This window comes from Lytechinus variegatus, chromosome 6 (assembly GCF_018143015.1).
Source record: "Lytechinus variegatus isolate NC3 chromosome 6, Lvar_3.0, whole genome shotgun sequence".
NCBI lineage: Eukaryota > Metazoa > Echinodermata > Echinoidea > Temnopleuroida > Toxopneustidae > Lytechinus > Lytechinus variegatus.
In genome coordinates, this window is record NC_054745.1 from 17,068,260 (window position 1) to 17,140,348 (window position 72,089).

The following is a 72,089-nucleotide window of genomic DNA, read 5'->3' on the forward strand; positions in this document are numbered from 1 at the left end:
CAAAAAGTGTCTACCCTCACCATGTTATCATTATTCATGCTTTAGTGCAGCAAGCATAGTGATGTCATGTTCACATAATTTGAATGGACTGACGTCACTGTGCAAGCATTAGAGCATGAAATCTATCCCTCCCTTCCTTCCTTTGAACTTGAAGTGCTACTCTTACTGATTTCAGGAAAGAAGAATTGGCATCAGCATATTCAACATCAGTGTGAATTTTGATGATGTTGAGAATGGACACATTTAGTGTATTTCACAGTAAACACCATTCTGTTAATTAGCAAGAAAGCCAAGAGATGGGTCTTTAAAAACTCCATTTACAATGAAGTGACTCACAATGTGGATGAGTATGACCAAGGATCTTAGATTTGCCAACAGGCTATTCATAAAAGTGGGACAACTGTTACAGAGGAAAGGGTCTCGCCATTTTATCTACAACTTCCATGAATAGTTTACAAATGCTAACATGCACGTGATGAAGCAAACTTGCTTAAGAGTTTGTGGGACCATTGTTTGGAGAAGCACCCAATGTTTCTTTCTAAGCACACAGGCAAGCAAAACAATCTTTAACCTTCAATACATACAAGTGTCACCTTATCTGCTTTGGGTGCTCAATTTGAATACATTGATTGAACCTGCTAAGGATTTGATCACGTACAAACGGAAGCAAACCACCCAATCTGGAATAAAAGACAGTTATATTTGCGTGAATCTAGACGATATCCTTAAACACACGCATATAATTATGCACAAGTGCATTGTGTGAACGCTTGTAATTTGTAGCTGTGTGCAATAAAGCACACACTGACATCACTGCCAAGCCTTGTTGCGACAGATTATAGTGCTAATTAAAGGATTGCAATATACAGGTGTTTCATCGCACAACGATTTAGTATTTATTTTATTTAGGAAATTTATTGCTATATTTTTCTGGAATGAGTAAATGAAACTGAACTTACTGAAATGTATTCCTGCACATACCCACTTCAAATTTAATTGTTAAATGTTTATAAATCTTTGGCTGTATGGAATTTCTAGTCCGCCATTCAACGTGTCAATGCAAAGTTGGTGATGATAGACTGATGTGTCATGAACTCATCTCTAGTGTCAACTGTCCCTTCAAGCATAAGTGTCGTGTGCCATGGTAACATGCACAGGGAAAAATTGTTCTATCATTTGACTTAGGGCAGAGAAAAAGGGCACTATCATTTCAGCTTAGTAACTTTTTCCCTGTGACAAGTTTGTGAGATTGATAGTAAATATGACCAGTGAACAATAATCTTATGTATTAGGTGTATATATATATATATATATATACAGTGCGTCCCAAAAAGAACTATACACTTTTTAAATAGCTACCAAATAGGAATATATATGATTATTGGGGAAAAAAAATTATAAATATATAAAGCTCATATCCTCAACTATCAATATGATACAAAAAATTCCAAAAATAACGCATGCTTCAGTGAGTAATGCCCACTTTTGTATAGGACACAAAAATTACCCTGCGCAGGAATTCACTATTCATTTTGCACCTGGTTATGGAACGCCATGATAAGTCAAAAATTAATGATGGAATCAATCGGCCAACAAAGACAAAAATAAATTGAAGTACAGGCAAAAATCAATGATATGAAAACAAAACAGTAAAATATTACATTTTTGCATAATATTGATTGTTTTTTTAACTCTTGGTTTATTTTTGACTCTGTTTGCTGATTTATTCCATCATTAATTTTGACTCCTTCATGGAGTTTCATAACCACGTGCAAAATGAATAGTGAATTCCTGCGCAGGGTAATTTTTGTGTCCTTTACAAAAGTGGGCATTACTCACTGAAGCATGCGTTTTTTTCAGAATTTTTGGTGTCATAATGATAGTTAAGGATATGAGCTTTATATAAATATAAACATTTTACCCAAGAATCTTATTACCTTTATTTGGTAGCCATTTCAAGTGTATAGTTCTTTTTGGGATGCACTGTATATATATATATATATATATATATATATATAATAAAAAGTTATGTCCAAAAGCACCTAAAAGTGGCATTTGTACTCTACATATGAATCAATATTCGACCTTTGGGGTCATTCACAACTAGTTCAATGCCAGTTTTGAATTCTGTGGGACATACAAGCTTTGGAATGTTTTTTTGTTTGTTTTGTTTTGTTTTCCCTACCCTGAAGTACATGAGTGGGGATTTAATGATCTAAACTAGATTTTGTGCGTTAATCCCTACTGGAAAATTTAGGATATAATGCAAAAGTGTTTCAATATTTGTCACATGCCTGTACCTGTTTACAGTAATAACTCATTTGTACTATTTATTTAGGTTATAAAGGCATTAATAGGTGATGTGATCAAATGAATTCAGTAATTTGTCAGATGTGTTGATTTTGAGATATAGCCAGTTACAGTGTTCAAATCCCTTTGTATTTTGTTATTTTCAGCTGCACTAAATTGGCCATACCATTACAACAGTAACTCAAATAATTTTAGTTGGGTTTACAGCAAAATCCAGCTCTAAATATGCTTATTATAACTTAAGACAATGGAAAAAAATTAAATTTGAGGTAAACTTAAGGCTACAGGACCTTTTGACATAGGAGATTTGGTCGTTCGTCGTAACTTGCGAGTCCTAATCGGCTATAGTGAAATTTGTAAAGATTTTAAATCAGGTGTGATGCTGAATCCAAATATCCAGTTACAATTTTGTGGGTCTTGTGGTTCTTCAATTATGATGTAAAAAGAGTTGAAATGGACCATCTTCATAAAATGACACATAACTGAAAAACCACAATACATTAAGAAATTATTTAAAGTGTACAAAATGTACGACTTGTATTCCATAACCAAGAAAAGCATTCAGGGTTTATTTGTCATTAATCTCCTATTCTAAACCATGAAAATTATCTTTTTGTAGCTGCGCTAAAAAGAAAGCATCCTGTACCCTTAAGGGAATCTCTTAACCATGATTAAGTTAAAGGAAGCACATAGTTTAAGGGACTCATGGCGAGTGTTTTATTACACAAGTGTTAATGGTGAAAATGGCCACAGGACAAAAGTTCCTTCTAAGTCAGCAATATTTAATTCTCCATTTTCAGTGCCACAAAAATCTTCTTAATGTGTGTAATTATGGAAGTTATATCTCACTATGATAAATACTTTTTCCTGACCCCCACTATACTTCATGATCAATTTTGCCAAAACTGGTTTATGTCATTAAGAGACAATGCCGACGAACTGTTCAATACAGTTAGAGGAAGGGTAGTAAACAAAATCCAGCAGTCATATCACATGTATCACATTTTTAAGTATAATAAATTGTTTCTTCCATTACAAAATATTTTTGCAAGCAGGTCTTTTTATTTTGTTCACTAGTACCACATAAAATACTCCTGGCATTGCATGTCATCGTTAGATTTGCGATAGTATATTTAATTAGTTAATGCTAGAGTTCCATGTAATTATCTCCCAAAGAATTTAAAAGGTGGGTGATCCGTTCCACAGCATCATCCCCCACTTTACCGTATTGCATATATGGAGATTTTGGAACCACATGAATGTTAATATTTTCTCCATGATCCCTTTAGATATGAACAAAATATTATAGAGGGCTAGAGGATTAAAAAATTTAAAGAAATCTTTTATATACATGCACATCTGACATTGCACCATTCTTGGTGTCCTCATACTCTGTGACTGAAGTACATGTATGAATACAGAGTTTCAAAGATGATGTTCAACTATGTGATTGTTTGGCAGAAGTGCATGACCACAGGAAAGATGCAATAGTATTATTATAAAGTCCTGATATTTGAAATCATATGCCAAGATAAGATTTTAAGACGAATGAAAGAGAGCAGGCACCAAAAGTCAATATATATATTTTGAAAACCTGCTCAAAGTGGCATTGTATTGTGTGCAGGTGCTAAAAATTGCTAAAAAATGTTTGATATTGCACAGAGTTTCAAAAACTTTCTCATAGATGCACCAAGTTTCTCTAAATTACATTAAGTTGTGCAAAGTTCCCTTAAGTTGTGCAAACTTTTCCAAAGTTTCCTGAAAATGTGTTAAGTTGCACAAAATTGCTGGAAATGGCGCAAAGTTGTACAAAATTGCCTGAAATGGTGCATAGTTGCGCAAAATTGCCCGAAATGGCGCAAAATTGCACAAAAATGCCGGAAAATGGCGCGAAGTTGCGTAAAATTGCTGGACATGGCGCAAAGTTGCGCAAAATTGCCGGAAGTTGCGGAAAATTGTCAGAAATGGGCACAAAATTGCCGGAAGTTGCGGAAAATTGCCAGAAATGGGCGCAAAATTGCCGGAAATGGCGCAAGGTTGCGCAAAATTACCGGAAGTTGCGGAAAATTGCCAGAAATGGGCGCAAAATTGCCGGAAATGGCGCAAAGTTGCCCAAGCAAATGCAAAGTTGCCTAAACTTGCATGTCAACTTTGCATAATGTTGCACAATCTTTGTCAATTTTGTCAATTTAACGCAACTTCTGTCAATTTCCATTGTGACATGGGGCCTAATTGGGTGGGAAAAATAATTTCGCTACCGCGGGGGGGGGGGGGGGCTCCACCATGTGCATGGACAAGTAGATACAAAGCACCCAAAACAAGTGTTTTTTTTTCCTTACTCGAAAATGAAACTTTATACCCTTACTTACATTTGGACTAGTACCGCCCCACCTCCCACGCCTCGCTAAAAGAGGACTCTAAACACGTAATACATGTAATATGGGGCGAAAAGTACAAAGTTCATGGAATTGGTGAAACATTTTCTTGTGACTATATTACTATGCTTGTGAGCTATATCTTTCGCTAATTGAAGAAGAGCCAACCAGAATAAGAGAAGGACAAAACTAAAAAAACGTATTATTACAAATCAAGTAGACATGGTTAAATGCTTATCGATGTCACCACCGTTTGGCAAGAGTGATCATAATGTGTTAGACTTCCACTTCTGCAACCAAATGGTGTAACAAATATCAGAGTACCAGAAGATTTGGCATTCTATGAAGGAAACTACGGAGGTATGAGGAAACATGTCATAGAAAATGACATTTCTTGGCTGCTGTGCATGAGGATGATGATAATAAAGTGAACGTATTGATTGTAAATGGCATAGAAGATTTTACCACCAAGTTCATACCCAAGGTTAAAGCGAGAATCTATCAACAACCACTATGGATGAATAATGAAGTACGAACAGCTATCAAATGGAAACACCAAGCGTGAAATCGTTCTCATAAGTCCAGAGCAAAAATATATTCAGACAGGGTATTGATGACTTGGAAAAGCCTGATGGAACCATTGCAAGTGATGCAGATAAAGCTGAAACACTGAACCTTTCGGTACATCAGTATTTACGGAAAACAAATGAGAATTGAAACTTTGTATCAAATTTTGAGCCTCGGATATATAAGCGACTGGACACAGCCAGATTTTCCCCTAAAAATGTGAAAAATTCTATCATGAAACTGGACCAGACAGTGTTCATAATCGAATACTACTGTAGTTGGTGAGATTTCGCAGCCGCGAGCACAATGACATGTTGTCTAATGGTATGGTCTACGAAAAATGGAAAGAAGCTAACGTGAGTCCTATTCTTTAAGAAAGGAGATAAAAAAGAATCCAGGAAATTATCGTCCTATCAGCTTAACGAGTTCTCTTTCAAGTTAATGTATACAATTATTGTACGCAATGAAATCGTTGAATTCATGAATGAGAATGATCTCTTTACTGATGAACAGTACGGATTAAGAGGACGTAGATCTTGTTATATTCACCTGTTAAAATATTACTGAAACATGGACGCAAAGGGAAACATTGATTGCATCTATTTGAATTACAGCAAGTGCATCGGAAGTTAAGCTTTTTACAGACGATAACATTTTTTTTTGCACCAGTTCACTCTAAAGCCGATGCCGAAGACCTGCAGACAGACTTGACAAGACGTGTATAATGATCTCTAAAATGGCAATTACCATTTAACCAGGAGAAGTGCAAGATCATTCATTTTGGAAGAACCAAATCCTTGCTGAACTGTTACATGACCGATGTGAGTTCACAAACCTATCCTTCCTATTGAAGTAGAATCCAATCTAGGTGTAACATTTGACCATCAGATGACATTTCGGCAACATGTGAACGGTTTATGTGCTGCTGCATATCGAAAGCTTGGAATCATCAAGCGTTCTTTACCTCAGACAAAACTGGATTTTATGCATTTGTACCAATCAGTCATAAGGCCTAGTATGGGGTACTGCTGTACGGTGTGGCATCCAGTTTAAAAAAAGGTTATTGAAAAAAGGTACAACTTAGAGCAGCACGCCAAGTCCATTCCATTCACAATCTTTGTTATGAGACGAGATTGAAAGAACTGAACTTGCCATATCTTGCCTACAGATGTCACAGAGCGGACATGATTCAGGTGTACAAAATAATGGATGGCCATGACCTTCATACTTCACACTTTTTCGACCATCTACCAGGTAGTAAACCCGTGGTCATAAATACAACATTGAAAAGAAGCAAGAGTCCTTTACGCTTAGACACAGCTCTTAGACACAGAGATGCATCAACGAATGAAACAAACATCCCTAAAATGTAGTCGAAAGGGCATCTGTTAACAGCTATGCCAAAATATTCGAACTCCAGAAAAGAGAAATTTGACCCAAATGAAAGTTAGGCAAATAAGTTATCAACCTCCGAATTGCAGGCGTGAAGGCGACTTCCACGCCGGCGTCGGAACCGACAGGCTTGAAACCTATTGCATGTGTATCACGAGCCAACGTAAAAACTTGCCGGTAAAAAGTGACAAATATTCTACTCAAAGTACAGTACAGTCAAATTATGCAAGATCAGATTAGAACAGCGATTCCTTCGCTAGGTATATAATGTGGTTAAGGAGAACAAAGTATCGTTATTTCGAGAAAAAAATGTGAATAAACATCTTTTCTGAAATAAAGACACACACATTAATATAGGTGAAAATTTGCAAAAGGAGATTTTAGTGATTTTAAAGAGAAATGCCAATAGTTGCAGTAAACAATGAGAAAGTCTGAAAAACCAGGCTTAATTGTCAGTATATCATCGAGGATCTAGATCTGGTACAGTTACATAAACTCAACCTTGTGAAATCTACGCTGAAAAATGTTCACTCTGAAGATCACCAACACAGATAAGCGCACGTGGGACAGTGTATTATTATTGCTTTTAATGTGGCCCGACGCTTGACCCGAATCTGGTGCTTATTTGCTGATTTCTCAGCAATTACACAATTTCTTCCAGAAACCTTTGGCACATAGTTATTTATACAAACAGACACTTTGATGGTCATTTCATTGGATTCTGGACGAACTCATTTTGATATCGTTACCACAACTGGCATTTACATTTAATAATATTCAATGAGCCTTAAGAGCCCCAAAGTGGGGGCCTGAGTGTAAAATGTAGCTCCGTGAAAGGTGTGGTCGGGATCAGACTGATTAATTGATTGATTGATTGATTTTATTCGTCAAGAATATCACAAGAGATTACAAAGTAATTGAAGAATACCTTGACAGGATAGCCCATGAAAGCCGAAAGGCTTATTTCCAATGGGGTCCTATAGTTAGTATAAAACATTAACATATTGTAACAAAACTGGAATATGTAAAAAAGATAATAAAATACATACATGTTACATCAGTCAAATAATATGAAAACATCTGAAGCAAACAACAATCATCCTAATATGTGAAACAAGATTATATTTTAACATGCCCTAATGTATACATTATCTAAAATAGTAGAAACCAACAGTACAAAATGTGTGGTTTTTAATGGTAATATTGCTCCCGAGTAGCTTCCAGTTTTAGGTGCTTCTTTAATGCACTCTTAAACTGAGAAAATATTTTAACTGCTTTTACTTTATTGGGAAGAGCATTCCAAGATTGGATGCCATTAAAATAAAAAGTGTTCCCTATATGTCCTTCACGTTTTGGCAATATAAAATTAAAATTACTATTTCGAGTACCGTACCTATGGATATTTGATACACGGGTGAAATTATTTGCTATATAATGATCTAATGTATCCGAATAGAATATTTTATGCACATGGTGTAATACTAATTGTTGTGATCTGTGATCTACATGAAGTAATCCTGCCCTTTCAAGTTCATTACATCCGACATGTGCTCTTGGTCCTAAAACATTTATGTATCTCACAATTTTATTTTGGATTATTCTAAGCTTTTTCTTATCCGTAATACCCAGGCTACCGTACCAAGCCGCATTAGCATAGTCAAATAGACATTGTATCAAAGCAAAGCATAAAATACGTCTAGACTTCATATTCAAACAGGTTTGATATCTATACAAAAATTTCAAGCGCGAATTTGCCTTTTTGACGATTGAGTCTACCAAACCCGTCCATGATAGGTTACTTGTTAAATTAATTCCCAGATATTTTACTGAATCTTTTCTGTCAATTACCTGATTATTATATGAAACCTTGAAATCGTGTGTATAACTTAACTTTCGTTTCGAACAAAATAAAATGCTTTCTGTTTTCCCAACGTGTAAACTAAGCTTGTTGTCAGACATCCATTCAATGCAATTTGCCAAATCTGCACTAAGTTTTTTATCAATTATCTTGGGATTTGTATCCGAATATAGCAAAACACTATCATCAGCATATAAAATTAATTTAGATTCGTTAATACAAGTACACATATCATTGATGTAAGACATAAAAAGAATGGGGCCTAAAATGCTTCCTTGAGGGACTCCGCATTTAATAGGCAGTGAATCAGAAAGAACCGTCTGCATGGTAACTACTTGATGACGGTTAGATAGATATGATCTAAACCATGTCACACATGCAGAGTCTAAACCCATCACTTCTAATTTCTTCAAAAGTATGTTATGGTTTACAGTATCAAAGGCTTTTTGTAAGTCTAGGAGAACCATTCCAACCATGCGCCCATGTGAAATTTCGTTCCTGATAAAATCTGTTAAATGTATTAAACAAGTTTCAGTAGAATATCCGTTACGAAAGCCGGACTGAAATTTATATATTAGATTGGTTTCTTGAAAGTATTTCTCCACTTGAGCATGAACAGATTTTTCCAAGATTTTCGACACTACACTTAATACACTTATAGGCCTATAATTACTAACGTCAGTTTTATCTTTCTTTTTATGTAGCGGGGTAACTTTTGCAAATTTCATATCATCAGGAAAGGTAGAAGACATAAGAGATAAATTAATAACATAATTCAAAGGTTTGTACAAATTTCTTGCCCCATCTTTTAGAAATCTTGCAGGTATCATATCTAGACCAGTACTTTTTGATATTTTCAACCTATTTAGTTCGTCTAAAACAAATTTTTCTGTAACAGGGGAAAAATGAAAACTACTTTTTGAAATACCCTTTTCCTCATAAAACTTTTGAAAGTGGTCACTTTCTACATGAAATTTGTTTGTATTTACTGGTAATTTACAAACTAGCTTGTCGGCCACAGTCGTAAAGTAACGATTAAACTCATTTGCAATTTTAGCCTTATCATGACTTAATTCACCTTGCACGTTAATAACCGTTTTTTGGTCAGATTTCCTTTTACTTTTTAGACCTAAACCTTTCAAATTCTTCCACAATTTTCTAGAGTCATGTTTGTTTTCTTCAATTTGTTCTTGAAAGTATTCGTTTTTGGCACTTCTTACCTTCCTTTGAACTAAATTCCTTAAAACTTTATATTTTCTTTCAAGGTCTAAATTGCCAAGATTCCTTTTCATACTTTTATAAGCTACATTTCTCTCTTTTATTAAAGCAATAATTTCATGGTTCATCCATTTTTCAGTTGATTGCTTAATTCTTACCTCTTTCAGAGGTGCGCTCATATCTATAATTGATAAGAACATAGATTTAAAATTTGCCCAAGCCATATTTACATCGTTACATTCAGTTACCTTGGACCAGTCTGATCGGGATAAATTTAAGTTGAAATCGTCTACATTATAACCTTTTAATCTCCTGATGGATACAGTTCTGTGGTGCCCAAATATGGGCCTTACAATCTTTCTTGAACAGTAAATTAATAAATGATCGCTTATACCTAGGTCAATAACACCACTTTGACTAATATGCTCTACTTTATTACATAATATGTGATCTATCAGGGAGGAAGATGTCTGAGTTGTACGTGTGGGCAGCTTTACAAGTTGGCTTAAACCACTTAGATTAAGTATATTCTCATATTTCTGGGATAAAGGAGACTTTTTCGTAAGGCAAATATTCATGTCCCCTAATACTATAATCTCCTCATCTTTTTTAAATTTGTCTATAGTGTCAGAGAGTGATTCAATGAAATTATTATCTTTAGGGGGTCTGTAAAGAGCACCCAGTGTAATGGGCTTTGTCCGAGGCAATAGGATATTGATCCACAATGATTCAATATTTCTTGAAGTCAAGTCTTCTCTTATATTAAATGCAATGTCATTTCTTATGTACAGACAAACACCACCACCTAGCCCACATTCACGATCTTTACGTAATATACAGTATCCATCTATACATACTTCTTCATCATTTACAGATGAGTTTAACCACGTTTCAGTGATGGCAATAATTGCTATTTTACGTTTAGAAAAAAGAAGCCGAAATTCGGAAATTTTATTCAATATTGATCTCACGTTTAAATGAATGAAATGCAACCCTTTTGTTTCAAACTTTTCTTCAAAGGACTTATACACTGTTGTTTTATCAGAAGGTGGGGTATTATTTAATTGTTCAGTGGGAGGCAAAAGCGGTTTGGTATGACCATCATCTGTTTGAATGGGGTGCAAAAATAAGGAATCACAAAAAGGCGGTAAGGAGCATGTTAAACAAGTCCAACATTCATTAGGGTTGTAATATAATCTTGTGTACTCCTGGTCACTTATGCCTTCACATTTGGAATGGTGCCACTTATTACAAGTAGAACACAGGAGGCCAGTTTGGTTTTTGGTTTTTCAGCGGCATTGTTAAAGTAAATTATATTTGACAGTCAATTAATGGCAGTTTATCAAAAACACACAATGAAACATGACTGCTGGATACACACCTTCAATATCATAGGTGATTCCATTAGGCCATCCGAGCTCTGTATCGATGATCACCTGACGGTCTGACCCGTCTCGATTGGACATCTCAATCTTAGGTGTGGCACCCCAGTCGGTCCAATAAAGCTTACCATTGGTCGGAACGACTATGATAGCTCTCGGTATGTCAACATCGTTGATCAATACTCTCTGGTTGGATTTGTCAAACTCGATTGCTTCGATAGTTTGGTAATCCGCATCCGTCCAGAAAATTACTCTGTTTTCGCTATCGACAAATAAGCCATCAGGAACTGAAAAAATAATGAGATTCGACTGAAGCTAAAATAAGGTACAATTTGGAAGTTATGATCAGTGATGTTCAGTCGAAAGGGCATGATCGGAGGGGGCGAGGAAATTGTTCGTCCCCATCGCGTCATCACAAGACATCGAATTATCTGATTGTTGATAGATAATTCGATAATTTATCAATAATTCGAATTATTTAGTTTCTTTTATATCAAGAGATTTGAATAAATGACTTCAGGGCTAATTGCCGTTATCATTATATACGTCGGCATACATGGACCACGTTGCATATATTTATAGTAACTTTACTATTCAATGTCACAGCCAGTTTAGAATCAAGGATATATACCGGTGGATGGCAAAATAAAAGTCACAATGTAGGCTTATTATAAGTTAAAGTTGGCCTATTTGTGTGGACGTGTGGGCGCCTGTTTGTGTGGGTGTGTGGGCGCTTCGTGGTCTAGTGGTTCTGACACTCGCCTTTCAAACAGAGGGTCGTGGGTTCGAATCCTAGCCATAGCGTGTTTTCCGTCAGCAAGAAATTTATCCACACTGTGCTGTACTCGACCCAGGTGAGGTAAATGGGTACCGGCAGGAAGTAATTCCTCAAAAATTGTGCGCAACTGAATCGGTAGACTAGCTTAGCCAGGGTAATATAGGAGCGCCTTGAGCACCTAGCAACATGAGCAAGATGGATACGTGCGCTATACAAATTCTATATTTATTATTTTTGTGCAATGACACCCAGACATGACGGTGAGTTATCGGATTGTCTAATACCGCTTGGTCTACTCATCAGTTCGTCCAACTTCAGAAAATCTAAACCAATTTGTCTACAACCAGTTAGTCTAATTCTCACTTGGTCTAATATCCAATTCGTCTAATTCTCACTTGGTCTAATATCCAATTTGTCAAATGAGCAGTTTGGGCTAGAACCATTAAATCTAATTTCCAGTTCTAACACCAATTGGTCTGATTTCCACTTCGGCTTATTTCCACTTGGTTTAATTTTGGTCTCATTTCTATTTAGCCTACTTTCTACTTCGTCTAATATCCAATTTACATTTCGTCTAATTGCCATATGGTCTAATGGTTGTTTGGTCTGTTGCATGAAGGGTCATTAGACAATATCGCCTAGACTTAACCGGCAATATGTAAGATTAATAGCCCCTCACTCACCTCCGTGCATGAGTGAACATAACGCACGGCGCGCCCGCAATACCCGCAATTATCACCCGTATCAGACATCTGAGCTGGTCATTTACAAAACCGTATTGCCCTACATTTTCTGAATATCGGGAAGGGTAGGTATATTGTTTGTATTTTCCTCGGTCTCAATGCGCGTATTTACTTTGCATGCAGAGACGAAGCAAAATATACCTTTGTATTTTCCCTGGTCTCACATCCGGGAATTTGTGGATGCGTAAAAGGAATACGCTTCATAAGGATCCGCCCACCAACAATATACGTCATAATAAAGACAACGCTGAATCCGAGCGCTTGCAAGTACGTCATAATGGTAAAGTGCAGAGCCTAGACCGATATTAACATGACACAATAGAACTCTATTTTTAAAAGAAATATCCCCATTATCATGATTTTTGCTCTAGATATCTGATTTGGATGATAATAAAAATATTGACTGGCTATTCTTTCGGGGAAATCAAATATATTGCCCTTAAATGACCCATATTGCCCTCGTCTAAAGACTCGGGCCAATATGATTCATTTGCTGGCAATATATTTGATGTTCCCCTCAAGGCCAGTCAATATTTTATGAATATATACCCCCGATGACCAAGAGTCAGCTAGTGTCAAGGTTTATCAGTGAGAGTTCTGTGTCTAGAGAGTTAAGCTCAAGTCAAGTACGTGTTGAGCAACAACAAGCGTGACCTCTAGACCGTGCTGGACACCATGGATATTATACACCTTGGAGGGGCATGAATTTAGTAAGTGCCTCACTATCACTTCATATATACAATAGGTGTTATTGACACATGGTCTAATGTCCATTTAGTCTAATATAAACTCATTCAATAAGATTTGTTTGATCTAAAATTAACAAATATGGTCATGGGTATATAAATACACCATGCATAAGTTATTACAGTACGTAAAATTTGTTAATATCTATTTGAGTCACTTGAACTTGAAAAGGGGTACGTTTGTAGCCAAAATATTTATGCAGTTTTTGTTTACTTTCTGTTTACAATATTTTTTTTTTAAATTGAAGCCGTTAGATCATGTAAATTGAAAAATAATTGAACAATATATTACACACATATCTTCTGAGGAGTTATTTATTGTCTACTTCTTCCTCAACTTTTTTTGTAATGGAAGGCTTCTTCATTCAACCTTTATCATTCTCATTTCCTCTTAATTTATTGTTCGCTTGTTCTGATTTTTTATTTTTATTCCTTCCCCAACCTCTCTCATTTCTCATTTAGGCCTACATTTGATAAATTGGATAGGCCTAATATAAGGCCTTGAGTCTAATGGTGATACCCCCAACAAACCATTATCCCGAAAGGAAAATAGACAAAGTAGTATGTATACGAAATGAATGTTTATAAAACTATCTGAAAATTATACGAAGTGGAAATTAGCCAACTGCACATAAGACTAACTGCAATATAAACCAATGAATAATAGACCAAGTGAGGATTAAATGAACTGGTATTAAACCAACTAGTATTAGACTAACCGACAAATGGACCAATTAAGCCAATGAAAATTAGACCAAGTGACGATTAGCCGAACTGGGTATTAGACCAAATGGCTATTAGACCAAGTGGTCATCAGACCGATTTGCTATTAGACCAGGTGGTCATTACACTAATTGGCTATCAGACTGAGTTGTCATTAGACCAAATGAGACTTGGACTAAGTGGGTTTAGCCCGAATGTTGTTAGCCCATCTTAGGATTAGACCAAGTGACGTTAGACCAGCCGTCAGTATAAACCATAACACATTCTAGAATTGAACAACTAACTTCCAAGTCCTTGTGCGATTATTCTTTGATTGGACCCGTCCATTTGAGCAGCACTCAAAATCTTCCGCTCCACATCTGTCCAATAAATGTCCTTGCCAATTACGTCATAACCCACTGCAACTGGCCTTCCTACAAATAGAAAAGGCAGCTGTCTAAAGTCGAGGCTATTTGCGTGTGAGACGTAGATGGCTCCTCCGCTTATGCTTGTTAGAAACATCAGAGGACCTGCCGAAAAGATAACATCGTTTTCTTCATTTATTATTTTTTAATGCTTCAGAGTCCCGTCTTACAAAGAGTTCTGATTAATCCGATTATTCTTAATCATATGGGATTTCATCAATGTCATAATTTTCATACAAGAAATTTGCATAATGTACTTAAACAAAGAGGAGTATACCGGGCAATTCCATAAAATGATCAACCTTTTTGTACGTCCGACCCCCATTTTTCTCAAGTCTTACTTCACTTCATAAACTGACCAAGTCATGGTCCTTTGAGAACATTATACAGTCAAAAGAACAAGAAATCAGAGACAGAAAATTTCATGAAGGTCCCACATATAGGGGATCGGACGTACATATTTCATAGAACTGCCCTTCTGCATTGTCAAAACAATGGTGAATGTATGTAAACATTGTGTACAAAAATGCATTTCAGATGTTCGCGTTGCTGGCTTGTCATAGTTATGGTTGATCGAATCAATCGAAACCTTTTGCAAGACGGGGTCCTGGACGTATACATAATGCTTTTCATTGGTCACCAGCTATTTGCGTGGTCCAGATAGTACACTTGAAAGGTCAGTCCACTTCACTGGGGAGAATGAGTGAGATTGTGTGTGTGTGTGTTTGTGTGGAGAGGGAGGATTAAGGGAAGGGGGTGGTACTTCTGCCAGACACCAGAATGTGAGTGAGCGGTTGGGGCATTCTCCATTCCGTCGGGAGTATTCCAGCAGACCAGCACTGGACATGATTCGAGTCATCCATTTGATCACACGTCATATCGATGTTGATGCTCAGAAATTACTACCGTTTATGCAAATATTTTTTTGCGCAGGCTGCCTTTGTGCCCTCTTCTGTTTGTGTCGGAATTGCTGACAAAAAGAGCACTCGTCCCGGCCAAAATTGCTGTCCCTTGAAGATCTGACTGTGTTAGTTAATGTCAAACGGATAAAGGAACATTTCCTACAAGAAAAATATGGTTGCCTCTTTGTTTCCATTAAAAAGTGCCAAAGTCACGCCTCTCCTATCTTCAGGATAAGTACGATCTTTTATGAATTTTGACCTGTGGTATGGGGACTGAGCCTAATGTATGCCTACTTATCCATGATATCGGAATTTTTTTTCTCTCGCCCCTATGATATTTTGGCCTCTGACGCCTGCCGAAGCAACCTCTATTCAAATTCCACTCATGATAGTTTCGCCACCCACCACACTCGATTTGAATCTGGCGCACTATTCAAGGAGCAGGAAGAAAACCAGAACAATATGTGCCATTTAAAGTGAGAATTCATGTTCTGGCGTGCCACATTTGTATTTTATTCATATATATACAGTGCGTCCCAGAAAAAAATGAAACCGAGATTTAGCGATCATTTATCATAACTTAATCATAAATAGAATAGACAAATGACCTACCAACTTACAGCTTAGAATCTCTTCTTTCATCTGATATTACTTAGGTTATTTCTTATTGACGCATGAGTGAGCAAAAACAATTTGAAGAAAGGATACCAAAAACTCATTTGGCGGGGGTATCTGGGTTTCAAAAAGAAAACCACATTTCTAAAAATGTTCAATATCTCCTTTTTAATTTGGTACCTCAATTACAGAAAATGGTCAAGAATTAAAAAAGTTCTGGTCATTTGAAATAAGGCTTGTATTTCCATAATTTCATGAGATAAACGTGTTTTCACCGGTTTTCCACATAAGCTGTCGCATGGTGAACAAAAGATTTAATGCATGGCCATGATGGCTGATCGTCAACAAAACGGAGTGTCAAGTGAGTCTGAAAGCCAGCCTGGAGAACCTCTTCATTTTATGAAATTATTGAAATTCAAGCCTTTTTTCAAATGACCAGAACTTTGTTATTTCTTGACCATTTTCTGTAATTTAGGTATCAAATTAAAGAGCAGATACTGAACCGTTCATAAATGTGGTCTTCTTTTTGAAACTCAGATACCCCCCGCCAAATGAGTTTTTTTTATAATTTTTCTTCAAATTGTCTTTGCTCACTCATGCGTGTATGAGAAATAATCTAAGTAATATCAGATAAAGAGGAGATTCTAAGCTTTGAATTGGTAGGTCATTTGTCTATTTATTTATGATTAAGAAATGATAAATGATCGCTAAATCTCGGTTTCGTTTTTTGTGGGACGCACTGTACGGATGAAAATCATTTTTTTCTATACGAATCTTCCAACTACTGGAGGAATCGTATCACCCCCTGATTTCATAGTCATCCAGGTTTAAATTCTGGTTTGTTCTCCTACTATGTGATGGTGGCAGAATTCACCTCATATTCACAGAGATAACCCTCATCTCCTCCCTCAACCCAACCCTCCTACTCTCCTCAACTTGCTTCTTCCATCTCTTCAGGGAACCATAAATTTGCCCCTTGCTATACCTGGGTCTTCTGTTGGTTCGCACTTGAGTTCATCGCTCTGATCAGGGCAATCAGGAAGGCCATCACACTGCCACGATAGAGGAAGACACAGATCTTCGCAGGAATACTCGTCTTCTAAACATCTTCCATGCAGTGCTTTCGAGTAGGACTGACCTAAAACATTAATCATTATCATAAATATATATATATAATCATTATCGTAAATATATATAAAATAGAGGGAGGATTGTTCTACCTTACTTGCCATATTGTAATGTTGCCTGGGGAAAAACTGTCAAGTCTTATCTTGATAAATTGAGAGTATTGCAGAAAACAGCAATACGACTTATAACAAATTCTAATCATAGACATCCAAGTAGCCCATTATATCTTCGTCTTCACTTAGTGAACTTGTGTCGTTCAATTATGCATTGTTCATGTTCAAACTACATTCAATGCCTCAAGAATTTAGCTTTGATAAAGTATTTCTTCAGAATCACAAAATCATAATACATGTCAAAGGGATCTTATTCGTTAGCCATTCAGTGGCGTAGCTGGGATTTTTTCCTGGGGGCACTGGGAAGTCCTTGCTTTTTCAGGGGGGGCACCATTTTTTCCGGTGTGTGTGTATGTGTCACAAGGGCGGATCCGACTTTCGCCAATAATGGATGGGGCCCGAAATTATCTTCACCTATATTTTACCCGATCAGTCACTTCTTAGTTTTATTCTAATAAAACAACATAAACATGAAATAATCTCATAAGCCTTGTAAAAATTGCGAGCGCGAAGCGCGATTGATTTTTTTTACTTTCATGTATTTTGTCCTGAAAATTTATTATTCTGGGCAATATTATGTGTGATCCTGAACAAGATTCGTATGTAACTAGATGGTTACTGCGAACGCCAAGCGCGAGCAGAAATTTTTATTAACTGTTCTAGCATTATCGAAAAGGGACCTGTTAAGGACTGCTTACAGTTACCCACGAAGACCGTATATATTTCAATAATGCGAGCGCAAAGCGCAAACAATTTTTTTAACATTCCGACCTAAAAATGGTCATTCTAAGCACTTTTTGTATAAATAAATGGGACAGGTATGTAACTAAACAATTGATGCGAGCGCGAAGCGCGAGGGGAAGAAAATTAAGATTTTTAAGACCTAAAAGTGGGACACTATTCATATTTTGTAAGTCATAAATAGGATATAGTTAATTGGGTATCATTAATAATGCGATCGTGAAGCGTGTGCAGACAATTATTGATATTCTGATGTGAAACTGGATAATTTAAGTACATTTTCAATAAAGAACATGCAGGCTATCGCGCATGTGTTAGATTTAGACCAAGAATCTGGGCATTCTGAATACATTTGTTAAATGGAACATTATGGAATACACGTAGACAAAGGAACTTGGCAAATCAAATGTGACCAAGCAGCTTGAGCTTAATGCTGATATGTAGACCGTAAAAGGAACATTTTACAGAGCACTTAAATTTGTAAATGAAAAAAAAAATAATGAAAGCTCGGTGTCCAAGCTAAGTCTGTTTTGTATATTGACTTCAAATTGCTCTATATCAGCCTATTAAGCAAGATATGAATCTCATTGAACTGGCAATTCTGGCGCAAAGCGCAAGCAGAAACAGAAATCAACCTAAATATATTATTATTGTATCCCATTTTTAATCAATCTTCAACATAACTTTACATAATTATACACACATACACACACCCACCTTAACACCCTTACAACCATGCACATACAGTGCATACGTAAACAAACATAATATATACAAATCTGTATAATGAACGTTTAACATTTTGGCGCAATAGGATATAGAAAGAAAAAAACCCACATAATCACACACCCTTACCCACACACGCACGCAACCTCCAAGTCCTGTCCTGCGAAGGATACAATATCTGGCTTTAGAGTTGAAAGACTGCAGGTGGGTAAGCTGTTCGTAAATTAAGAGCGACTTTAAGAAAGACTGGAAAGTGGAATACAGCAAAATGTTTATGGTGATGGTTTAGCGCGTACGACAGGATACCAGTCAATCTTAAAGTCGCTCTTTACTTACGAACCGCTATATGAACGGACGGTCCCAGATCATTGCATGGCTCAGGTGGAGGTGGGGGGGGGGGGGGGAGTGTGCAAAAAGGAGGTAGCACAATCAGTAAAACTTAAGATCTTACCATGATAAACATGAATTCCCGCTGGATTTTGAAAATGAATCAGGTTTGTTGACGCGGGCGATACATCTCTTTTCCCATAAAGAAGAATAAGACCCCTTGTTTGTGTCGCCTCTGTCCATAGGGGAGTCCCCCTGTACCACGTGATATCAATAGGGGACGTCCCTTCCGTCGTGAAGACGGTCACGTGATCTTCTCCCTCAGGACCGAAGGATTCAATGGTTTGCTTTTGGTCATCGATGAGGAAAAGACGCGTTCCTGCAGGATTTGATTTAAATCAAGTTATTATATCCTGTCCAAAGGTTTGTGAATTTCAAAATCAATCATGTGTATTTGAATACTCGAATATCATCTCATATTCCAATCTTACAAACGCGTAGTTAATTTTTCAGCTTTTGATTCCTGGTGATTTTTTTTTCGTTTTTTTAATGATAAAACTTGCACACATCCATTTTTACCAATAATAGAGCATTTTTCATGTATTTTATATATATGATAAAGATAATTTGATTCAAGATAAAAATGGCAATGTAGGTTAAATGCCTTGCTCTTTGACGTGCGTTGCTGAGAATCGAACCCCGACCGGGCTTTCATGTGTGTTGTCAGACGCCTAGATCACTTGGCCACGGCACCTAAATAACACGGTGCATATGGCCGTATGGCAAGCTGTTTTAAAATCTATTCACATTTTCTGATATCAAGAGGTAGATATCTTGATATAATCAAGAATTCCCATATATTAACCACATAAATCATTTTTTATATCAAGAATTCAATTCTTGATATCAAGAATCATCAAGAATTAAATTCTTGTTATCCAAAAAAGATTTCTTAATATCGAGAAATAAAAAAAATGAATTCTTGATATCACGAAACATTTATATAGGTTTTCCAGGTCAAATGTCCGGCGTGTCAAAGCAAGTGTCCGATTAGGTAATTCAAATGTCAATAGGGAATTCAAATGTCCCATTAGCCAAAATTGTATCCCAATAGATGAATAAAATGTCCTTAGAGAAGTCAAATGTCCGCACAATAGAATTTATTTTCAATAGGTAAATCAAATGTCCATCTAGCAAATCAAATGTCCTAATAGGTAAATAAGATGTCCATAGGGAATTCAAATATCCGTTCAATAGCAAATGTTACATAATCATGCATAAATTAAGACATCAAGTCGTACATAGGTAAATCAAATGTCGTTTAGGTAATTCAAATGTCCATTTGCTAATGATGCTGAAAAGAGATTGCATTCTTCTTATAATGTATGACAAATGTACACATTAAGTATCGAAATTCTGTTCAGTAGTAAAGATTATTCAAACAATAGGGTAAAAACCAATTACAATTTAGTTTATTGAAAGAAAAAGGAGGAAAATAGTTGAAAATTTATTGAAAGCTTAACAGAAACAAACATGCTTCATACCGAGAATGTAACATGATTTATTATATATAAGGAAAATGCGTTGAAATTGATTGGTATGTCTAAATATCTGTTCTCATCGAACATTGACAATGTATATGCATCACTCTGCTAGTCTTCCATATATGGTTCAAAACAAGGTAATTAACCAATGGTGAAAAAGATATGAAAAAAATAATTGTTAATAAACATGACATAACTATTGCTTGAATTAATGAAGGAATAGGAGGTGCTTTTAATAAATCAAGGTTAGTTGCATCATGATGATTTTATTTTAACAACAAGAATTTGAAATGGCTACCCTGCCTGAGTGAGCCTATCAAAATAATTACTTCTTATCGAGTTAGATACACCCTACACACACCATCTAATCAAATTGACTTAAAGTAATTCAAATCAAATACAACATTGAAAATTATATCGTCTAAGAAGTACATCTGAATTACCAAAATATAAATAAAAGGATTTCTAACAGCATTCAAGATTGTCCCACGTTATGCCTCAGGTAATGCAAATGAGTGTATGAAATGCAACTGTTTTTAATTAACACGCATTTTCACGAAGATATGATTTAGCATGTGGCAAAAAATTAGGTTGTAGATATATATTCATGATAAAAACACAGACATAAATAGAAATAATTTTCATTTGTGCCTGCAAGAAGATGAATTACATGTTTTGGAAGGGTGATAGACTGAAAACAATTATCTACGTAATATATAAACTGATACTTTATAAGAAGAATTAAACAATAATTATTTTTTATGAGTTAAATAGGTTTCATCACTGTAAGGAACAAACTTTTTCCACAAAATTAGTTTTTTTTCATATGAATTATGAAATTAAATGCCATGTTGAGATTTACATTTTCTGGGTTGGAGTAAAAAAAAATTGTAAATAATATCCGTAGTTTGTCTGTAGATCATGTTGTGTGGCATTCGATATGTAATGGAAGGAATGCAATTATTTGGTAAATAAACAACAGAATATGCAAGAAACTTAAAATTTTACACCCATATAGAGACTATTAAAATCATTATATGACATTTGTTTGTTTTTCCTATAACAAATGAGTAGAGAAGGAAAGGTTGAAAAGATGGAATCAATGGAAGGAAGAGAAAAGAGCCTGATACAAAAAGGCGCTCCATCTCCACCAAGACATGCATAAACGGCTCCAAAACAGGGGCAGGGTAGAATGAAAAGGGAAGAAATATATAAATGTGTACAAAAATGAATAAATAAGATGATAAAAAACATACTGGGCCAAGACCCCCCCCCAAAAAAAAAAAAAAGAATAAATAAATAAAAATTAGGATAAAAAATCAAGGAGGTCAGCAAATTTGTGAAACGAGGGGGGCGAATCCCTTGCCTAACAAATGGATAGATCGAGCAGGAAGAAAAGGGAAAGCTGAGTGACAGAAAATGAAAAAGCGAAAGATGAAAAAATGAAGTTATCACGTTCGAGTCATCATTTTTTTCAAACCGTGGACAATTGAGATCCCTATACGACATTTGTTTTCCCAAGTGGGATATTTCACTCTCTAATTGGACATTTAGTTCCCTATGTGACTTTTGATTTAGCTATATGGACACTTTGAACCTACGTGGACATTTGAACTCCCTAATCGGATTTTTGTTTTAGCTATATAGACACTTTGAACCTACGTGGACATTTGAAATCCCTAATCGGACATCAATATTCTTATTCGGACATTTGCTCATGAACACGGACATTTAAAATACCTATATGGACGATTGGTTCCAATCTGCGGACATTTGACCTGGAAAACCTATATCAAAAATTGCATTTTCAAATTGATATCAAGAATTTTCCGATGCAAGTTAATCGCGTTTACACGCTATGAAAAAGCCGATGCGACGAAAGCCGATTAAGTGTAAAAACGGTATGTATTGGTACCGACCGTCAAAGTTACCGTGTTTACACTTAATCGGCTTTTGAATCGTCTCGCGGTTCAGAAACGCGAGCCGATGCAGCATTGGCTTTTTCATAGCGTGTAAACGCGATTAACTTGCATCGGCTTTTTCATAGCGTGTAAACGCAATTAACTTGCATCGGCTCGAGGTTCAGAACCGGCAATTTGCACCACCAAAGAAGTAGGTTCAGAACCGCAGAATCGGCTTTTTTACTACGTGTAAAAAATTCTGCATCGGCAATTTGTGCGCATTTCATTTACTTTACCATTGTTACGTATCTGTTTACACGTACAGTAAAAAAGCTGATGCTGCATCGGCTCGCGGTTCTGGGGGGTGTTTTATGAAAATTGTCAGCACTATCTAAATTGTCAGTGCTGACTATTTCAGTTAAAACCTTGCTTGACGTATTTGTAAGCGCACTTATCCAGCGTTGTCTTTATTATGATGTGTATTGTTGGTGTGCGTATCATTTCAGGTTTTCGCATCGGCTCGCGGTTCTGAACCGCGAGCTGTAACAACGTGTAAACGCAAACCAAAAGCCGATTCTGCATCGGCTTTTGATCCAAAAGCCGATTAAGTGTAAACACGGTATGTATTGCAAGAATTCATTGTGGTTTTGAACGTAAATTTATTGCATGAATTCCCTCTCTTAACGTGTTTACACTTAATCGGTTTTTGCATTGGCTCGCTGTTCTGGGGCCCGTTGCAGAAAAATCAATCGCAAGTCCCAAATGCGCGCTGTTGATTGGTTGAAAATGAAGTTGCGCATGATTTTTAGAGTTGCGATTGATTGCAACTCTTTCTGCAACGGGCCCCTAGGGACCGTTTCAAGAAAGTTGTCAGCACTGACAAGACGTCTTTTTTTCCAACAGTTACCATAGTAACAGTCAGAGGCAGAGCTTCTCAGCCAATCATAAGCAAGGATTTCACTGAAACTGTCAGCACTGTCAGCACTGACAATTTAGATAGTGCTGACAATTTTCATGAAACACCCCTCAGAACCGCGAGCCGATGCAGCATAGGCTTTTTCATAGCGTGGCATGATCTGTTTTGAGAACATTCGCCTTTGACAATGCTAATTGACAACATATCACTAAATGATTTCTTGATGTGTTGCCAATTTTTTAACCACTCATTTTCTTTTTTTTTCACAAAACTTAATGTCATAACACCCATCATATGTAGCAATAAATCAATTTAAAAGGGCAAGTCCACCCCGACAAATAGATGATTTGAATAAATAGAGAAAAATAAAACAGGCATAACGCTGAAAACTTCATCAAAATCTCATGTAAACTAAGAAAGATATGACATTTTAAAGTTTCGCATATTTTTCTCAAGTTACATGCACAACTCAGTGATATGCAAAAGCGAAAGTCTATGATGTCCATCACTCACTATTTCTTTTGTTTTTATTGTTTGACTTGTACTATATCTCAATTTATACAGAATTGACAATAATGTAAAACTTTACTGAGCTACACAATATGTTAAACAATGTTAATTCCACAAGTTCAATAGAGGGCGCTGTTTTACAGCTAGCACCGTTTTTTTTATTACTCTCTAATTTGAACTCCTATTTTACTCAGAATTTATGTTTTTACTTTGGATTTTCAATGTTTGGCCTTATGATTGTGCTTATTTTGTTGTATGGACTGGTTTGGTCAACTTTCAATATATTTTTGTGATATAGCATTATCCCCTTAATGATATTTCTGTAATGTGTAAAACCTCGAGTGCAATATTTAATCTTACTATTAACATGTTCTTATTATATTTTGTTAATTCTTAGCTATATAATTAATGTATTTTCCCCCTTTTCCGTGAACTTTGTTTGTGTGAGTCTTCGGACTGTTTTACAATGTCTTTTCATAATAAACCGAATTGAATAAAAAAAATAGTTCATGGAGGAATAAAGCTCGATTTCAAATGACATGGGTGAGAAAATCAGAATATTTCATATTTCAGATAACAAAATACAAAAGAAATAGTGCGTGATGTCACCAGTCCCCTCATTTGCATACTGACCAGGATGTGCATATAACTGTTGTGTGAAATTAAGCGAAACTGTAAAATGTCATAACTTTCTTAATTTACATCCGATTTTGATGAAATTTTCAGTGTTATGATTGTTGGATTTTTCTGTATCTATTCAAATCATCTATTTGTCGGGGTGGACTTGCCCTTTAAAATGGATTTATTGCTAGATATGATGGGTGTGATGACATTAAGTTTTGTGAAAAAAAAGAAAATGAGTGGTTAAAAAATTGGCAACATATCAATAAAACATTTAGTGATATGTTGTCAATTAGCACTGTCAAAGACCGATGCTCTCAAAACAGATCATGCCAAGAAAATGCTACATGAAATTTACAAATAGAATAGCCTTTTCGCAGTATGAATATTGACGGATCAAGTTCTGTATATAAAAATTATATATAATTTTTCAAATAAATTTAACGACTAATATCTTTGAATACTTGTGTAATAAGTTGCCAATCTACTGATCAGTGGGTTGTTCTTTTTTTTTAATTTGCGCCAAATTTGGACGACGCCGTACGAAGCGTCAGTGTTGTAGTCCCTTGATGCTCGGCCTTGGCCTTAAGGCGCCTGAAGGCCTATTTTTTCAAAGCCTTAATTGGCCTTGAACATTCAAGCCTTAGCCTTGAGAGGGCCTTGGCCTTGAGGATTTTGAACCTTGAAATTTCAACGCATTTCCAAGGCATTTTCAAGGCTTTTTCAAGGCATTTTTTATTTTGCACTTTCATTTGTTTTTATATGAGTAATTATAAATGCTTCAATTGTTCTGTATATTCAATGACACTAATGGTCAATATTACCAGTCACCAGTAACAAGAAATAATAATGAATGAAATTAATAACAGATTATTTATTATTATTAATAGTTAATATCATTAATGATTAGTAATAATTAATTATCAATTAAATGTTTTAAGAAATAATTAATTAAGATTTACCCTCCCCAAAATGAGGGTATGGGGTGCCCCCGTTTTTTTTTATATCATTTTGAATATAACTTTATTTTGTTAGTATTCTTTATTCTGTTTTTTAGGTAAAATAGGTGTAGAAGATAAAAGAAATCAGAATTGAAAACTAAAAGTGGTTGTAAGCAGAAAAAAACATGAAAGCTGACTATTAGGAAATATTGACCAATTTTCAGGTCAGCATTTGAGAATTTCAGCTTGCGCTTTGGCTCTCTTGCCTCCCCCTAAAAAAATAATAAACCTGTAGGAAAAAAGCCTCTTTTCCAAAGGCGAAAATGCCTATTTTCCAAATCATTCAAATATGCCTCTTTTAAAAAATATCTTCTTTAATAGATATAATACATTTTAGGTAAAAAATAAAAAAAAATTGAATCGTGCTTACATCATTCATTGTTTAGTACAGTAGTAATCCTGTTCATGGTTACAAAAATGTGTAGAATATTGTTTTCTGGTTGGAATATCACATATTTTTTGCTCGCTTTCTGCAATCGCATCAATTGTAGGGGAAGGCGGGGTAAGTTGAGCATAGGGGCAAGTTGAGCCACCAGCCCCAGGCCAATAATGAATGAGTCAGACATTGTGGTGGTGTCATGTATTGATGACCCATAGCATAACCCCTAACCCCACCACATTGTTTTCAACTTTGAAACAAAAAGTAGTTTTTTGGGGGGAAAAACATGAATTTCAGCCAAAAAAGTAAAAAAGAGTGTGAAATAGATAAGTGCTTTAAAAACACACACGTCTTAAAATATAATAAAGACATGATAACAACATTATTAGTCCAGGTATGGATCTTTATTCTTGTCATAGTCTTTTATATGATGGATGCATAATAAATGTGTGGATACAAAATTATCGCACTAAGTACGGACTGGGGTAAGTTGAGCCAAACAGCATGGGGCAAGTTGAGCCATGGTAATTCCTATGGTAATGTATCTTAAAAATTAAACAAACCATAAAAATCAATTGAAATGCTGGCTAAAAGGAGCAAATTTAAATGACTGCTCTTTTCCTATTAAAGGATGTAAGTATTTATAGAGAATTAGCAAGTGAAAAGACTTTAAACAAAAAATTGACATGCTGGTTCTCCCCTCATACATTTTGTACATAGTTTTTGTGGCTCAACTTACCCCAGAAGGTGGCTCAAACTTACCCCATATATGGGGCAAGTTGAGCCATTTGACATCGTTTTTTTCAAAGGTCACGATGACTTTCAGTGTGGGGATAGAAAGTTATATATAGGTGGAAAATATTTCAGAAGAATTAAATTTCAAGGCAAGGTACTTATTTCGACAAGATTGTTAATCATATAAATTCTAACATGCAAAAAGCAAAAACTGTCACAACTTACCCCGCCTTCCCCTACTCATATCAGTACATTTAGAATTTCAGCTCGCGCTTCGCGCTCACATTATTTCTTTAGTTAGATACTCATCTTTTCGTGATTACAAACACAGTTCAGAATGATTATTTTTCATGTCTTATTACACGACATGTCCAGAAGTTTGAGCTCGTGGTTCGCGCTGGCAACATCACGCAAGGATGCCCTTTTAACATTGATTAGCCCCATTGACCAAAAATTGAGTTCTAAATCTTCAGAATTGATTTTTTTTTCAAAACCGCTTGCTCGTTACGCTGTCTCGTTGAGAAGTAATACCAAAATCAAAATTTCTATCTTATCAATAACAAATCATTTTAAAAAGGCTTTGTTCAACTTAATTTCTACAAAACACACAGCTACTTCACGCAGTTGATAATCTCATTTTGAAAATACATGCATCTGTTTGCACCAAAATGAACATTTTGATATATAAGTGACGTTTTGGCTTTGACCCCCCCCCCCCCCAATAAAAAGAGGTTCTGAAGCCCCTGTCTCAGGGAGTGTAGAAAAACATACGTTGAGAATGCCAGGATCAGACGACCGTGGTATATATAATTATTGCAATGTAAATCGCCAAGAAAAATTATATATTAAATGTACGAAGGTAACTATATAATTATGTCTAAATCTATCATGAAATTATTTTTGTTTTAAATAATAATATTAATGTAGTTCTTATATAGCACATTTCAGTCCTGAAAGGACTCTCAATGCACTTTACAAAAATAAGAATTATACAATATAAGGAATTACTTAGAATAACAATTGGCAACATCAACATTAATCAGTTACATACATGTATGGCATAAGTATTTGGAAAGGCCTAGTTGAAGGCTTCATTAAAAAGAAATGATTTGAAAAGTCCAGGATTATTTTGTGATCGGAGAGTACTGGGGAGGGAATTCCAAAGGGTTGGGGCACTGTAGGAGAAGGACCGTAGTGTTTCGCCATGCGTCTTAGTTCTTAGTCTGGGTACTTGAAGGAGTAGTTGAGTTGATGATCTAAGTGTCCTAGAGGGGGTGTATGGAGAAACAAGTTCAGAAATATATTGAGGGGCAAAACCATGGACAGCATTAAATGTTATTAGAAGGACTTTGAAGCGAATTCGTGATTTGATAGGTAGCCAGTGAAGTTCTTTGAGGATTGGGGTGATGTGGTTGTGTTTCTTGGATCTGGAGACAAGTCTTGCGGCTGAATTTTTGATTCTTTGGAGCTTTGCTATATCTTTGTCCGGCGTTCCGTACAAAAGACTGTTACAGTTATCAAGAAGGGAAGATACAAAAGCATGAATGAGGATCTCAGTCACATTCTTACTAAGGTATGACCGAATCATTCCAATACGTCTCAGAGCAAACGAGGCCTTGCGACAAACAATATTACGTGTCGGCGCATGTTCACATTCTTATCAAGAATGACACCCAGATCACATACTGAAGGAGATGGCAGAACCTGGCCAATCATTGATGTCAAAGGAGGGAGAGCCTCCTGCACTCGTCTGAAAGGAGATGAAACATGAAGCAACTCCATTTTGCTGTCATTAAGTGTAAGATGATTGCTCACCATCCAGTTCCGTACTTCCTGGAGGCAGATTTCCAGTCTCCCTACAACATTCTCCCTTTCAGAAGACTTTAGGGAGACGATAAGTTGTGTGTCGTCAGCGTAAATCATTGTAGAGAAACCATGTGCCTGAATGATGTCCTGAACTGGCGTAGTGTAGCAGATAAAGAGAATCGGACCGATTACCGATCCTTGAGGCACGCCCCACCGCAGTGGTGTTGAAACTGAGGTGTTGTCTTGAATGCGCACTTTCTGCTCTCTTCCAGACAGGTAAGATGTGAACCACTGCAATGCCATACCAGTCACTCCAAATCTGTATTTCAGTCTAGGAAGCAGAATCTCATAGGCGACCGTATCGAAAGCAGCCGTAAGATCAAGAAGGATGAGCAGAGCCTCGTTCCCATTGTCTAGGAATTGAAGAAGGTCATTATGTACACGTAGTAAGGCAGTTTCCACACTGTAGTGTTGACGATACGCCGATTGCCTAGATGGGAGAAGAGAGTTACTAGCCAGATATGATGTAAGCTGCTGACTGACCACACGTACAAGGGTGAAAAAAATTTTCTCGCTCAGTCTGCTCGCGATACATTTTGCCATGTGTGATGTCTGCCGGCTAACCCAGAAGGAAAAACCAGTATGACCAGTAAATTTTTTTAATGGTTTCCAGTAGAATTTTACTGGTTTCCAGTATATTTTTACTGGGCCAGTTGATTTTTAACTGGACCAGTAAAAATTAACTGGAGACCAATTCCAACAATTGCATTCCAGTTGAAGCAATTAGTATTACCAGTTAAATTGTTTTTCATTAAACTGGAGTTACTGGTCCAATAAATGGTTTCCAGTATAGATTTTTACTAGTTTCCAGTATATGTTTACTGGACCAGTTGATTTTTAACTGGACCAGTAAAAATGAACTGGAGACCAGTTCAAACAATTGCATTCTGTTTACTGGTCAAATAAATAATGACTTTATTTCAAGTCAGATCATTTAACAAATTATGAAAAAAATGAATCTTGTAATTCAGAGAAAGTTATTGTCGTTAACATTTATCATTGTTATCATCATTGCTAATATAGTTATCACAATTATTGTTATTATGATCATTGTTGTAATCATTCTTATTAATGTTTTTATTGTTATTGATATTGTAATTATTATTATTATTAACATTATCATAATTACCAAGTATTAATATTATCATTAAAATAATTATTTCCTCTAATTATGATTAAGATCAAAGCAAGATGTATTCCTATGATATAGTCAACTGGTCTAAAGTAATTCAATGTTTGAAATTAAACTGGTCAAGACCAGTAATACCAGTAATTCTGATGATGCTGATCACGTGGTTTACCTCATTTGCATATTTCCTGTTTTTAAAGAAAAATCAGGATTTATTATGGAATATCCTTGCAATAGCACTCATTGTTGTTTAAAAACCTTCAAAATAAGTGTGTGAACTAATTCACAATGAAAATGTGTAATTTCATACATCACATTCAAAATAACAGCAGAAAGATTAATTTACTAACCATCTTTTCCATCACATTTCACTGGACCAGTAAGACCAGTACGAGGACCAGTTTGACCAGTTAGAGGACCAGTGAGACCAGTATAAAGACCAGTGAGACCAGTAACAACCACCAGAAACAAGACCAGTATAAAATTCAAGACCAGTTTGATTTTTAACTGGACCAGTAAAATTTTGCCTGGACCAGTTAGACCAGTAAACCAGAGTTACCAGTTAAAATTATAGTGGTCTAACTGGTTTTTCCTTCTGGAAGCATGGCCTAAGCATTGTTAGCTTGGCCTTGCCTTGGGTTTCGATGCCTTGGCCTGTGGTATTGAAGCCTTGGCCTTGGGTATTGGAAGCCTTGGCCTTGGAAGTTTGAGCCTTGACTACAACACTGCGAAGCGTTATCACTATCAACTGATCAGTAGATTGAAATGAGTTCTTGATATCAAGATATCAGAAAATGTGAATAAATGTTAAAACGCTTGCCGTACGTCCGCAGTTGCACTCAAAATTGTAAACGCGCAGGCCACAGTAGTATAGCGGTATTTGGATCGTGACTCACCTTGTTAGGTACATGGACTCTAATTATAAACACTAATCGAATAATCCTGTGTGAATGAATGAAAATAAATTTTCTACATGATAATCTAGACCCAATTCCACACTGACTTTTTAGGTTGTCGGTACGTAATTTGAGCGAATGTTTTTATTTCATAATACATTTATTCATTTCGCGGATAAGCGGTATAGTCTAGGATAGGCCCCATAGAAACTTGACCAAACCTTGTTTCTTTATATATACAATAATTTTTGATGGTTTCTTGTCAATTCGAGGGTGCTGATTACGAATCTGGATGATGCCGCTCGTGTAACCTTGAGCATTTTCCGCAAATCGGCAAAATCCAATATGGCCGCCAAAATATGCATATTACCCATGAAAATCCTAAAATTGTCCGCACATTGGCTATGGAATGCATGAAAGCGTGTGGCAAGAGTAAAATACACTCTGAAAAAATAATTGTTAACAAATTATTTATTTTCCTGATATTCAAAATGGCCGCCATAGTCCATTGTATACTCTATTATGTACAAATAAATAGGGAAAACCAATTTTCACAAAAATTCGCAAAAATTGCGATGTATGAACGAAGTAATATATGCAAATCATCATTACTAACGAGACATATCATTTATTATGTCATAAATGCATTTCTGTATTTTGATATCTAAAATGGCAGCCACTGGCCCAAACAGTATTGCGTACAATGGCAATGGGGGCCGAAAAAAATCACAAGAGTGATCACAGAAATGCACATTATTAAGATTAAACGTGTGGAATATTGACTAAAAACATAATTGTTAACGAAATATATTATTAATATGTCATGTATGTGATGAATTTTGTATTTTAATATTGAAAATGACTGCCAAAGGCCCTAAAAGTATTATCCACAATTAGAATGTGGGGCAAAGAAATCACAAGAGTAATCACTAAAATGCATATATATGTGATAAATTAATAAGATACTGTTTAAAAACATATTTTCAAACGAAATATTTTATTCAGGTTTAAAGTGTGTGTTAAATACTGTATTTTTACTTTCAAAATGGTCGCCAGAGACATTAACAGTATTATGCACAATGCAAAGTGGGAAACCAATATTCACAGGAGTGAGCACCATAAATGCAGGTATTAGTGATCTATGAGTAAAATATTGTCTGAAAGCATAATTTCTATTAAGCAGTTAAGAGATATCATTTATTCTGCCAGTTAGGTGATAAATACTGTTATTGGAAAGTCAAAATGGCCGCTACAGGCCCTTACGATATTATGCACAATGTGAATGGTAACAAATTGTTTCAGCACAATTCGGCTTTGCTTGGCCAGATGGTGCCAGGTAAAAATGGCAGAGGTAAAAATGGCAGATACTGAGGTAAAAATGGCAGAAGTAAAAATGGCAGAGGTAATAATGGCAGAGGTAAAAATTGGCAGAGGTAAAAATGGCAGAGGTAATAATGGCAGAGGTAAAAATGGCAGAGGTAAGAACAGCAGATATAAAAAGAGCAGAGGCATAAATGACAAGAGGTAAAAATGGAAGACGTGACAATAACAGAGGTAAAAGTGCCGAGGTACACTATTAGAAAAAACAGTAGATTCTACAGAAGAAATCTAAAAAACAGGTTTTACTGAAAAAAAAAATGATTAAGAAGATTATAATAACAGGAGGGTTTTCCACAATTTTTCTACAATTTTACAGAACAGATATGTTTTAAAAAGGGGAAAACAGTTTCATTACAATAAATTTGTAAGGGTACATGCACAAAATACCAATTTTCTGTAAGTTTATACAAATGCATGCATGTAGGATTACACAGTGCAGTAAGATTACAGGTGTTCTCCAGACTCTGTTGCAGGATTTTTTTTTTTTAAAGTATGAATTTTCTAACAGTGTAAAAAATGGCGGAGTTGAAAATGGCAAAGGTAAAGATGGCATTAGCAAAAATGAAAGAGATATGGGGTGCTGGTTTGTTACAAAGCCGAGAAGAAAAAAGTTTTCACTCTAAAATCAAAGGGGATTTGGTTAAGGGGGAATATGACTTAAACAATTATTTCAACTAAGTGAAGTTCTTTGACTCAGAAAAAGAATTACAACAAAAATAATAACAATCAGATAATAAACAATTTTTTTAGCATACCAAGCTAATTACCAAGAGGGTGCTGCTTATGGTGTACAAAATACCCAACAGCACTTCCGCTTCCAAGGGTTATGACCATCAAGCCGTCTATATCATATTGGATGCAATGGTAAAGAAGGTTCAGGGTCTTCTTTTATGCAAAGAATCTGAACCAGACGGTCCCCCTCGATCGACCCCAAATTGGTTTACCAGTCAAGATTATTATTGATTTTCATAATCAGTTACGTATTCAGTGCCAAGCCTGGGAACGCATTCTTATTGTCATTCAAATATTTAAAAAGAATAGTACAGACGACATTACAAATAAGGACATAATATTCAACCACAATCATTCGTGACAATTTCAAGGTCTAAGCTTTTCCCGCTATGTTCTTTTCCCACCCTAACCCTCTCTGTCTCTCCACCTCTCTTATGTCTACTCTTCCTCCTTTTTGTAACGGTAAACCTGGCAAAACTTTAGATTAAAAAAAAAACAGCTAGACAAAAAGTAATGTTATAAAAAAAGAAGAATGAGAATAGTGCAGTTTCATTTTGCTCCTGATGAATTGAATGAAAAAATATTTGTCGTTTGATTTCTTTTTAAAAAGCCTTCACGGTACACTTCCAACGAATTCGTAAATAGCATTGTTAGGCCGATAAAGACATAATGATATGATGAAATGCCTAACCGTGACATGCACTTCTAATTTAATCTATGTACATGCGGGGGCTTTTTGACAATTCATTGCATCGGGGTTTGAGGCTGGCCATATTTTACCTAGAGCTGTCATTTTTACCTCTCCCATTATGACCTCTGCCATTTTACCTCTGCCATTATTACCTCTGCCATTTTTACCTCTGCCATTATTACCTCTGCCATTTTTACCTCTGCCATTATTACCTCTGCCAATTTTACCTCTGCCATTATTACCTCTGCCATTTTTATCTCTGCCATTTTTACCTCTGCCATTATTACCTCTGCCATTTTTACACCGAGCCGGCCAGATGGTGATGTATGAGTAAAATATCGTCTGAAAACATGATTTATAACAGAATATATCATATCTTATGTAATTTAGGTGATAAATACTGTATTTCAACATTCAAAATGGCCACCAGTGGCATAAAGAGTATTATGTACAAGGGCAATGGCCGGGGCAAAAAAGTGACAAGAGTGAGCACTAAAATGCATATAATTAAGATAAACTAGTGGAATACTGACTAAAAACATCACTGTTAATATGCCATTTATGTGATAAATGCTGTATTTTGACATTCAAAATGGCCGCCATAATCCCTATATTTATTACGTACAATGCGAATAGAGAAACTAATTTTCACAAGAGTGAGAATCATAAAATGCATATGACTGTGATATACGAGTAGAAATATTGTCTTAAACATGATTTCTAACTAAATACATCACATATTGGTTGTGGAGGTAATAAATGCTGTACTTTGAAATCCAAAATGGCTGCCATAGGTCCTAAAAGTATTATGTACATTGTAACATTGGACATATAATTTTGACATAATTTGGCTTTGTTTGACTCTAAATATTGCCTATAATTGTGAATTCTGATGCAAGGGTGAAATGTTGTCTAAAACCATGGTTTCTAACAAGATATATCATAATGTCGTGTATTTAAGGTGATAAACACTGCATTTTTAAATTGAAAATGGCCACCATAGGCCCTTATCGTATAATATACAATTTGAGTGTAGACAAATAATGTTCAAAAAAGAGCATATGGCAGCCATTTTGAATGTTGAAATACAGTATTTATCACCTAAATTACATAAGAGATGATATATTTTGTTATAAATCGTGTTTTCAGACGATATTTCACTCATACATCACCATTTGGCCAAGCAAAGCCAAATTCTGTTGAAATAATTTGTTCCCATTCACATTGTGCATAATATCATAAGGGCCTGTATCGGCCATTTTGACTTTCCAATAACAGTATTCATCACCTAACTGGCAGAATAAATGATATCTCTTAATATAAATTATGCTTTCGGACAATATTCTACTCATAGATCACTAATACTTGCATTTATGGTGCTCATATTGGTTTCCCACTTTGCATTGTGCATAATACTGTTAATGTCTATGGTGGCCATTTTGAAAGTAAAACTACAGTATTTAACACAAACTTTAAACCTGAATGATATATTTCGTTAGAAAATATGTTTTTAAACAGTATCCCATTAATTTATCACATATATATGCATTTTAGTGATCACTCTTGTGATTTCTTTGCCCCTCTTTCTCATTGTGTGCATAATACTTTTAGGGCCTTTGGCAGCCATTTTGAAAATCAAAATACAACATTCATCACATACATGGCATATAAATGATATATTTCGTTAACAGTTATGTTTTTAGTCAGTATTCCACTCGTGTAATCTTAATAATATGCATTTTAGTGATCACTCTTGTGAATTTTTTGGCCCCCATTGCCATTGTACGCAATACTGTTTGGGCCAGTGGCGGCCATTTTAGATATCAAAATACAGAAATCTTCCCATTTATGATATAATGAATGATATATCTCGTTAGTAATAATGATTTGCATATATCACTTCGTTCATACATCGCGATTTTTTGCAGTTTAGTGCTCACTTTTGCGAAAGCTAGTTTTCCCTCTTTATATTGTACATAATAGAGTATACAATGGACTTTGGCGGCCATTTTGAATATGAGGAAAATAAATATTTTGTCAAAAATTAATTTTTCAGAGAGTATCTCACTCCTGCCACACAATTTCATGCATTTCGTAGCAAATGTGCGGACAATTTTAGGATTTTTATGGGTAATTTGCATATTTTGGCGGCCATATTGGATTTTGCCAATTTGCGGAAAATGCTCAAGGTTACATGAGTGGCATCATTCAGATTCGTATTCAGCACCCTCGAATTGACAAGAAACCATTAAAAAATATTGTATATATAAAAAAACAAGGTTACGCCCCTTCTATCCTGGACTAGTATACGGATTTGAATCCGGTGAAGTCAGGGAGCATGCGCATTTCAACGTTGAGGTTGAGAGAATCATCGAGCTCGAGCATGAACAGTTCTCCCCATGAAAGTATATCGAAAAATATACGGAGCTAGGAGAAAACTATACGGAGCTATTTGCAGCTATGTGTTTTCCTAAGTATTGAAATACTTTGTCGCATGACCACGAATTGACCAATCCTTTGTCGAGAATACCTATGAATATTCATGAGAGGGATGTAATATAAAAAATCATAAGCCTCGTGAATTATTTATGGCGGCTTATTTTATTTTTTTTGTTTTGAATACATGTATGTTTGGTCACATGATGCTTCTTGAACCAATCACTATAGTTTTTTTTAATGTAGGATATAAAGAAAATGTATCCTAATGTGTAGCCCACTCTGTGAATGCAACGCGATTTTTATTGGAATTGAAGCACACATTTGGGAGGTAAGGGCTACAAAAAAGATGTACTGTTTTTCCTCAATTCTATTCATTAATTTTGTTCCTCCCTTAATTATGTTTTTCCGTTTCTTTCATAGGAAGTTCTGTTCATTTATTGCCATGTTTGAATAATAAAGATTGGATACTATAAATTCGATCACCTTGTCTGTCAAAAGCTACACTCCTGGCCGAGGCAAGCACATACACTTTCCTAATCGTGACTATGTTAAAAGAATTGTCAAGGGTGTGGATATCTATTGTTGAAGACCGGTCTACGATAATGAAATTCCTGTGTGATTAAAGAAATAACATTCCACTTAGATTTGTGACACTACACTATACACATACACTAATATAATCAGATGTGCAGACAACAGATATACATGTATCCTCTCGAAAAAGCGCTACATAAATCAAATTATTATTACTATTATTTTCATTATTATATTTTTATCTCAAAATCATCAATTCCTATACGAAAAGGATTAAATTAAAAGGAAACCATATTATTTTCTTAACCAATTAGACGAAAAAATTATATAAAAAAACCGAAATAAATTATTACAGAATTAAGGCAGATTTGTCGATTAAATAAGAAATAAATGAAACAAAATTCCTTAAAATCCATGATTTTATGAATTACCCATTTGGATGAGAAGCAATAGTTGAAATGTTTTTGCCAGTAAAAAATCTTTCTTGGAGTCCAGATGAGTAGTGAAAAAGGCCTGATAAAGTTCTTTCAGCGTTGATCCACGCGATGCGTCTTGTTGGGACATGGATTGCTAGATCAATTATACCTTTGAATCGACGAAAAATATAATTTTGAGAATACCGATATTAATTTTGAGTTAAAAATCGAATCTTGGTTTGACCGCACACAATTTATATACACTTCCAGTTTGGGAGATTCGGAATGAGGCTATAGACCTCTTCGACTTGTATTATTGAAAGTCTTGTCTCGATTATTTTCAAAAAATTCGAAAATGTTGGAATACTTTCATGACCATATTAGAATTCAAAACCACACCCATTGCAAGCCTAATGTTGTCCTGTTTTGCCACGGTACGTCACACTTGAGGCGTTGCAATTTTCTTTAAAATAATGGGTCCATTCACTTCATCTGTAACACTACGATTAGGGATGATGTAGACGAGGCCGGTACTTCAGGGTCAAGAGGTCGAGACCAAGGCTGGCAAAACCTGGCCTCGAGGCCGGATTACGATTTTTTTGTCAGTACTTGTGCACCCGACGCGAGAGCAGATCGAACATGTTCGTACATGTTTCGCGCCATAAATATTCATGAGGCGTAGTCTAGCTAAATAAACCCTATTATATCGTCATTCCCACTTCCTCTCGCGTGGGTGCACACTGACGGAAAATTGCGGCAGACCTTTGTTTCTGTTTCTGGTAACTCCCGTAGGAACTCGGCAGGACAACATTTTTGGTTGGTAAACGCCAAGCTTGTATATAACCAATTACCTTGGAAACATTTAACCCGGGGGGGGGGGGCACTTCCATTCACAAGTGGATACCATGCGCGACCATGGGGTCTCGAAAAGCACCCTAAACACGTAATTTCCATATTCTGAAAATGCACCCCTTAACAAGTATTGGCGTGTGAAACCCTACCCTTAACAAGTATTAGAAACAAAACTTTACTCTTGGCATATATTCCCTGAAATGAACCCCTAAACAAGTACAGGAATGTTTTATTGTTACGGGTCCTTCGGTCGTCGGCTTTACTTTATTTGGTTTAGTACGACCCCACCTTCTACACCTCGCGCAAATCGGACTCTAAACACGAAGGTGTTGGGGCAAAAAGGACGGGATAAGCCCGTCAGTCATAAGGACCATAAGTCATAATACTAACTGGTCATAAGGACCGCTAGTCATAACGTGTAAAATCCTATACCCAAAAGCTCGCTAGTCATAATAGGCAAAAGGGGTCGCTAGTCATAAGGTCATAAGGACCATGGGTCATAAGGTCCGATTTTCATAATGCAAGATAAGGGTTGCTATTCATAATGGACCATAAGGGTAATTGATCATAAGGATCGCCAGTCATAATCAACAATGAGGGTCGGAATTCATAATACTAGATGAGGGTCGCTAGTCATAAAAAGGAAGAGGCTACATTGATCATAAGGGTCGCCAGTCATAATAGGGGATGAGGGTCGCCAGTCATAATGGTAGAAGGGGTTCGCCAGTCATAATAATGGATGAGGGTCGCCAGTCATAATAATGGATGAGGGTCGCCAGTCATAATAATGGATGAGGGTCGCCAGTCATAATAGGAGAAGGGGTTCGCCAGTCATAATGATAGATGAGGGTCGCCAGTCATAATAGTAGAAGGGGTTCGCTAGTCATAATGGTAGATAAGGGTCGCTATTCATAATAGTAGAAAGGGTTCGCCAGTCATAATGATAGATGAGGGTCGCCAGTCATAATAGTGGATGAGGGTCGCTATTCATAATAGTAGAAGGGGTTCGCCAGTCATAATAATGGATGAGGGTCGCTAGTCATAATAATAGATGAGGTTCGCCAGTCATAATAGTGGATGAGGGTCGCTATTCATAATAGTAGCAGGGGTTCGCCAGTCATAATGATAGATGAGGGTCGCCAGTCATAATAGTAGAAGGGGTTCGCCAGTCATAATGGTAGATGAGGGTCCCTATTCATAATAGTAGAAAGGGTTCGCCAGTCATAATGATAGATGAGGGTCGCCAGTCATAATAGTAGAAGGGGTTCGCCAGTCATAATAATGGATGAGGGTCGCCAGTCATAATAGTAGATGGGGTTCGCCAGTCATAATACTGGATGAGGGTCGCCAGTCATAATAGTAGAAGGGGTTCGCCAGTCATAATAATGGGTGAGGGTCGCTATTCATAATAATGGATGAGGGTCGCCAGTCATAATAGTGGAAGAGGGTCGCCAGTCATAATAGTAGAAGGGGTTCGCCAGTCATAATAATGGATGAGGGTCGTCAGTCATAATAATGGATGAGGGTCGCCAGTCATAACAATGGATGAGGGTCGCCAGTCATAATGGTAGAAGGGGTTCGCCAGTCATAATAGTGGATGAAGGTCGCTATTCATAATAGAACAAAGGGTTCGCCAGTCATAATAATGGATGAGGGTCGCCAGTCATAATAGTAGAAGGGGTTCGCCAGTCATAATGGTAGATAAGGGTCGCTATTCATAATAGTAGAAAGGGTTCGCCAGTCATAATGATAGATGAGGGTCGCCAGTCATAATAGCAGAAGGGGTTCGCCAGTCATAATGGTAGATGAGGGTCGCTATTCATAATAGTAGAAAGGGTTCGCCAGTCATAATGATAGATGAGGGTCGCCAGTCATAATAGTGGATGAGGGTCGCTATTCATAATAGTAGAAGGGGTTCGCCAGTCATAATGATAGATGAGGGTCGCCAGTCATAATAGTGGATGAGGGTCGCTATTCATAATAGTAGAAGGGGTTCGCCAGTCATAATAATGGATGAGGGTCGCTAGTCATAATAATAGATGAGGGTCGCCAGTCATAATAGTAGAAGGGGTTCACCAGTCATAATGGTAGATAAGGGTCGCTATTCATAATAGTAGAAAGGGTTCGCCAGTCATAATGATAGATGAGGGTCGCCAGTCATAATAGCAGAAGGGGTTCGCCAGTCATAATGGTAGATGAGGGTCGCTATTCATAATAGTAAAGGGTTCGCCAGTCATAATGATAGATGAGGGTCGCCAGTCATAATAGTGGATGAGGGTCGCTATTCATAATAATGGATGAGGGTCGCCAGTCATAATAATGGATGAGGGTCGCTATTCATAATAATGGATGGGGATCGCCAGTCATAATAGTGGATGAGGGTCGCCAGTCATAATAGTAGAAGGGGTTCGCCAGTCATAATAATGGATGAGGGTCGCCAGTCATAATAGTAGAAGGGGTTCGCCAGTCATAATAATGGATGAGGGTCGCCAGTCATAATAGTAGAAGGGGTTCGCCAGTCATAATAATGGATGAGGGTCGCCAGTCATAATAGTAGAAGGGGTTCGCCAGTCATAATAGTGGATGAGGGTCGCCAGTCATAATAGTAGAAGGGGTTCGCCAGTCATAATAATGGATGAGGGTCGCCAGTCATAAAAGTAGAAGGGGTTCGCCAGTCATAATAATGGATGAGGGTCACCAGTCATAATAGTGGATGAGGGTCGCCAGTCATAATAGTAGAAAGGGTTCGCCAGTCATAATAATGGATGAGGGTCGCTATTCATAATAATGGATGAGGGTCGCTATTCATAATAATGGATGAGGGTCGCCAGTAATAATAATGGATGAGGGTCGCTATTCATAATAATGGATGGGGATCGCCAGTCATAATAGTAGAAGGGGTTCGCCAGTCATAATGGTAGATGAGGGTCGCTATTCATAATAGTAGAAAGGGTTCGCCAGTCATAATGATAGATGAGGGTCGCCAGTCATAATAGTAGAAGGGGTTCGCCAGTCATAATGGTAGATGAGGGTCCCTATTCATAATAGTAGAAAGGGTTCGCCAGTCATAATGATAGATGAGGGTCGCCAGTCATAATAGTAGAAGGGGTTCGCCAGTCATAATAATGGATGAGGGTCGCCAGTCATAATAGTAGATGGGGTTCGCCAGTCATAATAATGGAAGAGGGTCGCCAGTCATAATAGTAGAAGGGGTTCGCCAGTCATAATAATGGATGAGGGTCGTCAGTCATAATAATGGATGAGGGTCGCCAGTCATAACAATGGATGAGGGTCGTCAGTCATAATGGTAGAAGGGGTTCGCCAGTCATAATAGTGGATGAAGGTCGCTATTCATAATAGAACAAAGGGTTCGCCAGTCATAATAATGGATGAGGGTCGCCAGTCATAATAGTAGAAGGGGTTCGCCAGTCATAATGGTAGATAAGGGTCGCTATTCATAATAGTAGAAAGGGTTCGCCAGTCATAATAATAGATGAGGGTCGCAAGTCATAATAATGGATGAGGGTCGCCAGATATAATAGGATTTATTTATTGGAATCATTTCTTAATAACTTTGGCGCAATCTCAAAATGTATCACTGCAAGGAAAAGACTCCCTGCAGATTATTCAAATCCAAACGTTAACATATATATATCTCAATTAATTATGATATCAAATTATTTGGGATAAGATGAGATAGGCCTATCCAGCCATAATGATTATGCATTCTCCTTTGGCGACTTGCTGTTTTGAAATTGACTGCGGTATGGTTTCGAATTGGGAGGGGGGACTCGGGTTAGGTAAGTTCGAAATGTTTGTGTGTGTTTGTGGGGGGGGGGGTTAACATTGTACTGGTTTATTGAAAAGGACGGCAAGGGGAGGGATTGAGCCTCTCATGGTCCCGGTTTCCTGGGTCAGTCAGAATATCAAGGAAAAGTAATATTACATTTCAAGATATTGAAGGTCAAGTCGCAAGAAAAATGTTGACTTAACGTTAAAAATTTCTTATAGATTTATTTATTTAATCATTTATTAAAACATCTTTATACAGGATAAAATGTTCAAATAAAACACTGTTTTTCAACACGGTCCTGTTACATCAAGAATATGAAATAACAATAAAAATGCATACAAACTTAATTAAGTTAAAATACTGAATATGCTTAATTTAAAATAAAAGTTGCAAAAAATAGAGAGAGCAGGAAGAGAAATAGTGTGGTTTAGTATATGGCAGAAGTAGAGAGAGAGAGAGAGAAAGAGAGAGAGAGAGAGGGGAAAGAAAGGAGTACAACAGCATAATACAGAATTAACTAGACAGTTAAGTATACAATAAAATATGGATAAAAGGTCAGTCTACTGTTAATTTAAAAATACTTGTTTTTGTACGACCTCTTGAAATGTAGGAGGTTAGAAATATTCTGGAGTTCATTTGACAAGGAGTTCCATGTCTTTATTGCACTAAATTTAAAGGATTGCTTGAAACTTTCAATATTTGGCTTATAGGTAATACAGCATTCAGTGAATCAGCATTACGTGTATCCATGTCTATCAGTAAATAGTTCAATATCATTACAGAGTCTAATAGGGGCAAGTCCATATATACATTGGTAGAAGCTAAAATACATAAAAAAATCCCTCCTTGTATCAAAAGATTGTCACAATTTCAGTTAAATCTGTACAACTAATAGAAAATCATATTCTTTCATTACAATACGTGCCGCTCGCCTTTGCAGTCTATTAAGTTCCCTGTTTTTCAATGAACAATTACCCCAAACGGAACGAGCATGATCTATACATGACTGATTATTTTTTTCAATAAAGTATTATGTAAGTCTGGTTTAAGAGTTTTACTTAAATGTCGTAAAGCATTTAACTTATTGATCTACATAGATGTTTGACATGAACATTTCATATGAGATTATTATTAACTTCAACACCTAAATATCTTACAGAATTAACTTGTTTGAGTTGCCATTAAGCTTTATATAAAATTTTCCTTTGTTTTTTTAATAACGAGTTGAAATAAGCATAATACTTATTCTAGTAACATTGATCTTTAAACAATTGTTTATATACCACTTATCAATTTCATGTAAACATACCTGTAAATCGCATTGAATTGTTATGTAGTATTTTATGTAGTATGTATTTAAGTTCCTGTTATCCTTTCAGTCATTCACATTCACTTGTTTACAAACTCCCCCAATGTCATCTAAGAATCCAAAAACCCCAATGCCATTTAAATCCTAAACCTTGACCATTAATGACCAACCTCCAGTGATGTCAGCTAACTTCAAGGAAGAAGTAGGACTCACACTTCCAGCCCGAGTCACTTGCACAGAGCATCACCACACCCCTTATACCAGAGAAAGTTTGATAGACAGTTACCTATAGACCAATCAGAACAAGTTAACATCCCCCACCTTGAATTGTTACACCCCAAAACTAATGATATAAATAAGACTGCTTGATTATTGAAGAATAGAATACAGAAGAATACTAGACCCACGCTCATCCAGATAGAGAATCGGAAATGTACACAATTACATAATCAGCAAAAATATTACAAACATGCAGCAGCACTGGCGTAAATCCCGGGGGATGGGGATATACCCCCCCCCCTTCAAGGAGGGGGAGATGGCCCGAACAAACACCCCCCACACACACACACATACACACACTTTCTACGAAAGAAATGAAAAAAATATCACAAGAGATAATTGTTCTATTGGTGAAAATTCTTCCTAAAATACCGCTAAACAAATAAAACAATATTATTTAATCATAAAATGCAAATAAAGAGCCAGTTCACCACTTCCAAACGAAATACTTATGTCATTGAAGAGAAACCCCGGTTTCTTCAAATTCATCAATGTTGGGTCTTTGGGAAGGGATTAAGATGGAATGTCAAAAAAATTGAAACATATAATAAATCCATTAAACCATCATCATGATGGGATAAAAAAAGATAATATTGGAGGGGGTTGCCGTATGGACACACAGTGGCGTAACTAAGGGGGGCATGGGGGCAGGTCCCCCCCCTCCAATCAGCTGAACAAAAAAACAAACGGGGAAAATGAGAAAAGAGGGAGAATGGAAGAGAAACGTAGCGGTGAAGAGGAAAATATTATTCATTATAATGTTATATTATATGATAATTGTTACATTACATAAGAAACATTATAATCATACCTTTATGAAACATAATTTGCCCAGGGCCTACGTCTTCATTGTTCCTGGTGCTCGCATTGTCTGTTTCACGAGATATATAATCCTGTTGTACTAAAACATCCCGTTTTCAAGTCAATATAAACCAAATATGTTTCCTAGCACTTGAGTTATCACTGTTTTATTTAGTGACATAGCTTCTTTTTCATGACTCAAAAAGTGATTGCCCCATGTTAAGGTCTTCGTATCTATGAAACATTTCCTTCCATTATTACGTTCGCTTTAGTGGATTGGTGAGATATGACAGCTCTTCATGAATTTCTAAAATCTGTCTTTAAAATATCCCTTCTCCTAATCTGAATAACAAAAAATTCAGCTCTCGCTCGCATGATTTGGTTAATGAAATACGTATATGGTCCTAGTTAATTTCTACAAAGAAACCTTAGAATGCCCCACTATAGGTCTATATTATTTAAATTTTCAACTCGCGCTTCGCGCTCGCAATATTTGTCAGATGCGTTTGATAATCAAAATTGCAATGACTGCAAAAAGTGTTTCATGTGTTCAGATGTAATTCTAATAAATCAGCAAGCGCTTAGCACTTGCATAAGATGACTATGGTGAGATATGCATACTCTAAGTGGATTCCTAAAATATATTTCTTAAAATCTCGCTGTTTGTGGTCTAATTGTGGTCAGTATAACCATGATAACTGGCAATCACTCAGTGATTCAAATATTTTGCTGGCGCCCCCCCCCCATGCCGTGACCCACGGTACGCCACTGTGAAAGTTATCAAACCATTGTCCTCATCCATTATTATGACTGGCGAACCCCTTCTACTATTATGACTGGCGATCCCCATCTATTATTATGACTGGCGAACCCCTTCTACTATTATGACTGGCGACCCTCATCCACTATTATGACTGGCGATCCCCTTCTACTATTATGACTGGCGACCCTCATCCATTATTATGACTGGCGATCCCCATCCATTATTATGAATAGCGACCCTCATCCATTATTATGACTGGCGAACCCCTTCTACTATTATGACTGGCGACCCTCATCCATTATTATGACTGGCGAACCCCTTCTACTATTATGACTGGCGACCCTCATCCACTATTATGACTGGCGATCCCCATCCATTATTATGAATAGCGACCCTCATCCATTATTATGACTGGCGAACCCCGTCTACTATTATGACTTGCGACCCTCATCCATTATTATGACTGGCGAACCCCTTCTACTATTATGACTGGCGACCCTCATCCATTACTATGAATAGCGACCCTCATCCATTATTATGACTGGCGAACCCCTTCTACTATTATGACTGGCGACCCTCATCCATTATTATGACTGGCGAACCCCTTCTACTATTATGACTGGCGACCCTCATCCACTATTATGACTGGCGAACCCCTTCTACTATTATGACTGGCGAACCCCTTCTACTATTATGACTGGCGACCCTCATCCACTATTATGACTGGCGATCCCTATCCATTATTATGAATAGCGACCCTCATCCATTATTATGAATAGCAACCCTCATTCATTGTTATGAATAGCGACCCTCATCCATTATTATGACTGGCGAACCCTTTCTACTATTATGACTGGTGACCCTCATCCACTATTATGACTGGCGATCCCCATCCATTATTATGAATAGCGACCCTCATCCATTATTATGACTGGCGACCCTCATCCATTATTATGAATAGCGACCCTCATCCATTATTATGACTGGCGACCCTCATCCACTATTATGACTGGCGATCCCCATCCATTATTATGAATAGCGACCCTCATCCATTATTATGACTGGCGAACCCCGTCTACTATTATGACTTGCGACCCTCATCCATTATTATGACTGGCGAACCCCTTCTACTATTATGACTGGCGACCCTCATCCATTACTATGAATAGCGACCCTCATCCATTATTATGACTGGCGAACCCCTTCTACTATTATGACTGGCGACCCTCATCCATTATTATGACTGGCGAACCCCTTCTACTATTATGACTGGCGACCCTCATCCACTATTATGACTGGCGAACCCCTTCTACTATTATGACTGGCGACCCTCATCCACTATTATGACTGGCGAACCCCTTCTACTATTATGACTGGCGAACCCCTTCTACTATTATGACTGGCGAACCCCTTCTACTATTATGACTGGCGACCCTCATCCACTATTATGACTGGCGATCCCTATCCATTATTATGAATAGCGACCCTCATCCATTATTATGAATAGCAACCCTCATTCATTGTTATGAATAGCGACCCTCATCCATTATTATGACTGGCGAACCCCTTCTACTATTATGACTGGTGACCCTCATCCACTATTATGACTGGCGATCCCCATCCATTATTATGAATAGCGACCCTCATCCATTATTATGACTGGCGACCCTCATCCATTATTATGAATAGCGACCCTCATCCATTATTATGACTGGCGACCCTCATCCATTATTATGACTGGCGAACCCCTTCTACTATTATGACTGGCGACCCTCATCCATTATTATGACTGGAGAACCCCTTCTACTATTATGACTGGCGACCCTCATCCATTATTATGACTGGCGAACCCCTTCTACTATTATGACTGGCGACCCTCATCCACTATTATGACTGGCGATCCCCATCCATTATTATGAATAGCGACCCTCATCCATTATTATGACTGGCGAACCCCGTCTACTATTATGACTTGCGACCCTCATCCATTATTATGACTAACGAACCCCTTCTACTATTATGACTGGCGACCCTCATCCATTACTATGAATAGCGACCCTCATCCATTATTATGACTGGCGAACCCCTTCTACTATTATGACTGGCGACCCTCATCCATTATTATGACTGGCGAACCCCTTCTACTATTATGACTGGCGACCCTCATCCACTATTATGACTGGCGAACCCTTTCTACTATTATGACTGGCGACCCTCATCCACTATTATGACTGGCGACCCTCATCCATTATTATGACTGGCGACCCTCATCCACTATTATGACTGGCGACCCTCATCCATTATTATGACTGGCGACCCTCATCCATTATTATGACTGGCGAACCCCTTCTACTATTATGACTGGCGACCCTCATCCATTATTATGACTGGCGAACCCCTTTCTACTATTATGACTGGCGACCCTCATCCATTACTATGAATAGCGACCCTCATCCATTATTATGACTGGCGAACCCCTTCTACTATTATGACTGGCGACCCTCATCCATTATTATGACTGGCGAACCCCTTCTACTATTATGACTGGCGACCCTCATCCACTATTATGACTGGCGAACCCCTTCTACTATTATGACTGGCGAACCCCTTCTACTATTATGACTGGCGACCCTCATCCACTATTATGACTGGCGATCCCTATCCATTATTATGAATAGCGACCCTCATCCATTATTATGAATAGCAACCCTCATTCATTGTTATGAATAGCGACCCTCATCCATTATTATGACTGGCGAACCCTTTCTACTATTATGACTGGTGACCCTCATCCACTATTATGACTGGCGATCCCCATCCATTATTATGAATAGCGACCCTCATCCATTATTATGACTGGCGACCCTCATCCATTATTATGAATAGCGACCCTCATCCATTATTATGACTGGCGACCCTCATCCATTATTATGACTGGCGAACCCCTTCTACTATTATGACTGGCGACCCTCATCCATTATTATGACTGGCGACCCTCATCCATTATTATGACTGGCGAACCCCTTCTACTATTATGACTGGCGACCCTCATCCACTATTATGACTGGCGATCCCCATCCATTATTATGAATAGCGACCCTCATCCATTATTATGACTGGCGAACCCCGTCTACTATTATGACTTGCGACCCTCATCCATTATTATGACTGGCGAACCCCTTCTACTATTATGACTGGCGACCCTCATCCATTACTATGAATAGCGACCCTCATCCATTATTATGACTGGCGAACCCCTTCTACTATTATGACTGGCGACCCTCATCCATTATTATGACTGGCGAACCCCTTCTACTATTATGACTGGCGACCCTCATCCACTATTATGACTGGCGATCCCCATCCATTATTATGAATAGCGACCCTCATCCATTATTATGACTGGCGAACCCCGTCTACTATTATGACTTGCGACCCTCATCCATTATTATGACTGGCGAACCCCTTCTACTATTATGACTGGCGACCCTCATCCATTATTATGACTGGCGAACCCCTTCTACTATTATGACTGGCGACCCTCATCCATTATTATGACTGGCGAACCCCTTCTACTATTATGACTGGCGACCCTCATCCACTATTATGAATGGCGACCCTTATGATCAACGAACCTTTTTCCTCCTTATGACTGGCGACCCTCTTCCTTTATTATGACTAGCGACCCTCATGTTTGATTATGAATGGCGACCCCCATCTTTGATTATGACTAGCGACCTCTATGAACAAAGCCCCTTATGAATAGCGACCCTTATGACTATTATGACTAGCGGTCCTTATAACTAGCGGGTATTATGACCAGTGGTCCTTATGACTGGCGGGTGGACCCCAAAAGGACATCCTTTATAAAACATTTTAATTTTGTTTTATCATCCCGAAAATTCGACCCTAAACACGTAATTTTCCTAGCGAAATAGATACCCTTTTTTCATTATTTTTGTGTTTTTGACACCCTTATCACGTTACGTACGTAACGTGCCCTATCGTGAAAAAGACATCCTTTTTACGTGTTTTTTTGGTCGCGCATGGTATCCAATCGTCAATGTAAGTGCCCCCCGGGCATTTAACCTCTAGGTTAATCAGTTAGTGGCTGACGTAATAGACGACAGATATCACTCTTGGGCCTTTTTATCAAAGTGGAGACAATGGCAGAGTTGGGATTCGAACTCAAAACCTTGCGATTATGAGTCCAATGCTCTAACCACTGGACCACACAACCCTTGATTTAATCATTGCCTACTACACGTAATACATGTGTACATACCATGACCGACATTCATTTGTTCATATCCAGATCCATTGCGTCTTGCTCGATTAAGTGAGCCATCCTCAGCGTTGACCCAGAAAACGACGTCGTCTTCGTAGTCGTAGCCGACGGCCACCGGTTGTCGGAGATTGGTCAAGGGAAGCGGATGAAACTCGAGCTCGTCAGCACTGGCTTCGAAAATCATATTATCTCCTGAGTCGCACAGAAACATGAGTGCTGCATACCGCGAACCTTAAATTAAGAAAACGAAATAATGTTCACAACGTCGGAAGTTACTCCAATTGATAAAAGCTAATAACAAAAATGATGATTGTGGTGATGATAATGAATAGATAAATAAATAAATAATTATAATGATAATGAGCTGATCTGCCAGTGGGTCCTGCAAAATATTGATATGTTACTAGTATTACCCTTTATACAGAAGGGAAGCCAAAACCGCGTACAGATTTGTAAAAAGTACTATCTGAGTGGGATTTTTGCATGGTTTGCAACCCCCCCCCCCACACAGACATTTTTGGATCAGCACCCCACACACACACACATACACATTTCGGCTCGATCTTAAATCTTTACGAAAATTTGCCTGTAAATAAGTAGCTTATTATGCAACTGTTCGTATTAGTTTTTCTTTATCATGTTTACAAGGAAGTTCTTGGCATTTTTATCCTGATAAAATCATATGTCCAAACTAAATTTATTAAGAAAGTCTGATCTCAAAACTATTATGAAATTCGAATAAACTTACGAGATTCACATCTTGCACCACTGTACTCATCTGCGCATGTGCAGATAAATCCAGTGACATTGTTCAATGAACTGCAAATTCCTCCATTATCACAACGGTCTGTACACTCAACTGAGAAAGAAAAATAGATGCAAATTACATGCCTAAGCTTAAGCAGTGAACAGTACCAAGACCGTATATGGTCACAAAACTTAGCGGGAATATAAATATTAACTCCTCAAAAATAAGTTTGGAAATCTGACTTTGATCGAAAGTTCGTCCTTGGTTTTAGTTAATATGAATAATTTAAAACATTAAATAGGGCATTTAATTATCTTTCAAATGATACCCGACATGATATGATTATGGTTCACATGGAGGTACAGTGCCTTGAAATGTGGGGCAAGGTCAAAATTCAAAAGTTGCAAAATGACACAATATTGAAAGTCACTGTTCTTTTTTCCGTGGTGATGAGTAAGTTTCTCACCGTTTTTTTTTACTTTGATCGATAATTCCTCATCGGATCAATGTGTAATTAATATCAATGTATAGCGACAATAAGAAAAGACACTACGATCACAATTGTTGATTAAGTGCCTATACATCATGATTTGACACGGTGCTGCAAGGAGGACGATTGTTTACATTATGCACAACACGTGAATCGCCACAAGCTGGCGCGCTATAACACTTTACATACAAGAGTCGTAATTACACATACTGGCGTGACCACTTTTTTCCTTTCCTCCCATCATTCATGAAGAAGAATGTACCTAAATATGATTATCATCAAAGCCAACAAAAATTAACTTCAAATTTGATGAACAATAAACAGTATACTAAAACATATAGCCACAAGCCCTTTAAAATCATCACAGCTTGTCTTCAAAATGCAATTAAAACATCAAACCAAAGTTGCTGTTCAACCCTAACTCATTACCATGTAAATCTATTTGATCTTTCCATTCCATCACATCTACAAAATGATGATGTTAAAAAACTCACAATGCACTTCAACAATATTTGAAAATATATGAATAGCTCACAGGTGTGTCATTTCTAACTGCCTACATGCTTACAAATACAGTGCGTCCCAGAAAAAAACGAAACCGAGATTTAGTGATGATTTATCATAACTTAATCATAAATAAAATAGACAAATGACCTACCAACGTAAAGTTTAGAATCACTTCTTTCCTCTGATACTAATTAGATTATTCCTCATTCACGCATGAGTGAGCAAAAACAATTCAAAGAAAGGATGCCAAAAACTCATTTGGCGGGGGTATCTAAATTTAAAAAAAAGTCACATGACTAAAAAGTTTAATATTTGCTCCTTTTTTGATACCTTAATCACAAAAAATGGTCAAAAAGTAAAAAAGTTATGATCCCTCGAAACAATGCTTGTATTTCCATAATTCCATTAAATAAAAGTGTTTTCACCAGTTTCCCACCGAAGGTATCGCACTGTAACAAAAGAGTTAATGCGTGGCTGAACGTCAACAAGACGGAGCGTTGAGTTAGTTTGAACGCTAGCCTGTAAAACCTCTTCATTTTATGAAATTATTGAAATTCAAGCTTTATTTCAAATCACCAGAACTTTGTTATTCCTTGACCATTTTCTGTAATTGAAGTATCAAATCAAAGAGCAGATATTGGACTTTTTTTAATTGGGTTTTCTTTTTAAAAACCCAGATACGGCCCGCCAAATGACTTTTTGGAATCCCCTTTTCAAATTGTTTTTGCTCACTCATGCGTGAATAAGATAAGTAATTTCAGATGAACAGTCAAGGAAACTCCCGCTTTTGCGAGAGCGACAGAATCTCGATTAACAGGGATTTGTGGTCGCATGACGCAATCTTTTCGGATCTCACCGAATAGCTTTCCTGTACAAAGTGAATGGGGTTTTTTGACATACCCTCACTAAAAAAATCATATAAAAAAAGCACCACGGTGGCGGATTTTTATTTTCAAATATGTTAAAGAAAACTAAATTTTTCATCTATATTCCAAAAAATAGAATTCGCCACCGTGGTGCTTAGACGCTATTGAAGAAAGAAGACACATTTATGCTGAAAAAATGCAAGCAAAAGTTCTCGTAAGAGGAGGTTAGTCTCTGCGTTCAGCCTTTGTGCCGCGATACTCCGTTGCATGTTGTAGCCGAACGCGTGGTGCGTGTGTGTGTACAAATTGTACAAAGTATGCATAGAGCTATGGTACTACCATGGACATTCCATGATCATGCTGAAAGTTATTTTGGGTACGGCATTACGTAATATATGATAAGAAAGACTTGGAAAATATATTCGTTCCTATGGTAATAACCTCTAACCAGCTCTCCGGCGGTTTAGTGCTATGGAAAATGGATATGCAGTTCTCGATAATGTTCATAATCTAAACCATTGATCTCACACCTGTTCACTGCTAGCATGGATCATGTCGAATGGAGAATGGTCATGATTATAATGACATCATGATATTCTCATCTGGGCTGGACGTTTGAGGGAAGTTTGGACATGGATCGAGCTGACAGGCAGACTTTTATAATGCACTTGATTTGGTGACCGGTAGCCCCAATACTTTGCAGTATGTATGTTTTGAAGGTGAATACAGTATACTTTCTTCCAATTTGTTGGCTTCGTCAACCAGCCAATGATTGTTTTAGGACAGACCTGTATTCGGCATGTTTTGAAATAAGTATCGACGTAATAATTTCCATGATTTCCGCCGGCACTGGTAGTGGAAATAATATTATAATGAATTGATTATGGATTGTGCATCAGATCATAAGCTGAATGCTGAGGTGGAATCAACATGAAAGTTGGATATTACGGATATGACGGTGGATCCAAAAATATGGTCTTATTACGGTACATTTAACGTCAGGATTAAGGGTAAGTGATGAACGAAAATCAAATTGAATGCTTGACAATAAATAAGAGAGAGAAAGAGAGAGAGGGGGAGAGAGAGGCACATGTTCTAAAGATAACAATGTCCCGAAGAATGCACGGTTGTATCATGGAGCTAACAGCTCTATGGTTGTATACACGCGTACACATTTTCACCGCTCTTACCAAGTGTTCGCACACATACATAAGGGTCTGAAAACAGCCGAGAAAGACTACACAGGGCGAAGGTTTTCAGCGGTGATTCACGCTTCGGTGAACGCAACTATCTCGAAAAAGGGACGTTTCAAACGATCTCGGAAAAGCGGGAGTTTCCCTGACTGGATGAAAGAGGAGATTCTAAGCTTTAAAATGGTAGGTCTTTGGTCTATTGTATTTGTGATTAAGTTATGGTAAATCATCGATAAATCTCGGTTTCGTTTTTTGTGGGGCGCACTGTATAATTGTCTTCAAAGATGATTTAATATCTATATCTGATTTATTATCACAACCTAATTTGTTTAAATGCCATTTGTCCTCATACCCCATGAGTAAATGGACAAAAAAATTCAAAAATCCTGATAACACAATAGGTACAAAAACAAACTGAACTCTGAACTCCAACTGACATACAAACACCACGACTCAATGTCATAAGTCGTGTCATAAAAAGGACTAAAAACAAATAATTTCCAGTAGATACAAAATATCTACCCAAAGGCACATAAAACAAATCCGCAAACACACACAAGCAAAACACTGCAAATACATTAAGTGCTATACAACATCTGTACCTTAAAAAAGCACACATGAAAATATCATTTAGATACCTAAATGGTAAGCTTTCTACAAATTAAAGTTTAGAGTTTGCCCTGTAAACCTGCAACGAAACTTACATTGAAGTAATGTGTAATCACCTAAACCAACACTGAATCTATGAACCTGCAAACTTACTGAAAACCTGAAATTGGCATGTATATTCAAAACGAAATAAATACACTAACAAATAACCATACATACGCAATTAAAAACCATACAAGCATGGACAGCATATAACAAGCATCAGTATGTAATCTGCAAACAGGAAATGAAATATATAGGGATTACAAAATATTCTACACACACGCAAGTTAAAGTACAATAAAACTAAATAAAATAGCATACGATTCTCACACCAGCAAACCGAAGTTACACGCCACCAATGAAATTAAGGAAACTAACCGTACAAAAATATACAATTAAAGAAAGAATCAGTACTACTGTTCATCTTACAGCCGCTACCATACTCTGGAAATATACACTGAATGGGGGGGGGGGATATCTAAAACCAAAAAGGCATAAAAAACCGTGTAGAGGCAACTGAGAATGCCAAGACCTCCTGTTGAGAAACAGAGAAATATATTAAATGATTATACCGTTAAAGGAAGAAAACAACACTGTATAAAATGAAGCAGTAAAAGTGTCTGAGCCAGTCTAAAATAAGAGGAAGGGGTGTTACACCCACAAATGTAATAATCGCCCATAAATGTAATAACACTTTACCCACAAATGTAATAACGTCCACATATGTAATAACACTTAACACATAAATGTAATAATGCACTTTGCCCACAAATGTAATAATTTTTGATCGCCCACAAATGTAATAATGACTTTACCCACAAATGTAATAAATTTGAAGGGATTTTTGGCGAATCCAGACCCGGTTGTTTGAAAAAATTATGATATAAGTTGAAAGCCCTTTTTTCCAGACCTGGTTGATTAAAAAATTATAATTTAAGTTCAAAGTCTTTTTGCCATACCCGGTTGTTTCAAATATGATATAAGTTGAAAGTCTTTTTTACAGACCTGGTTGTTTAATAAATCATAATTTATGTCCAAAGTCTTTTTCCAGACCTGGTTGTTTAAAAAATCATGATATAAGTTGAAAGTCTTTTTTACAGACCCAGTTGTTTAGAAATTATGATATAAGCTGAAATTCTTTTTTGCCAGACCCGGTTGTTTCAAATGTTATAATATAAGTTGTTCAAAAGTCCTTTTTCAAGACCCAGTTGTTAAAAAAATTATGATATAAGTTGACAGTCTCTTTTCCAGACCCGGTTGTTTAAAAAATTATAATATATGTACAAAGTCTTTTTTTCCAGACCCGGTTGTTTACGAAATTATAATATCAGTCCAATTTTTTTTCCAGACCCGGTTGTTTCCAAAATTATAACTTTAAAGTCTCTTTCCAGACCCGGTTGTTTAAAAAAATATAATATAAGTCAAAGTCTTTTTCCAGACCCAGTTATTCAAAAAATCATAATATAAATCCAAAGTCTTTTTCCAGATCCAGTCATTTAAAAAATCATAATATAAGTCTAAACTAAGATATGATAATGATATTCCAGTGGAATAAAATTAAGGGAGCTGAATTTTTTGTATATATTAACCCCAAACAGGGACATTTTAAGGACTGTATTTCAGGAATCCATTAAGAGGGTACATGTATCGCCATAGTCATCTAATGCGAGTGCAAAGCGTATGCTGAATATTTTAGAACTTCATCTAAACACATGAAACACTTTTTGTAGTCATTGTAATCATGATTCTCAAACGCATCTCACTAATCAAATATTGCGAGAACGAAGCTGAAAAGTTACGAAATTCAGACCTTAAAAGGAGCATTCTAGGGTTTGTTTGTTTGATATCACGAAGACCATCTGTATTTCATTAACCAAATAATGCGAGCGCGAAGCGCGAGCTGAAATTTTTGTATATTTTGACCCCAAACAGAGATATTTTAAGGACTATCTACTAGAATTACATCTAAACACATGAAACACTTTTTGTAGTCATTGTAATCATGATTATCATACGCATCTTACTAATCAAATATTGCGAGCGCGAGCTGGAAATTTCCTTATTTCAGAACTGAAGAGGGAATTCTAATTCTTGTTTACAGGAATTCACGGAGACCATGCGTATTTCGTGAACCAAATGATGCGAGCGCGAAGTGCAAGCTGAAATTTTTTGATATTCAGATCAGAAAAAGTTATATTTTAAGGACTGATTTTAGGAATTCATGAAGAGCAGACATATCTCAGTAATCCACCAATGCGAACGTAAGCACGAAAAGGAAGTTTTTTTATATTAAGACTGTAAAATTGGGCAACCACTTTCAGCAGTCATGAAAAAGAAGCATATATAACTACATAAAACAATAATAATTCAAAGTTCAACAGACAATGCGAGCGTGAGGAAAAATGAAGACAAAGGCCCTGAACAAATTATGTTTCATATAGTTATGATTTTTTTGAAGTAATATGACATAAAATATTTATAATATGACATTATAATGAACAATAATTTCTTCTTTCCCACTACGTTTCTTTTCTTTTCTCCCCCTTTTTTCTGTTTTTCCCCGTTTTTGTTTGTGTTTTTTTTTTTTGGGGGGGGGGGCAGCCCGTAGCTACGCCACTGCCGCCTTACCATTGTCTCCACTTTAATTACAAGACCCGAGGGTAATATCTCTCGTGTGTAATGCCTCAGTCACAAAGTGCTCTTCGTCCATCATTGCGTCCAAAAAATTCAATTTTCCTGCGGGATCCCACAGAACCCCCGAATCCCTTCCCATCACCATTAAAACAAATATCTACGAAAAAGATGAAGCGGGTTCTTACGTCCACTTGAAGATTGACGCGTCATTTCTTCTTCCGACTTGCGTAATCTTACGGATACCTTTGAAAACTTGCGGAGAGGTGCGGATGTTTATGGACAAGTGCGGAAGGTTGCGGATAGTTACGGATTGTAACGAATAATCATGAACAATGTGCTTTAAAGCCACAGTCGCATAGTCAACGTTGAGTTACGTCCGCCGCGGATACATACGGATTAGTGAATGCGACATGGACGTAGTCATCCGCAGACATCCCCAGGGTCGCAAAGTAGACGTATATCTTCATAAATGATCCATAGTGGGACGCAGACTCACGGCGCCAAGCCTGCAAAATTTTGAAATGTTCAGAATTTCGCAGGGATGCTGACTTACGCAAGTAACCATTAATAAACTATACTCGTAAATGTATATAACAAACCGTAGCTTGGACGCAGATCCGTAAAAGCTTCTACATCGCGTCCAATTGCGTTCATTTGCGTCCACCGTACAAGTATTTGCAATAACCCGCAAGTACTCGTATCCACAAACTTAAGCCCGTTTAAAATTGAATTGAAATTTAAATTGAATCGATTTTTTAAGGGACAAGTAGGCCCTATGGATGCTGCGGAAAATCGCGTCCGTTTACGGAAGGGAGTCCCTAACCATCTTTTCCTCTACTCTTACCAACTTGCTTCCTGGTGAAGTTTTTCAAATTCATTTTATTCAAATCCATTGAAAAATAACCATCAATTGACGCAGTATTTTATTATCATTTTATTATCACAGTCTAGAGCTAGCAAATCATTGATGTGAAGCTCATCCGGCATCTAGCAAAGAAATCTTTTAATTTTTAATTATAGCCCAGTTGAGACTGTAGTGAATTGTATTGGTGAAATAATTCGAGGAAACAGAATTGAAATTGTGAATAAATGACAACAAAGAAACATTTTTTGGTGATTTATGAATAAATTTCATATAAATTCGTATATGATTAGTTAATAAACATTTTTTTTCCTGTCCAAAAATAACGGAGATTGGTTCCAAATCTCTATATTTTAGCATACCAACCAGATTTCCAGGGTTGCTGCTTAATGGTGTACAAAATATCAAAATTCCTCCCGCTTCCAACATGTCCAAGAGTTATGCGTTTACATTACATATCATATACGATGCAGTGGTAAAGGCCCAGCAGGGTCTCCGTTTATTTAAAGAATCTGAACCAGACCCTCGATCGACATCATATTGGATTACCAGGCAAAACATTATTATTATTGATTTTCATGAGTTATACAAATTCACTGCCGAATCTGGGAATGCAATGCTTATTGTCATTCAAATATTTAAAAAGAATATAGACGACATGTCAATAAGGACAAATATTCAACCACAATAGATCGTGACAATTTAAACTTCTGATCATCCCCACCAATATATTCTCTAAAATGTTCCCCGCCAAAAAAAATCATCTTTCTCCCTCCATGACTCTCCACCCCTCCCATGTCTAGTCTTCCTCCTTTTTATTAATAAACATGCTCAAGCTTTCGATCAAAAGAATCAGCCAGACAGAAAAATGTTATAACAATGATGAATGAGAAGGGTGCAGTTTTATTTTGCCTCTCCTGAAATGAAAAAAAATGTCGGTCCATTTATTTATTTTTTTAAATCCCTCGCGGTATACCTCCTCCGAATTCGTTAGAGCATTGTTAGGCCGATAGAGAAGTAATGATAATTATGATGAAATGCCTGTTACGTGCAGGCTTGGCAAAAATGAATATACAATTTAAGGAGTGCCTTTGGCAGTCTCACCCGCATTAGTGCTGACTTTGAAAATGACTATTACAAAATTATTCACAAAAAACACCATTCTTACAATATGCTACTACGTTGATCCATAAAGACATTTGACCATGATCAAGTGACCTACGACTTGTGCAAGATGATCAATGATTCTGGATTACCCCTATGTCCACATTTCATTAACAATAACCACAGTGGCGTAACTACGGGGGCATGGGGGCACGTGCCCCCCCCCCCCCTCCCCCCAAAAAAAAATGGGGACAAGGAGAAACAGAGGGAGAAAGAAGAGTGGGAATGGAAGTATATTACATTATGTTACATTACATAAGAAGCAATTTTCCATACTTTATACATTTATAACATTATTTGCCCAGGGCCTGTGCCTTCATTGTTCCTGGTGCTCGCATGTAAAAAAAAATCAAAAAAAGTTTACACCTTGAAAAAAAATCCTGTAAAATTATACATTGGTAATATCCTTGTGATTTTTCCACACTTCACTTTAACATTGGTAGAGATCCATTTATGCAAATGACGATATAACTGTCGAAAAAAGATTTCCGTTTGTGTGAGCACCATTTACTTTTGAAAAGTTAGTGGGAAAAAATGACTTGCGCAGAACTTTGGAATAGTTATGCGAATAAAATTAGACCTTAATCATGAAGAACACGTGGAATTTAGATAGTAAATTTTTTTTGAAGATCTTTTACCTTCTTAACTTGTTTCCTTGCTCAAAACACTTCGAAGAATGCATTGCGCCCCACCCCGCTCCCCCAGACACCGAGGCCATCGTGAAGATATTTGCTTTACACTGAGATGTGATTTACATGAAATGGCTTAGGCTTAATTTTAATTTTGTTAATCATTGTCAAGCTTGGCAAAAGTGTGGAGAAACGAGTATTAAATAAAAAATGAAATCCACTTTAAATTATACAAACTTAGTGAAAAAAATGATTGAGATGACTGATATAAACTGTTCTTGAGATTCAGTTAGGTCCGCAGATCCAGCTGGCACATAGAGGGTAAAGGTTATGCTTACTAAGTGTTGAAATTTCAGTTTGGGTGGCAAAATTGTTACAAAATGCTTGAATGTTCCCGTTTTATTTCAGTTGACTGAAAGGGCAAGGGAAATGTATAAGAAATGCTTCGCAGGGTAAGTTTGATTTCGCCCCTTCCACTTGACACAGCGTGAAAACGAGCATTTCTGCGCAGACAGATTTCTGCGAGCTTTAAAAAAATGGATATTGCTCACTCAATGTAACATTCTGTCAAAACTTTTACTTCCATTGGATAGATGAGACCCAAACCCAAGAATATATGTGAAAAATTACCCACATGTTCCCAGGTCTTTTTTCAAAGTGTAAACTTTTTTTTTGATACGCACTGTATAATCCTGTTGTACTGAGACCTCCCGTTTTCAAATCAATATACACCAAATATATTCCCTCGCGATTCGAGTTATTGTTTTATGTAGTGACATTTACTTCTTTTTCCTGACTACTTGATGTGATTGCCCTATTTTAAGGTCTTGATATAAAATATTCCTGTCCGTGCTAACGTTCGCATTAGTTGATTGGTGAGATGTCTGCTCTTCATGAATTTCTAAAATCACTCCTAAAAATGTCCATTTTTCTGATCTCAATATCAAAAATTTTCAGCTCGCGCTTCGCGCTCGCACCATTTAGTTAGTTGAATACGTACGATCTTAGTGAATTCTTACAAACAAGCCTTAGAATGCTCCTCTTCAGGTCTGAATTTCCCAAATTTTCAGCTCGCGTTTCGCACTCGCAGTATTTGATTAATGAGATGCGCATGATAATCATGATTACAGTGACTACAAATAGTGCTTCATGTGTTTAGATGTAATTCTAACAAAATCATTAAAAGATGGCACTTAGATGACTATGCTGAGATACTCAAAATGGATGGATTGCTAAAATATAGTCCTTAAAATGTCCCTGTTTGGGGTCAATATATACAAAAAATTCTGCTCGGGCTTCGCGCTCGCCGCGATTGTTTGCTTAGTGAGACAGGTACTTATCATGAGTACTAAAAAATTGCTTATAATGTCCCTTGTTAGATCTGAATATAAAAAATTTTCAGCTCCCACTTCGCGCTCGCATTATTTAATCAGTGAGATACATATCCGTTTAATGGCACTGCATGTCCTTAAAATGTCAGTATATCTGGCAACGGAGCACGCTTCGCGCGCTTCCTAAGTGACTCGAAATTTTTGCCGGTGCCCCCCACCATGCCGTGACCCACGGTACGCCACTGAATAACCATAAACTTTCAATGTAACGATGGTAATTCAACAAATACCCCAACATGGCCAAAGTCCATTGACCCTAAATGACCTTTGACCTTGGGCATGTGACCAAAAACCACTGCAGGATGTTCAGTAATACTTGAATACTCTTAAGTGCCAGTTTCATGATCTAGATCCATATACTTTTTAAGTTATGATGTCATTTCAAAAACTTAAACTTGGGTAAAGATTTAATGTTGACGCCGCCATCGGAAGAGCGACGCCCATAGTCTCCTTCTGTTATGCAGGCGAGACAATAAAAAGGGACCTCATATCGCTGTATGTGCAATTTTCGTTTATTCAATGTTTATGAATGATAACCAATCCTAAACGATATGTAAAACATCACTAGTCAAAATGTAATGCCAATGGAATTATAAGTACTCTTACTCTTGATAGAGTATACAAATATACCCGGCTTTGAGAAAGTATAGCGGGAATTATTAGTTGGAGTGGCATTACTATTTTTTCCGAGGAGCGAAGCCCTGAGGGAGAAATAGTAATTTGACCAGTATACCCGAGGATAAACAATTCCATCTATACTTTCGAAATAAAGACCTGTATATTTGTTTTATATCGTACATTTCATTAGGTAGAACAATAGCCTATCTACTCTTGTACACGTTGTGCATCCTTTTTTAATCTGAATTTAAATACATACACAACAAAAAAGTAAGTCCCCCCTAAATCAAATTGCTGTAACTTTTTAACGGAAATATTTTGATTTATGATATTTCGGAGGAGGTTTTCTACACTAATTACGCAACTCCTGGGAAAATGAGATTGCTCGGTTGATTCATGCATGAGTAATTAGAGATTGAATTAAAATGACCATTTTTGAAAGTCACAAGAGTCGTTTTTCAGATTGTGCAAACACAAAGTTGGGCAAAAGTTGTCTTTAGATGATTTTATGGGGTTATGCTGTTTTACTATCCATCATTTATAACCACTCCACACACAATTTGATGTCGTATGTTCATGGTTGAGTGAGCACAATGTATTGTGGGGGCGCAGAAGCAGGAGGGGGGGGGGGGGCTTCAGCCCCCTCCACCTTTTTTCCAAAAAGAATGTCCCAAAATGTAAAAATGACCATACGATTGTGATTTTTATTCAAGGTCAGCCCCCCCCCCCACTTTCAAAACCGTTCCGAGGACCCTGCATTGTGACGTATCATCATCGGGTTTCAAGGTAGTAAGTATCCTCTACAAATTGTCAGATCATATCAAAGTTTGAAAATGTTGGTGCATGGCTCAACCATTTATTGGCCCCTCCCCCATTTTAAAATTCTGGATTCACCACTGAATTGTCCGTAAATTAAACTGATCATGGGAGATTTGTTTGGAAAAGAATACATTTATGCGGTGTAAAATGTATTCATTCCTAAGTTTTCAAATGTGCTCGCTCAACCATGAAAATGTTTAAATATCGGAAAGTGTGTGATGATAGAAATGATGGATGATAAAACAACAGCAATTAAAGTCACATTTGAAACCGAAATTGCCCACAATATTCACTTTATTACCATTTAAAATGAGTTTGTGACATTGGAATACAAATTTTCCCAAGTTGATGCGTGCTCACTCATCCATGAATAAACAAATCAATTTGGATTTTGCACAGAATTATGCCCATATATTAATCAACACTGCCAAATGACCATGCTAAAGACAGCCTTAAAAAAAGTTCCACCATATTGAATAAGGGGTTACTTATGCACCCATAATGTACACAAGTCTATGAGAGAGGAAGTCAAACTTTTAACAAATATGAAATGAAGGGTTTGTTTCATGGACGATTTTTGTTACTTCTGCCAACAGTTATTTCATGAAACTTCGCACATGGCGTCAGATTACCTCCAGTCGAAATGCACGCACACCAAAATAACCATTCTATACAGCACGGAGTGGGGCCAAGGCCTTGAACTTTCTTCTCATTTGCATATATTTTGAATATTGTGTGCTCACCGATGCATTGAACATCGGGATTTTCATAAAAATCAAATCAAATGAACTATGCAAGGAGGTTTGTGACAGATATCCAAAGTTATAAATTGCATTTTTTTCAATAACGTAAAATAGAGCTAATCACATTCCACATGTTCATTCAAGCGTGAATGTTTGATTAAACGCCTATGAATCATTGAAGCATGTTGATTGGACATGAACATAAAGAAAAATTGAGAAAGGTCATTTTCAGTTGCCAAAATGAAACAATACTTGCTTATGATATTTGAAAATCGAATTTTTGGTTTTCAATAAATGTTCATTGAATCGTGAAACGATGAATATTGTTGAATATACTCTTCCAAAAAATAACTGTTTGTGTCATATTCTATCACTTTTATTGATAGAAATGTGTAAAAATCGAATTATAGCAAATTTGGGCTAGTGTTTATTCAACCGTGAAATTTACCAAAAAAGTTGCATCGTCTTTTAGAAAGTACCTTTTGCAAGCCTTCTGACTATTTTTCATGATGAGAATATGGAATCAGTTCGAATAAAATGGAATCAAATCATATTTGGCTTGTGACTTTTAAGAATTTATATTTTTGCCTTCTGACGGTGCTCACAGAAGCATGACATGAAGTACGTCCGTAACATTCACTCAGAGGGTAGCTTATAAAATTACCTACACATTCATGTAAGAATACATCAAAAACTGGCATTCGTTCGGAAATTATTGATGTTTGTTTCAGGGGGGACTTACTTTTTTTTGTTGTGTATAGATAAAGTGCTGCGCAGTCTGATCTACTTTCCCGAAACCACGCGCTCAGCGGAACCCGGATTTGTGCCTGCGCCGCGGCGCTGGCACAAATCCGCGGCACAAATCTCAGCGGTTTCCTTTGTTTTCATGATATTAATATCAATACAAAACATTTATAGGGATACGGGCGTCTCTAAGCGCACTGTGTTCTGCATGAAATTTTACATGGGAACAAAAATCGTTGGGCATTATAACACAAAAGAACATTAAAAGAGAGAGACAAAAAATATATTAACAGATTAAAACTGGTGTGCATCTCTAATGACCGACCAACAACTGGGATGTACCTTACTATCAAAATTAACAATAATCCGTCTGCATCTTCTTCAAATAACGCTTTTTTACAACAGAATCATGAGCAAAGTATCTAATAACACCACATCTACCAATGCTAAGGCATATTCCTTGCGGAATAAGCCTTCTTCCGACGATGAAACCAACGAACAAAGTCGCCGTCGTGAGTATGCAACAGAGGAGTCCATTGGTAAGCTACGTATCGACTTTGACGGATCTATAAATAAAATAATGGATAAATTGAACATTATGAATGACGGAATCTCTAACTTGAGAGCAGAATTAGGGGCGGTTCGAAAAACTACCACGGATCATCAAAAATTTGCAGAGGATACGACGGCGCGAACTGCGCATTTGGAGAATGTGGTGCTACCTAAAATGGATGGGAACGCCCATGAGTCAGAGACCAAGCTAACAGATGCAATTACTAGTCTTGAAATACATGAGCGGAAACTCAACCTGCTGTTCTACGGAATCAAATCAACACCCGGAGCGCCCAAGACATCAAAGAACGCTTTACATGATATTCGCATCGCCATTTCTACGCTAGAATTCTCTTAAGAGAAGGTGAATGCAATGTATTTTGTGAACGCGCATCAACTCCCACGCAGGCCCTACCCAGGAAGTAGCCAAGAACGCCAGACGCCGGACCCGATAATTGCTAGGTTTGGATCAATGTTTGAAAGCGACGAAGTCCTACAAGCTTTCGAGAGTAAGGTTCGCGACAAAAATTCTCGTCCTGGATTCACTATCCGCACGGATCTGCCCCCACATCTCAAGGCCAAGCGATTTCATTAGGCAAAGACAAGGGTAAATCTACTAGAGTTCGCCTCATCGGTACAAAGCTTCAACTAGAAACACGGGACAAGGGTAAAGCCGCAGCTCCGTGGGACATATAGACCAATTTCACGGCCGGTTTATGTATTTGGCCCTCTATCGGCGACGCCATTGCTGCGGTGGGCAAGTGCGCTGACCGCGATTGGCTCTGTGTACAAATTCAATGAAAGATTACAGATAAGCTCTGATATTGTGTCATTAACTTCATCATAAATCAATAAAATAAAGCATGGACACCTGGGTAGACGATGTAAGACAATGGCCATATCTGACCGATGAAGGTATGATGAATTTTTGCACTTTGGCTACTTTTCCCCCTTAGTTTTGTCAGTAAAAGTGAGTTGATGATGACCAAGAATCGCTGTTGGTTTTCATCAGGGAGCTCACTTCTTGTTGCTAGTAAATTGTGTTAGAGTAGCGGGAGAGTGAACGAGACATAGAGTGAGAGAGAGAGAGGATGAGAGAGGGGAGAGGGTGGAGAGAGTATGTGTGAGAGGAGGGGGATAGTGAGAGGGGAGAGGGGAATAGTGAGAAGGGGGGTAGTGAGAGAGAGAGGGGGGGGGGGGGCTAGCGAGAGAGTGTGTGAGAGAGGGATAGTGTAGAACAGAGAAGGGGATAGTGAGAGGGAGAGAGAGAGAGGGGGACTGATATTTCCATCTAAGCATGATCAAATCCCCCCGTCCTCCCCCCACAAAAAAAAACACCACTACCACATTTTATGCAGGCCTATAAGTATCCAAAAGGAGGGGGCAAGGCAAGAGAATAAAACAGAGAGAAAGGAGGAAGGGGAAGAGAGGGCCAGGGCCCTGTTTCATAAAAAGTTGTTATGATAGCAACTCCTGCTGGAATGTTAACTACCATGGTAACAGTGAGAATGCCCATTTCATAAAAAAAGTTATGATAGCAACTCTTGCTGGAATGGCAATTTTTATTATAAAAGCCAATCAGGAAGCAGAATTCTCACTTTTGCCATGGTAGTTACCATTCCAGCAGGAGTTGCTATCATAACAACTTATGCAGGGAGTACGGCTTCACACACAAACAGGCTTCATGAGTCCAAGGCGAGTGAATTTCACATTCACTTTGCTTCCAATCCTGAAGCTTTCTCCAATTGTTGTGGCAATTGAACACAGCACAGCTGCGACCTGAACTTCTCCGATTAATGCTCATTGTGAATCTTACAAGAAATCTGCTCAATTGGTCCAAAATAAAAAAAAATCGAACGAATGTACCAAATACCCTATTGACTTGTGTACTATAAAAGTTGATTCGCCCACCAAAAGGTTTATTCACAACCTCTTTTTTTGCTCGCATATCGGATTTATATTTCACTTTCTGGTGATTAACTTTGTCTGTAACCAATCATATTTTGTACACATACAGAAGGTGGAGCTGACATTGAATGATCCATTGTTTACAGATGTTTTAACAAAATCACACTTAAATTTATCTGTACAGCTTTGGCCGTTGCTCTGTGGTGTTTGTTTCTCAGTATTGTTGACATTGAAAATTTATCCTGTATTTCATAGTAAACGACCTTTCATTAAACATGTAAAGAATAAACAATGTAAAATGATAAATTTATGGAGAAATACAATTCTGAGAAACAGCTGTACAGCTTTGGCCTTTGCTTGATTCTTTAGCATGGAATTAGCATGATTACTTTGGATGTGGTCGTGATGATTCTATGTTACACCTGTGGCTCTATGTACAAGTTTCTTCCTACTGATATAAATCATAGCATCATCAAAGGCAATAACAAAATGTGAAAAGAAAGATGAAATAATAACTTTCTGATGTTTTTTTTATTTCTAACAGCAAAATCATATCCCTTTGTGCTTGCATACTTTATATTGACACTTTCATTTTCTAGTGAAACTTTGTCTCCAACCAATCTGTTATTTTGTTTACATTACAGAATTCAATTCTTTTTTTCAATTTATTTCAGCAGGTGAAAATTTGTATTTAACAAGACTCAAATGAATGTTCCTACCAAAAATAACCTTGGTTTTTGTAATGTTAATTAAGTCTGTGCCTAAATATTCCTTGCGTATTTGAAAGAAAAAGGAAATAAAAACCAACGGACTCAATGCAAATTTTAGTTTGTATCGGATATGCAGGCACTTTTACAGTGATGGACACATCGGATATGGGAACAAGTACAATGTACACTATTCAGACAAATCCTGGTCATTATCACTATTCTATATCTTGCTAGTTAGTTACCCATGATGTATCAAACAAAGTAAAAACAATAATGAAAGGAAATAGGTCACCACCATTGATTTCAAATTTACAATATTTATTGTGGTAATTGCTAAAACTGTTATATTTTCGTTGGACCTGACATTGAATGCTCAATTGGTTTTTTTTAAGTCTGAACAGAATTACACTTAAATTTATCTGTACAGCACTGGCCGTTGCTCTTAAGTTATTGCTTCTTAGAATTGTTGACGTTGAAGATTTATCTTATATTTCATAGTAAAATTAGCTTTCATCTTACATATTAAGAATAAACAAAATATAATAACAACCATGAATAAGAACACATGAATACAATTCTGAGAAATAAAGCTATAGAAATATGTATTTTGTACAGCTTAGGCCATTGCTTGATTCCTTAACATGGCATTTGCATAATTACTCTAAAGTGTGGTCATGATGATTTTATGAACATCATCACTATTTTACATCCTGTAAGTTAGTTACCCCTTAGTTATCAAACAAGGTGAAAACAATATTGAAAGGAAAATGTTCACCTCCATTGGACGATTTCATATTTACAATATTTATCATACATGTTATGTATATGGCATAAGTATGAATATGGTGAGTGCAAACAGTCTATATATATTATTATAGGTTGAACTGACTCTGAATGCCTGTTAGTTTACAAATGTCTGAATTGAATTTCACCTAAATTTATCTGTACAGCTCTGGCCATTGTTCTTCAGTGATTGTTTCTCAGGATTGTTGTCATTGAAGTTTTATCTTGTATTTCATTGTAAAATTACTTTTCATCTAACATGTAATGAATAAACAAACAGCAACCATGAATAATTCTGAGAAATAAAGCTATATAATTTTCATTATGTACAGCCTTTGCTTGATTAATTAGCATGGAATCAGCATGATTGCTCTGAAGGTGACAAAATCATATTTTGTATACATGAAATAGAAAATGGAGCTGACATTGAATGATCCGTTGTTTACAGATGTTTGAACAAAATCACACTTAATTTATCTGTACAGCTTTGGCCATTGCTATGTGGTGATTGTTTCTCAGCGTTGTTGACATTGAAAATTTATCCTGTGTTCCATAGTAAATGACCTTTCATTAAATACGTAAAGAATAAACAATACAAAATGATAAATTTATAGAGAAATTCAATTCTGAGAAAAAGCTGTACAGCTTTTGGCCTTTGCTTGATTCCTTAGCATGGAATTAGCATGATTGCTTTGGATGTGGTCGTGATGATTCAATGTTACACATGTGGCTTGATGCACAGATTTATTTATTTATTTTTTTCTTTCTTTTTCTTTTTTCCCCTGCTGATAATCATAACATAATCAACAAAGACAGCTACAGAAGGGAAAAGAAAGTTATAAAATAATGACTTTCTGTTATGTTCTTCTCAAGCATATTGATACTCATTTTGTGCTTGCATACTGGATTTTACATCTCACTTTTGGTGAAAGTATGCCTCCAACCAATGATACTTTGGACACAATGAAACTGAATTGAGTTGCCTTCTTTTTATTTACTTTAGCTGGTGAAAATTTGTATCTAGCAAATCTTAATTACTTTGTAATATAAATTATAAATCATATCTTTTCCCAAATATTCCACGCATATTTATTTAAAGAGAAAAAATGTGAATTCATTGGACTCAATGCAAATATAGATTTCCTTTTTTTAGGCCTTGTAGGCTTGTAATCTTATCCCATTCATTCATAATACAAATACCAGCCAGTATACCACTTGTCTTTTTGCTTTTTGTGATGCTTTACTGCCTTTAATCCAGGCTCAGCATATATTAATTTTGACTTATAATGAAAAAAAGAATGATAGATACTCATGAAAATGTAAGCTTTATCTTGTTCAATTGCTCTTAACTTCCAAAAAGGGAATTCTGTCTTGTTTTGTGACAAGACAGTCTAAACAGATTGTAACATGTTCTTTCGATTCGTATGCATGTATACTTACAAATCGAACTTTAGAAGGAAAATAATGAAAGCATTCAAAGCCGTACGTTTTATTTTACTTATTACTTTTGATGCAGACGCATCCACTTAATTTTTATTTGCTTTACTTTGGCTCCTTTTTTGTGTTATATATGATGAATTTTGTTGTTGGATTAAGACGCGCAATATTATTAATTTTGTATCAAATTAATATAACTACAAGGGCGAACTGTTCTTCTTTACATAACTTTCCATTTTCTGTCAACATCATTCTCTTTTACCAACCTTCTAGTGGGCGTGATGTTGCTTTGTATACAAATAGACGTACAACTCACTTTCAAAATATACTCATTTTGTTCGTGCTCATTCAATATGCAACAACAATGCACATATGTTGTTATGTAATCTATCCGAAAGCCACAGCTACAATATACCTAAAATGCAACCTAAAAGATCTTAATAATAGTTGTCAAAGGTATCTGTCAGGGTGTAAATTCCTACATGATAAAACGTTGCATTCTCATGACGATGATGGGTGAACCCATACAAGAATTTCAAGACTTGTTACATAGTCAACAATATTGTTACGTGTGTAAAGCAAATATGTCTCAATCATGACTCAGCAATTATTTTTCCTGTTGTAAACGCTGTTTTGAACACCTATTCCCTTTTAACCAATTAAATAACAATGAGCTTGATGATGTAATATCGGCTGACGAACCCCCAGAAAACAATTTTGACAGGCTTTCTCATTTACATTTTGATCCTTTTTTAGCACATGAAAGTATTATCCAAAACAATGATGTTGACCCTGACTTCCAATTCTTTACTGAAAGTTCAAATGACTCTCGTTACTACAGCTCTGAGGAATTCAATGAAATATTTGGGAATGTTGATGTTCCGAGCAGTGGAAAATTTTCCAGCGTTCACTTCAATGCTAGAAGTTTGTAACAATAGGAAATATTCCAGAGGCGGACGGTGGAGTTGGAATGTATGTACATGAATCTTTTAATTTCTTAGAACGCAATGACCTTAACTTAAGCGAAACAACATGTGATTCTCTATTTGTCGAACTGGAACAGTGCGCAGGGAAAAATATAATTGTAGGAACCTTGTACAGAACCCCATCTTTGGACATTAATGAATTTATCGAGGAGTTCGATAGCCTTTTGATTCGTCTTTCCAGGGAAAACAAACGGATATTTTTGATGGGTGATCTAAATATAGATATTTTAAAGCATAACTCTAGTTCTCAAATCAAAAACTTGGTAAATTGTCTTTTTAGTAATTTTTTTCTCCCTATAATTCAACGGCCCACCAGAATTAAACAAACAAGTGCTACCCTTTTAGATAATGTTTTGACTGATTTACATACTTTAGGTGGACTGATATACTCAGACGTGTCAGATCACTTACCAATATTTCACGTAACCGACATGAATGTTATTAAAACTAAATCGAAAGATCACGCGTTACCTCGTAGGGATTTTACGGCATGCAATATTGCGAAATTTAAAAATAAAATTGGAAATTCAAATTGGGGTGACATTTTAGATATGCAAGATGCGAATCAAGCATATGAAACATTCATAACCGAATTCCGTGCAATGTATGATAGCAATTTTCCATTGAAAAAAAAATATCTAGAAAGAAAATTAAACTTAAATGCTGGATGACCGATGGCTTGCTTCAAACTATTCGTTATAGAAATAGTCTTTATAACAAAACATATATCCATAAACCAACAGTTCGAAACCAAACTAAATACAAAGACTCTCTTAAAAACGTTAACTATTTGAAACGACAGGCTAAAAAATGTTATTATAAATGTAAATTTGAAGAATATAAAAATAATACAAACCGTACGTGGCAATTGATCAAATCAATATTGAATAAAAAAGAAAAACCACCCCCAACTCTTTAGTCTGTGATGGAAGTGTATCGACAGACCCACTCCAAATAGCAAATACTTTTAATGATTTCTTTGTTGAAATAGGTCCTAGGCAAGCTAATACCACTCCTCAAAATTATACAGATTTCAAAACGTATCTACCTGAACCAAATTCTAAATCATTGTTTTTCAGTCCGGTAACCCAACGTGAAATATGTAATATTGTCATGCGTTTTAGTAACAACAAGGCCCCGGGTCTAGATGATTGCTCTCCTAAGATTGTCAAACTTGTAATCGAATTATTAAGCGAACCTTTGTGTCATATATTTAATATATCACCTTCGTCTAGGATATTTCCAGATAAAATGAAAACTGCAAGAATTTCTCCAATTTAAAAACCGGTAATAGAGAACAGGTTAATAATTACAGGCCCATATCAGTCCTCTCTATTTTTTCCAAAATATTGGAAAAGGTTTTTTTATTAAAGGACCTATAACTTTCTTGAAAAAATAATTGTCTTTTTAAATCTCAATACGGTTTCCGTAGTGACCATTCAACAGAACTGGCTGTCCTTGAATTAACAAATAAAATCATTCACTCTTTTGAACGCGATTCATTCGCGATTGGAATATTTATTGACCTGTCAAAAGCGTTCGACACGATTGATCATACTATAATTTTATAAAAACTAAATAACTATGGTATTCGTGGGACTGCCCTTGATCTGTTCTCTAGCTACCTCTTAAATCGTAAGTAATGTACTTTATGTAACTCTGTTCAGTCCTAATATAGGACAATTACATGTGGAGTTCCACAAGGGTCATTACTTGGCCCGCTCTTATTGATTTATTTATCAATGACATATATCGTTCATTAAACCTTCTTTCCTTTATCATGTACGTTGACGATACAAACATAGTTTATTCTGATAAAATTTTTTACCACTTGTGTGAATCTGTTAATACCGAATTGAGTAATGTCTGCAAATGGTTCAGTGCAAACAAACTCACAATCAATTACAAAAATGCAATTACATTATTTTCCGTAACTCTACAAGGCACATTCATGTAGAATTTAATCATGTTGAAGTTAGGCTTAATACCCAAATTATTCCCGGAGTTGAAAATACAATTTTTTTCTTATTATTATTGACAGTAATTTAACTTGGTAACATCACATAGATTAAATTGAAAACAAGGTAGCGAAAAATATCGAAATTGTATATCGCCTAAGCTTTTATCTTCCAAAACGGTCCTACGTACATTACATTGCTCTCTAATTTTTATTATCATAATTTAGTCTGGGCTAACACATACCAAACCCATCTTAAAAAAATATGTTCCCTTCAAAATAAAATTGTGCGTATAATTTCTGAGAACGCTATCATACCACCAACAGACACGAATTCTTTATTTCATTCCCAGAAACTGCTGAAATTCAACGACATCAATAAACTTCAGCAATGTTATTTTATGAACAGGTGTTTAAATCCTCCAATTCCAGCAAATTTTCGTAATTCCTTTACGCATGTATCAAATATACATCATTTTGATACCCGAACAAATAACCAAATATATATTCCTAAAAACAAAAAGATTATCTTTCAACACATCTTTCCTAGCCCGTCTTATCTTTGTATTGTATTTTGTGTATTGTATATATTTGTCCACAGGCGTATCCCGCCACAAGCATGTGCTTCTAGGGTCATACGCCTTCCTCTGTACACATAAGTTGTTTATATTTATATTCTTTATATAAATTGATTTGAAGTGAATTCTTGTTAACAACAAGTGGAATGCCTCTGGCCGTCTCACCTCCATCACGCAGTTCAATATAGCAGCAGTGCTGACTTTGAAAACTACTCTAACTCGCACAAGATGTTTAGTGATACATGGTTACTCTTATGTTACTTTTTTTATGAACTAGACCAATAAACTAACAGAGA

The 72,089-nt window shown here is 36.7% G+C and overlaps 1 protein-coding gene across 1 annotated transcript; it reads right to left on the reverse strand.

The window, feature by feature from the left end:
* Nucleotides 1-11,048: 11,048 nt before the first annotated feature.
* LOC121417594 lies at nucleotides 11,049-52,235 on the reverse strand. The gene is made up of 7 exons (XM_041611331.1): nucleotides 52,223-52,235; nucleotides 49,572-49,682; nucleotides 48,821-49,054; nucleotides 28,767-28,874; nucleotides 19,173-19,427; nucleotides 16,999-17,151; nucleotides 11,049-11,389 (listed from the first exon to the last, which is right to left on the reverse strand). The coding sequence occupies exons 1-7, from the start codon at nucleotides 52,233-52,235 to the stop codon at nucleotides 11,049-11,051; spliced, it is 1,215 nt and encodes a 404-aa protein (XP_041467265.1).
* Between the last annotated feature and the right edge of the window lie 19,854 nt (nucleotides 52,236-72,089).

Excerpts from the sequence above, each read along its gene's own strand:
- LOC121417594 (XM_041611331.1), bottom strand. Across the intron at positions 17,152-19,172 it reads GGGAATTCATGTTTATCATG|GTCAGTCCTACTCGAAAGCA; the intron begins GTAAGATCTTAA and ends TTAATGTTTTAG. Across the intron at positions 11,390-16,998 it reads CGAACCAACAGAAGACCCAG|TTCCTGATGGCTTATTTGTC; the intron begins GTATAGCAAGGG and ends TTATTTTTTCAG.